The sequence below is a fragment of the Hylobates moloch genome, unplaced genomic scaffold (genome assembly GCF_009828535.3).
Source record: "Hylobates moloch isolate HMO894 unplaced genomic scaffold, HMol_V3 SCAFFOLD_14, whole genome shotgun sequence".
In the NCBI taxonomy this organism is placed as follows: Eukaryota; Metazoa; Chordata; class Mammalia; order Primates; family Hylobatidae; genus Hylobates; species Hylobates moloch.
Genome location: NW_026652289.1, coordinates 69,293,042 through 69,354,191, shown reverse-complemented (window position 1 = coordinate 69,354,191; position 61,150 = coordinate 69,293,042). Strand labels below are relative to the sequence as shown.

Sequence of the window (61,150 nt, the reverse complement as noted above, 5' to 3'; positions counted from 1 at the left end):
GTGGACAGGAAGCTGGGAGACCTGAGGGGTGGCAGGAAGGCAGGTGGGCCTGGGGCAGGGTGGTGCTGAGGGATGGACAGGTGTGTGGCAGGGCAGCAGCTGGCGGGAAGGGAGACTTCCCCAGGCGTGGCAGCGGGGGGTACAGAGGCAGCATGGGGGTACAGAGGCAGCATGGCCTGTATGCCACCCAGAGTACTGCCCAGCAAGGGCAGGGCTGTCGTAACGGAAACAAGTCAGGAGAAAGAGCTTTGGGAGAAGGGAATGGGCCAGGTTTTCAGCACAGAGCAGCGTAACAATCACTCAGGTGTTCAGGATGGACTTGGCCTGGGGCCTTAGGCAGGGACAGCCCCAGGCGGGTGCTGCAGGGACCCAGGCTTGAGGTGAAGCAGCCGAGGGAGGGGTAGTCACTGTGGAAGAGTCAGGGAGTCTGCTTCAAGAAACATGTTTGTTCCATTTGCTTTTGAGTTGAAGTGACACTTTTTATTTTTAAATTGTGAAAGTAATTGATGTGTGTAGGAAATTCAAGGTTGATGAAAGGTGGGGAGTACCAGCCTGCTTACTCAGCCTCCCCCAGCTCTCCAGAAGCTGCAAGGTACATTTTGAGGAAAGAAATGATGGGACCTGAGACAGAGGAATATAGGGAAGAAGAAGAGAATGCAGGGGGTCCGGGGCTTCTGGTCAGGGAGCCTGGTGGGTCGAGGTGCTTCTGAAGAGACAGGCCTTGGGAAGGGTTGCTGACCTGGATGCAGCAGGATGGGTGGGGCAATTTTTGTAGGCCCCCCGTGTGAGGAGAGGGTGGATCAGGCTGTCCCGAAAGCGGTTGGTGTGAGAGGTGGGAACCAAAGAATGTCATCAGGGTGGAGGGATGACGATGGGAGAAGTACAGAAGGCAGGAGAGCTCTCCAGAGTGAGGGGGTGCAGCTGGCAGTGCCAGGCCTGGAGGGGTTTCTCCTCCCACTGCTCCCTTTCTTCCTTTCCATAGCGCCCCCTGGCTGGCTCCCCCTGACCACCTTTCTCTCCCCGCTTAGACTCCCCACCTGGTGAACCTGAACGAAGACCCTCTGATGTCTGAGTGTCTGCTCTACCACATCAAAGATGGCGTCACCAGGTAGTGTGTACCCAGCGGCCTGGGGGGGGCAGCCTCTGCTTTTGGGGTGTGGCTGCCAAGGGTTGGCCACATTGGCGTCTCCCTTCCCTGGTGGTCCCTGGAGATACCTCAGATCTCTAAACAGCTGCCTCCACAGCCCTGCATGCTCTTCTAGGTTCAAGAGAAGTTGGTGAGCGTGCCTGCTCAGTGGCTGTCTTGCCTCCACCTGCCAGTTCGGTTAGGGCGAGACATCCTTGTTTACTGGGGCAGGAGAGTTGGGAAACATAGACCCCCGCATTCCCCCTGATCCCCCCCCCCTCCAAATCTGGGATTACAACACACCACCCCACCCAATTTTGTATTTTATAGAGACGGTACGGTCTCAAACTCCTGACCTCAGGTGATTCACCCGCCTCGGCCTCCCAAACGGTTAGCATCACAGGTGTGAGCCACCGTGCCCAGCCAATCATGGTATTCATTTTTGAAAGTATTTATGGAAGGCCCGCTGTGTAGAATGCATTTTGTTATGTATTTGGATGACACAAAGGCCTATAATATACATAAGTAAAATCCTACAAGGCCTGGCCCTGTTCCTCTCCTACCTCCTTTCTAGCACTCTCGGCCTCCCAACAAATTGCTTATGGTTCTCTGCAGACCCCACACTGTGTCCTACCTTTGTGCCTTTCCTCTTCCTGGAAGATCCTCCACACCTCACAGCCCCCTTCTACTGGCTGGCTCCTACTCACCGGTGAGTCTCAGCTTAGCTGCTGTAGCCTCAGGAGGCCTTGACTCTCTCAGACTGGGTTAAGAATCTCCCTTCCTCCCTCCCTCCCTCCCTTCCTTCCTTCCTCCCTCCCTTCCTCCCTTCCTTCCTTCCTTCCTCTCTTCCTTCCTTCCTTCCTCCTTTCCTCCTTTCCTCCTTTCCGTTCCCTTCCTCCTTTCCGTTCCTTTCCTTCCTTATTTTTCTTTATTATTATTATTACTTTTTTTTGAGATGGAGTCTTGCTCTTGTTGCCCAGGCTGGAGTGCAATGACACCATCTTGGCTCACTGCAACCTCTGCCTCCCGAGTTCAAGCGATTCTCCTGCCTCAGCCTCCCAAGTAGCTGGGATTACAGGTGTGCGGCACCACACCTGGCTACTTTTGAATTTTTAGTAGAGATGAGGTTTCTCCATATTGGTCAGGGTGGTCTTGAACTCCTGACCTCAGGTGATCCGCCTGCCTGCAGCCTCCCATAGTGCTGGGATTATAGGCGTGAGCCACCGTGCCTGGTCACTTTTCCTTTCTTTCTACAGGGTCTTGCTCTGTTGCCCAGGCTTTAGTGCAGTGGTGTGATCACAGCTCACTGCAGCCTTGATCCCCAGGGCTCAAGCAATCCTCCCACCTCAGCCTCTTCAGTAGCTGGGGCTACAGGTACATGCCACTACACCTCATGAATTTTTTTAATTTTTAATTTTATTTTTTGGTAGAGACAGGGTCTCACTATGTGTTGTGGACCTCAGGTGATCCACCCGTGTCGGCCTCCCAAAGTGCTGGAATTACAGGCATGAGCCACCGCGCCCAGCCTGGCATTTATTCTTGATTAAAATTTGTCAGCAAACTAGGCGCAGAAGGGAGAACTTCCTCAGCCTGGTAAAAACCTATAGCTAACGCTAACATCATACGTAATAGAGAAAGGTTGAATGATTTCCCCCGAAGATCAGCGATGAGGAAAGGATGTCCATTCTCATTATTTCTAGTCAACATTATACTGGAGGTTCCGGCCCATGAAATAAGGGAGAAAATTTTAAAATACCCATATTGGAAAGAAAAGAGTATAACTGTATTAGCAGACAATGTAATCACTTATATAGACAATTCAATGAAGCCTATAAGAAAGCTAATTGTGATTTAGCAAGGTTGCAGAATTCAAGATCCATGTACAAAAATAAAATATATTTCTCTATATTAGCAATTAACAATCAGAAATGGAAATTTTAAAAGTAACATATACAATAGCAACAAAATGAATGAGATATATAGAGATAAATATGGAAAAAAGTGTGTGAGGCTCATATACTAAAAACTATGAAATATTGCTGAGATAAATTCAAGAAGACTCAAGTAGATAGGATGATATTCATGAGTTAGAAGGCTCATTATTAAAATATCAACTATCTCCAAATTGATCTACAGATTTAATAAAATTCCAATCAAGCAGGGTGTAGTGGCTCACACCTGTAATTGAAGCACTTTGGGAGGCCAAGGTGGGAGGATCGCTTGAGCCCAGGAATTTGAGACCAGCCTGGGGAACAACATAATGAGACGCTGTCTCTACAGAAAATAAAAAAAAATTAACCAGGCACGGTAGTGGATGCTTGTGGTTCCAGCTACTTGGGAAGCTAAGGTGGGAGAGTCACTTGAGCTCAGCAGGTCGAGTCTGCAGTGAGCCATGATCATGCCACTGCACTCCAGCCTGAGTGACAGAGTAAGGTCCTTTCTAAAAAAAAAAGTTCTGATCAAAATCCCAGCAGCAGTCTTTTCGGTAGAAATTGACAAGCTGATTCTAAAATTCATATGGAAGTCATATGGAAACGCCAAAGACTTAGAATGACCAAAATAACTTAAAAAAAAAAAAAAAAAAAAACATGAGAGTTAACAATACTGATTTCAAGATTTATTATAAAGCTACAGTCGTCAGGACAGTATGATATTAACATTAAAATAGACAAATGCATCAGTAGAACAGAAAAAAGAGCACAGAAATAGAACCACACAAATATGAAAAACGGATTTTTTATACATGAGAAAAGGCAATTCGGTAGTGAAAGTAAAGTCTTTTCGGCAAATAAGACAAACAATCTGATACCTTTATATGAAAAAAATGAACTTGTATCCATACTTGCACCATATACAAAAGTTAAAATGAATCACAGACCTAAATGTAAAACATAAGACTGTAACACTTTTAGAGGAAAATCTTTGTGACCCCAGGTTAGGTAAAGATTTTTTAGATACCACACCAAAAGCATAATCCATGAGAGAATAAAAATAATAAATTAGACTTCATCAAAATTAAGAACTTCTCTTTGAAAAGCACTGTTAATAATAAGCCATCGAGGAGAAAAAAATTGCCAATCATTATCTGAAAAAGCACTTGTACCCAACATACATACAAAGAACTCTCAAACTCAACAATGGAAAACTTAACACAATTTTTTCTTGTCTTTTCTTTTTGTCTTTCTGGAAACAGGGTCTCGCTCTGTCGCCCAGGCCGGAGTGCAGTGGTGTGATCATAGCTCACTGTAACCTCAAACTCTTGGGGCTCAAGTGATATTCCTGCCTCAGCCTCCTAAGCAGCTGGAACTACAGGTACAGACCGCCATGCCTGGCTATTTGTGTGTGTGTATAGAGTCATGGTCTTGCTATGTTGCCCAGGCTGGTTTCCAACTCCTGGGCTCGAGCAATCCTCTCACCTTGGCCTCCCAAAGTGCTGGAATTACAGGTGAGAGCCACTGTGCATGGCCAACAATCCAATTTTGTAAAAGGGCAGCAAAAGATTTAAACAGAAAATTCACCAAAGATACATGGAGGGCAAATAAGCACATTAAAAGATGCTCAACATGGGCTGAATGTGGTGGCTCATGCCTATAAATCCCAGCACTCTGAGAGGCTGAGGGGGGAAAACTGCTTGAGGCCAGGAGTTCAAGACCAGCCTGGGCAACACAGAGAGACCTCATCTCTACAAAAAAAAAATTTAAAAATTAACCAGGTGTGGTGGCATGCACCTATCGTCCAGCTGAGGTGGGAGGATCACTTGAGCACAGGAGTTTGAGGCTGCAGTGAGCCATGACTGCGCCACTGCACTCTAGCCTGGGTGACAGAGCAAGACCCTGTCTCGAGAAAAAGATATATATGTGAGGTTTGCAGCTAGGCGCAGTGGCTCATGCCAGTAATCCCAGCACTTTGGGAGGCCAAGGCAAGTGGATCCCTTGAGCCCAGGAGTTCAGGACCAACCTTGGCAACACAGAGAAACCTCATCTCTCCCAAAAGTACAAAAATTAGCCAGTTTCAAAACCTGGTCTGAAAATAAATAAATAGATTAAATAGATTAAAATTTAAAAATAAAATTAAAAAAAATTTAAAGGCCAGGCGTGGTGGCTCACACCTGTAATTTCAGCACTTTGGGAAGCCAAGGAGGGCAGATCACTTGAGCCCAAGAATTCGAGACCAGCCTGGCCAACATGGCGAAATCTCATCTCTACTAAAAATATAAAAAATTAGCCGGGTGTGGTGATGCATGCCTGTAATCCCCGCTACTTGGGAGGCTGAGGCAGAAGAATCGCTTGAACCTGGGAGGTGGAGGTTGCAGTGGGCTGAGATCACACCACTGCACTAAAGCCTGGGCAACAGAGCAAGACTCTGTCTAAACACACACACACACACACACACATATATGCGCATACATAGGTGTGTGTGTATGTGTATATATACACATACAGTAAGATATTAACAAAATATTAGATATATAATTAATTTATAAATTAAATATTCTCATAGGTACAAGAAAAATGTAGTATATATACGGTTTGGTACTATCTGTGGTTTCAATCATGCCCTGGGGGTCTGCAAATAAGGGCGGACTACTATATGTGGAGGTGGAGTCTTTGACAGGTAATTAGGTTTAGATGAGCTCATGAGGGTAGAAGCATCAGGATAGGACTAGTGCCTTATAAGAAGAGACACAGGAGAGCTTGTTTTTGCTCTTTTTCCACCATGCGAGGACACAGTGTGAAAAGTGGCCATGGGGCACATGTTCTCAGGACCTCCTAGAGCTGTGTCATGGGGAAAAAAAAAAAAAAGGAAAGAAAGAAAGAAAACGGCCACCTTCAAGCCAGGAAGAGAGCCCTCACCAGAACTCCACCATGCTGGCACCCTGATCTTGAACTCTCAGCCGCCAAAACTGAGAAAATAAGTTTCCGTTATTTAAGCCACCCAGTCTATGGTATTTTGTTACGGCAGCCAGAGCTAACTAAGACACCCACCAAAACAAACAAACAAAAACAAAACCTGTACTTGTTGGTAGTCAACTCCCCTTTCCCTAGCATCTCCTCCACAGCTCTAGGCAAACATTGAACTGTTTTCTATCACTACAGATTTTCCTATTCTGTACATCTCATAAAAATGGAATCATACAGCTTATGGTCTTTTGTGACTGGCTTCATTCACCTAGCATAATGTTAAACAAAAAATAACATTGTATTTTGGGGTTTACAATGTATATATAAATAAAATATATGACAACAGTGTTACAGAAGAAAGAGAAGTAAACAGAATTATATTATTGTAATTCTACATAGGCTGTATATTTTAATAACTAGCGCAACCACTAAAAATAAAAACAAAGAGGCATAACTAAAAAGTCAATAAAGTAGAGTTCTAAAAATATAATCAGTTAACCTAAAAGAAGGAAAGGAAGGCGAATTGATGTACAAATAGATGGGATAAATAAAAAACAAATAGCAAGGTGTTAAACGTAAATACAACCATTTCAATAATTACATCAAGTATAAACAGGTTAAGCCATTCAATTAAAAGGCAAGAGATTTACAGACTGGGGGAAAAAAAGACCCAACTATTTGTTATCTACAAGAGATGTACTTTAAATGTAAAGACACAGATCAGTTGAAAGTAAAAGGATGGAAAAAGGATATAACATGCTAACTGGAAGCATAAGAAAGCTAGTGTAACTATTTTAATATCAGGTAAGGCAGACTTCAAGACAAGGAGTATTGGCCAGACACAGTGGTTCGCACCTGTAATCCCAACACTTTGGGAGGCTGAGGCAGGAGGATTCCTTGAGGCCAGGATTTGAAGACCAGCCTGGGCAGCAGTGAGATCCTGTCTCTACAATACATATATTTTAAAATAAATAAATAAATAATTGAGACAGGGTCTTGTTATGTTGCTCAGGCTGGTCTTGAACTCCTGGACCAGCCTGAGCTGGTCCCAAAGTGATGGGATTACAGGCATGAGCCACCACACCTGATTTCAGTCATTTAAAAAAAGAAAAGATAGGAGTGTTACCAGAAATAAAAAGAGAAATGACCATAATGACAAAACAGTCAATCCTTCAGAAAGCTATACCAATGTTAAACATGTTTGAACCTATAACAAAGATTCAAAATATATGAAAAGGCCAGGCACAGTGGCTCACACCTGTAATCCCAGCACTTTGGGAGGCTAAGGCAGGCCGACAACTTGAGGTCAGGAGTTCGAGACCAGCCTGGCTAACATGGTGAAACCTCGTCTCTACTAAAAATATAAAAATTAGCCAGGCGTGGTGGTGCATGCCTGTAGTCCCAGCTTACTCCAGAGGCTAAGACAGGAGAATCGCTTGAACTCAGGAAGTGGAGGTTGCGGTGAGCCAAGATTGTGGCACTGCAGACCAAGACTCTGTTTCAAAAAAAAAGACAAAAACAAAAAATATATATATGAAGAAAAACTGACAGAACTAAAGGGAGAAATAAGCAAATTCACAGCCATAGTTGGAGATGTTTACACCTCTCTCAATAATTGATGGATCAAGTAGATAATAAATCAGAAAACATGTAGATGATTTGAACAATTCTAACAACAAACTTGACCTAATTGACATTTATAAAATGCTATTTACAGCAACTGCAAAATACACATTCTTTCTTTTTTTTTTTTTTTTTCCGAGACGGAGTCTCGCTCTGTCCCGCAGGCTGGAGTGCAATGGCGGGATCTCTGCTCACTGCAAGCTCCGCCTCCTGAGTTCACGCCATTCTCCTGCCTCAGCCTCCCAAGTAGCTGGGACTACAGGCGCCCGCCACAACGCCCTGCTAATTTTTTGTATATTTAGTAGAGACGGGGTTTCACCGTGTTAGCCAGGATGGTCTCGATCTCCTGACCTCGTGATCCACCCGCCTCGGCCTCCCAAAGTGCTAGGATTACAGGCTTGAGCCACCGTGCCCGGCCCACATTCTTTTCAAATGCAACTAGAATGTCCACCCAGATAGATCATATTCTGGTCCGTGGTCTATTTATTGAAGCTCGACAAATTTTACCAGATTTTTAAAAACATGTGGGATGAAGCCAACATGGTCCTCTAGAGGAAATTTATAGCTTTAAATGCGTGTATTAGAAAAGCAAGGGGCTGATAATAAGATAGGTCTTAAATTAAGAAGTCAGAAAAAGAATACTGAAAAAAAAAAAAGAAAGCAAGCATGTTCCCATGCTTCCACCAGGGAACACAAGAATGGTTCCATTGAACTAGAAGTTGACACTGTCTCCTAGACTTTTGGGGCTTTTCTACCGTTGAATAATCAGGAAAAAGATGAGATCAAAATATTGGATCATTATTGGTTATTGATCCTGATTTTCAAAAATGTGAAATAGAAGAAATAAGGTTACTGCTGTACAATGGGAGCAAAAAAAGAGCTACTTAGAATCTAGGGGAATATCTTGCAGATGGCTCCTAATACTATCACGTTTAGGTGTTAAAAGTTAATAGAAAGCAACCTCATAAGGGCACCAAGGGCCCAGATTCTTTAGAAATAAAGGTTTGGGTCACACCACCAGATGAAGAGCCACTGGGCTGAGTTGCTGGGCTGAGCTGCCATGCCTGGCCTGCACTAGTATATTCTTTTTTTTTTTTTTTTGAGATGGAGGCTCACTCTGTCACCCAGGCTGGAGTGCAGTGGCGCAATCTGGGCTCACTGCAAGCTCCGCCTGCTGGGTTCACGCCATTCTCCTGACTCGACCTCCCGAGTAGCTGAGATCACAGGCATGTGCCACCACGCCCAGCTAATTTTGTATTTTTAGTAAAGACGGAGTTTCTCCATGTTGGTCAGGCTTGTATCAAACTCCTGACCTCAGGTGATCTGCCCACCTCGGCCTCCCAAAGTGCTGGGATTACAGGTGTGAGCCACCGCGCTCGGCCTCCAACCTCGAATTCTTTAACCAAACAAGCTATCGCTTCAGTGTGAAGGTAGAATCAGACAGTTTCAGATATGCAACATCTCAGAAGTTACCTCATACACCCTTTCTCAACAAGCTATTAGAAGTTGTCCTCTACCAAAATGAGAGTGTAAATTAGGAAACAGAAAGTAGATGCATGAAATAAGAGATACTACATAGAAGGGAAGGTATGGGAATTTCCAGAATGATGACAAAGGCAGATCCTAAGATGACGCTTGTGCTCCAGAGAGGACAGCTTGTTCACGTTGCAGCAGTGTGACTCATGAGGCATGTGGACGTAATTGAGGGTTATAATAACCATGCCCTCTGCTAGTGAATGTGATCCACAAAAAGGAAGTAAATTGGCCGGGCGCAGTGGCTCACGCCTGTAATCTCAGCACTTTGGGAGGACGAGACGGGCAGATCACGAGGTCGAGAGATGGAGACCATCCTGGCCAACATGGTGAAACCTCGTCTCTACTAAAAATACAAAAATTAGCGGGGCGTGGTAGCACACACTGTAGTCCCAGCTACTGGGGAGGCTGAGGCAGGAGAATCACTTGAGCCTGGGAGGCGGAGGTTGCAGTGAGTTGAGATCTGCCACTGCACGCCAGCCTGGGCAAAAAAAAAAAAAAAAAAGAAGTAAGTCAAGGAGGAAGGCATGAAACCTAACTCAGGAAAAAGGGAAAGAGTATTACAAGGCAATAACAAAGGAAGACCCTAGCAGTGCAGCAGCTCCAGAGATCAACTAGCCTAGATTGAAGAAGATTCGAGGTCTCCGTGATGGAGGAAAATAAAGCTCTCCAAGAAATGATATGGAAGTGATGGATCACCTGATGTGACTAAACTTTTGGAAAATTGTACCAAGAAGCTTTTAAAAAACGTTTTATTTGTTCATTTTTATTTTAGAGACAGGGTCTCACTTTGTTGCCCAGGGTAGTCTCAAACTCCTTAGCTCAAGCTATTCTCCCACCTCAGCCTCCTGAGTAGCTGGGATTACAGTTTCAAGCTGCCAGGCCTGGCTCTCAAGAGGCTCTTAGATGGTGTGAGAAGGGTTAGTGATATGTACAAAGGAAACCAAGCTAATGAAAACACTAGGCAATTATTAACTTTAGGAAAAAGCCAAAACTAAGAAAGGAATCATAACCATCATATACATTACCCAACTATGAATATTTGCATGAACATTCTAATGTAAACACTGAATCTTGATTTAATTTAAAATTATAATATAATCTTATTTGATTTAAGACAGCTAAATCTTTCCAATATAGTTATATTATATTTAAATTATACTCTAATACGAAGTTGATAGCTAAAGTCCAAAATTGATGAATAAAATATGAATGTGGCCGGGTGCGGTGGCTCATGTCTGTAATCCCAGCACTTTGGGAGGCCGAGGCAGGTGGATCTCCTGAGGTCAGGAGTTGTAGACCAGCCCGGGCAACATGGTGAAACCCCATTTCTACACAAGTACCAAAAAAAAAAAAAAAAAAAATTAGCCGGGCATGATGGTGGGTGCCTGTAATTCCAGCTACTCGGGAGGCTGAGGTAGGAGAATCCCTTGAACCTGGGAGGCAGAGGTTGCAGTGAGCCGAGATCACACCATTTCACTCCAGCCTGGACAACAAGAGCAAAACTCTGTCTCAAACAAACAAACAAACAAAACAAAAATGAATTCAAGGTTGGAAATAATTTTTCTTCAGAATTTTGAAGTTATTGCTTCATTGCCTTTCTGCTTCAAGTATCTCTTCTGGGAATTCTAAAGTCATTTTGGTTCCTGATCTTCTTGTGAAAGCTTTTTTGTTTTCATTTGGGAAAATAGAAGGTTATCTCTTTGTCTTGAAGACCCTACAATGTGACAATAATATGCACTGGAATGGGTCTATTTTAACAATTATGCTGAACATTCTGTGGGTTCTCTCAATCTACATCCTCCGATTCTGAGACATTTTCTTGAATAATTTCATTGATGTGTTCTTCCCTTTAATTTTTCTGTTCTCTCTTTTTGTATTATTTGGATTCTGGGCTTCCCGGGCTGTCTCTCTCTTTTTCCTGTCTTTTTTTTTTGCTTTAGTATTTTAAGGATTTCCTCAACTTTCTCTTGAGTTTTTCATTTCTACTACCACTTTTTTTCATTATTTTAATGCTTTTTAAATAGCATCCTGGTCTTGTTTCATAGATGTGATATTTTCTCTTATCTCTCTAATGACATTAACAATAGGTTTGTTGTTTTGTTTTGTTGAGACAGGGTCTTGCTATGTTGCCCAGGCTGGTCTCGAACTCCTGGGCTCAAGGGATCCTCCCACTTCAGCCCTCATGAGTAGCTGGAACTACAGGTGTGTACCACTGTGCCTAATAATAGGGTTGTTTGGAAATTTGGGAGTTTTTTTTCTTGTATAGTTTCTATTTCTTCTGAGTGCTTTTCCTGTTTGCTTTAGTCCCTCCCTACAATGTTAGAGGCTTATCTCAGGTCCAGGCTTATCTCATAATCCATGGTCATTTTGCTATGATTAAGAGTGGGGGGGTGGCCAGGTGCAGTGGCTCACTCCTCTAATCCCAGCACTTTGGGAGGCCAAGGCAGGCAGATCACCTGAGGTTGGGAGTTCAAGACCAGCCTGACCAACATGGAGAAACCCTGTCTCTACTAAAAATACAAAATTAGCCGGGCATGGTGGCACATGCCTGTAATCCCAGCTACTCAGGAGGCTGAGGCAGGAGAACTGCTTGAAACTGGGAGGTGGAGGTTGCGGTGAGCTGAGATCGTACCATTGCACTCCAGCCTGGGCAACAAGAGCAAAACTCCGTCTCAAAAAAAAAAAAAAGAGTTGGGGAAAAATTAGATACTCTGAGTCAATGAAGTCGCAATGAGTTTCACTGTGGTGACCTGAATTGGTCATTTGTTTGGAAACCAAAAGTTTCTGTATCTTTGGGTCTTTTCTCTGTGGCTGTTCATATTCCTCAGAAAAGACTCTTCTAATCTTCCAATTAAAGGATATAGGTTTTACTTCTAGCGTTCTGGGAGCCCAGTGGGAGAAAAGGGTTAAGGGAAGTCTTAGCTTTCAGTATGTCTACAGTCACATAATCCCAACTTCCAGTGTAGTCTTCAGCTGTGCTCATCAGCCTCCCTCCAGGCAAAGACCTTCTGTTGTTCCTTCTTTCAAGAATAATCCCCCAATCATCTGCTAGGGTTAGGAGAGGCAGGCAAGACTTGAGGTCAAGAGTTTGAGTCCAGCCTGGCCGACATGGAGAAATCCCATCTCTACTAAAAATACAAAAATTAGCCAGGTGTGGTGGTGGGCACCTGTAGTCCCACATACTGGGGAGGCTGAGGCAGGAGAATTGCTTGAACTCAGGTGGTGGAGGTTGCAGTGAGCCGAGATTGTACCACTGCACTCCAGCCTGGGCGATAGAGTGAGACTCAGTCTCAAATATATATATATAAAATATATATTTTATATATACAACTTTAAATTGGGGCTTTTGGTTGGAAGTGAGATAGATTAGTTGTGTGTGCATCTTAACTTGGAAGATTAGTTGATTTTGCATCTTAACTTGGAAATATCTTACTTTTCAAATTTAATTCTTCCTCTCCGTCTTTGGTTTGGAGGTTATTTTCCCTCTTTTAGAGGGAATATTTTCCCTCTTTTAGAATATTAATCATTTGACATGCATACTTTATCTAAAATCTAAAATTATTCAAGTTCTCTACCATTCTCCTCATCCAATCATCCCCTTCTGTCTCATATAGTCCATTATCTTATTTCTATCTAGTTATTTTTTATAGCTTCCCTCAAGTTAAACATTATTATTATATTTTTTGTGCAGTTAATGTTTGATATACCTACTTGCTTATTAGTTTATTGGCACACAACTCCTTCTTTCATCCCAAACCTTTTTTCCAGGATCACTTATTATCCTACATGGGCCTATGAATTGAATGATTTGTGTCTTTCATGAATTCTGGAAACACCTCAGCCAATGCCTCTCCAAAGAGCTGGGCATGGGCAACGTAGCAACACTCTGTCTCTAAACATTTTTTTAAAAGGTCTACTTCCATTCTCTCTAGACGCTCCTCCTAGAATTCAGAGTAGACCTATGTTAGACTTCATACTTTATTCTATCCTGTAGGTTTTATACCTCTACTTTATTTGCCTCTGTGCTGAATTCTGAGTATTTCTTCGGCTCTATCTTCAGTTCTTCATTTCACTAATTCACTCTTCATCTGTGTCCAGTCAACACAGATGATGTTTAGCCTGTCCTCTGAATTTGGTTTACTCTTATAAAAAAGCAAAACACAACAAAGCCAAATTTATCTATCGTCTATCTATTTGAGACAAGTAGGAGAGAATGGGGTGGAAGAGAGTATATGGCTAAGGGAATTTTTTAAAAGATGTGATCAATTTAGCATGCTTAAATGCTGACAGGAAGGACCTGAGAGAGGGACAGAGTCCAGGTTTTCCTATTCTTCCATGTGGAGTAGATATAATCCATTAGCAACTGTTGGATCTTCTATTGTTAGGCATCGTTCCTAATTGTGGTCCACAGCATCTATTCTACCTGATTTAAGCAGAAAGAAAGTTATTGGTAGATATCAAGTGGCTCAAAGAGGGCTGGGCATGGTGGCTCATGCCCATAATCTCAGCACTAATCCCAGCACTTTGGGAAGTCAAGGTGGGAGGATCACTTGAGCCCAGGAGTTCACGATGTGGCAAGACCCGATCGCTACAAAAAATAAAAATGTTAGCTGGGTGTGGTGGGGTGTTCCTGTAGTCTCAACTACTTTGGAGGCTGAGGCAGGAGGGTATCTTGAGTCCAGGAGGTCAAGGTTGCAGTAAGCTGTGATCATGCCATTGCACTCCAGCCTGGGTGACAGAGCAAGACTTTGTCTCAAAAACATATAAAAAATAAATAAAACGGTGAAATCACCAACAAAAAGCACAAAAATGTAAAAACCATGGCACTAAATAGACCTTGAAGGACATATTTACATTATGAGCTGAAACAAGACAGCAAAGTGTTGCTTTGTTTGACCTCAGCTGGGAATGTGTATTGGATAACTCAAATTTTCACTACATTGTATATGACCCTGAATGACCCAAAAATGCTGAGAAAGTGCCAAGAGTGTTAATTTTGAGTCACACATAAATTTTAGCAAGTAGGAGAATTTGCAAATACAAAATCTGCATGTAATGAGACTACACTAATGTTGGACACCATTTGGGAAAAGGGGCTCTATTTCTGCCTGGGGTTGGGCTGAGAAGACAGGACCTAAGCTGAGCGCTGCCTGGTTGTAGTTCCTTCATTCTTGCTGTATGGTATCCCATTGTGTGAATACCCACAATTTATTTATCTGTTCTACTGGTGATAGACATTTGGGTTGTTTCTAGATACTTGGCTGTCTTAGTCAATACTTGACATTTTCTGTTTTTTACAAAAATTTTTTTAGCCATTCAGATGTAGTAGTATTGGACTGTGGCTTCAATTTGTACTTCTGGTGATAAATGAGATTGTACAATTTTTTATGTTTTTTAGCCATTTGGGTGTTTTCTTTTGTGAAGTGTCTGTTCAAGTCCTTTGACCATTTGTAAAAATTGAGTTTTCTATCCTTTTCATACTGATTTTTAGTTCTTTAGATACCCTGAATATGAGTTCTTTGTCGGTTAAATGTACTACAAATATCTCCTATTCTATGGCTTGCATTTTCACTCTTTTAAGGTTATCTTGTGAAGAATAAAAGTTCTTTTTGTGTCCTGTTGAAATAATCTTTGCTTACTCAAAGGCTATTAAGACATACTCCTGTTTTCTTCTAAAAAGCTTTATTATGCCAGGCATGGTGGCTCACACCTGTAATCCAAGTACTTTGGGAGGCCAAGAAGGGCAGATCACCTGAGGTCAGGAGTTCAAGACCAGCCTGGCCAACATGGCGAAATCCCATCTCTAATAAAAATACAAAAATTAGCCAGGTGTGGGGGTGCATGCCTGTAGTCCCAGCTACTCAGGAGGCTGAGGCAAAACAATAGCTTGAATCCAGGAGGTGGAGGTTACAGTGAGCTGAGATCACACTGCTGCACTCCGGCCTAGGCAACAGAGTGAGACTCTGTCTCAAAAAAAAAAAAAAAAAAAAAAAAAGGCCGGGCGGGGTGGCGGGCACCTGTAGTCCCAGCTACTCAGGAGGCTGAGGCAGGAGAATGGCGAGAACCTGGGAGGTGGAGCTTGCAGTGAGCTGAGATTGCACCACTGCACTCCAGCCTGAGTGACAGAGGAAGACTCTGTCTCAAAAAAAAAAAAAAAAAAAAAAAGCTTTATTATTGTACCATTTACAATTTATCTAGAATTGATTTCTCTGTAGGTATAATGTAGAAGTCAATATTTTTTTTCCGAATGGACTATGGACTTTCAATTGACCCAGCAGTACTTATTAAAAACACCTTTGTGATGGTTAATTTTTTTTTTTTTTTTTTTGAGAAGGAGTCTCACTCTGTTGCCAGGCTGAACTGTAGTGGCACAATCTTGGCTCGCTGCAAACTCCACCTCCCGGGTTCAGACAATTCTGCCTCAGCCTCCTGAGTAGCTGGTACTACAGGTGCATGCCACCACACGCAGCTAATTTTTGTATTTTTAGTAGAGATGGGGTTTTCACCATGTTGGCCAGAATGGTCTTGATCTCTTGACCTCATGATCCACCCGCCTCGGCCTCCCAAAGTGCTGGGATTATCGGTGTGAGCCACTGTGCCCAGTGAATATTTATATCAACTTAACTGGGCTAAGGGATGTCCAGATAGCTGGGTGTGTTTGTGAAGGTGTTTCCAGAATAGATTAGCATTTGAATTGAAATACCGCGTAAAGATCACCCTCACAAATGTGGGCAGTCGTCATCCAAGCCACTGAGGGCCTGAAAAGAACAAAATGCTGAGGAAGGGTGAATTCAGTTTCTCTATTTGAGCTGGGACATTCATCTTCTCCTGTTCTTGGACATCAGTGCTCCTGGTTCTCATACCTTCATACTCAACCCGAATTATACCCTCAGATTTCCTGATTCTCCAGCTTGCAGGTGGCAGATCATGGGACCTCATGGTTTCCATAATCATTTGGGCCAATTCCTATAATAAATCTCTCTTTCTCTCCACACACACACACACACACACACACACACACACACACACACAACTTATATTTATATTTATATTTGTATTTATATTTATATTTATCTCCTATTGGTTCAGTTTCTTTGGAAAACCCTGTCTAATACAACCATCTTGAGGGTGGGAAGTATAAGAGACGTTCCTATGGCTTATGAAGGGGATCTCTGAAAAATTAGAATTACTTTTGACACTTTTGGTTGTTAGACTGTTGTTTGTCCACAACATGGTCCCAAAACGAGGTCAGGTGAAGCACCAAAGTTTATTTTGCAATATTCCTTATCTCTAGGTAGAGTTCTAAATACATGGGGCTTTTTTTTTTTTTTTGAGACAGGGTCTTGCTCTGTCACCCCGGCTGGAGTGCAGTGGTGCCACCTTGGCTCACTGCAACCTCTGCCTCCCGGGTTCAAGTGATTCTCCTGCCTCAGCCTCCCGAGTAGCTGAGATTACAGGCACTTGCCGCCATGCCCGGCTAATTTTTGTATTTTTAGTAGAGATGGGGTTTCACCATGTTGTCTAGGCTGGTCTCGAACTCCTGACCTCAGGTGATCTGCCCGCCTCGGCCTCCCAAAGTGCTGGGATTACAGGTGTCAGCCACCACGCCTGGTCTTAAATACATGTTTTCAAGATTTGGGTCAGGTGCAGTGGCTCATACCTGTAACCCCAGCACCTTGGGAGGCTGAGGCAGGAGAATCACACCAGGCCAAGAGTTCAAGACCAGCCTGGGCAACATGGCAAGATACTGTCTCTACAAAAAAAAAAAAAAAAAAAAAATTAAAAAATTAGCTAAGAATGGTGGCACACACCTGTGGTCCCAGCTACTCAGAATGCTGAGGCAGGAGGATTGCTTGAGCCCAGGAGTTTGAGACTGCACTAAACTATCAGAGCACCACTGCACTCCAACCTGGGTGGACAGATCAAGACCCCATCTCTAACAAAAACAAATGTATTTAAAAAAATTTTTTTAAGAGATTGGGTATTGCCATGTTTCCCAGGCTGGCCTTGAACTCTTGGGCTCAGGAAATCCTCCCGCCTCAGCCTCCCAAAGTGCTGGGATTACAGGCATGAGCTACCATGCCCAGCCTATTTTTAAAATGTTAAATAGCAATAGAATTCAGCAATATACAAAATAATTATACACAGTGACTAAGAGAGGTTAACTCTAAGCATGAAAAGTTATTTCAATATTTGAAAACCAAACAATGTAATTTCTTTGGCAACACTGAGGATATAAGATAAACACACACAAATCAATTGTGTGCCTATATAAATTGACCTTTGACCAGCACAATTTTTTTTTTTTTTTGAGATGAAGTTTTGCTCTTGTTGCCCAGGCTGGAGCGCAATGGCGTGATCTTGGCTCACCATAACCTCTGCCTCCCTGGTTCAAGCAGTTCTCCTACCTCAGCCTCCCAAGTAGCTGGGATTACCGGCATGTGCCACCACGCCTGGCTAATTTTGTACTTTTAGAAGAGGCAGGGTTTCTCCATATTGGTCAGGCTGGTCTCAAATTCCAGGCCTCAGGTGATCTGCCCGCCTCGGCCTCCCAAAGTGCTGGGATTACAGGGGTGAGCCACCGCACTCGGTTGTGAACAGCACAATTTTAACTGCATGGGTTCTCTTGTATGCAGATTGTTCTCTATAAATATTTTGATGAAATATACACAAATCTATTTCAAAAGTTAACATTTATCGAAACATGTACACACTCACAGATAATACACAGTGCCATTGCCATTTGCGGTCGAGAGAAATGTAAACAAATGTAAGGACGCAGTATTATATCATAACTGCATACAATTAACTGTAGTACAGACTATACTACTGTAATTATTTCCACCTCCTGTTGCTATTGTGATGAGCTCAAGTGTTGTGAGTATCTGCTTACAATACCATGTGGTGCTAACCATCTCCATGTGAGCAGTTCCTGTCTTCAGTAAATTGCATATTACAGTAAAAAGTAATCTCCTACAGTTCTCATGTATTTTTTTTCCTTCCTTCCTTCCCTCCCTCTCTTCCTTCTCTTTCTTCTTTCTTTCTTTTCTTTCTTTCTTTCTCTTTCTTTCTTTCTTTCTTCTTTCTTTCTTTCTTTCCTTCTTTCTTTTTCTTTTTTTCTCTTTCTTTTTTTCTTCCTTCCTTCCTTCCTTCCTTCCTTCCTTCCTTTCTTTTTTCTTTCTTTCTTTCTTTTTTTGTGACAGTCTCGCTCGGCTCCCCACGATGGAGTGCAGTGGCACGATCTTGGCTCCGTGCAAACTCTGTGTCCCGGGTTCAAGCGATTCTCCTGTCTCAGCCTCCTGAGTAGCTGGAATTACAGATGCATGCCACCAAACCTGGCTAATTTTTGTAGTTTTAGTAGAGACGGGGCTTCACCATGTTGGCCAGGCTGGTCTCAAACTCCTGACCTCAGGTAAGCCACCTGCCTCGGCCTCCCAACATGCTAGGATTACAGGTATGAGCCACCATGCCCGGCCCAGCTAATTTTTTAAAAAGTGCTGGGGTGAGCCACTGCAACCAGCCTTCTTCTTCTTCTTTTTTTTTTTTCTCCTGGAGAATAAGGTACAGCCTGACTTCTGGGGATACCCAATACATGGGGGTTAAGCATGGCAGGTGGTGGCTGGCTGGCTGATGGGGGTCTAGGGAAGAAGTGCTGGCAGTCAAGTCTGGAGGGAGTGAGAGGTCTTGAGTGATCAGAGAAACCCCAGCAAAGGGGTGTGTGCTGAGAAGGAAGTTCCTGGTGGGAGGGCATGTGAAATGTTGACAGGCTAACACTTTATTTTTATTTTATTTTTATACTTTAGGTTTTAGGGTACATGTGCACAATGTGCAGGTTTGTTACATATGTATCCATGTGCCACGTTGATTTCCTGCACCCATTAACTCGTCATTTAGCATTAGGTATATCTCCTAATGCTGTCCCTCCCCCCTCCCCCAACCCCACAACAGTCCCCGGAGTGTGATGTTCCCCTTCCTGTGTCCATGAGTTCTCATTGTTCAATTCTCACCTATGAGTGAGAACATGCGGTGTTTGGTTTTTTGTCCTTGCGATAGTCTACTGAGAATGATGTTTTCCAGTTTCATCCATGTCCCTACAAAGGATATGAACTCATCCTTTTTTATGGCTGCATAGTATTCCATGGTGTATATGTGCCACATTTTCTTAATCCAGTCTATCGTTGTTGGACATTTGGGTTGGTTCCAACTCTTTGCTATTGTGAATAGTGCCGCAATAAACATACGTGTGCATGTGTCTTTATAGCAGCATGATTGGTATATAATATATATAACATATAAAAATTATATACAGTATATTATATATATAAAAATATATATACAGTATATAATATATATAAATATATATACAGTATATTTTATATATATATATATTTTTTTGGTAGAGGCAGGGTCTTATTATGTTGCTCAGGCTGATCTTGAACTCCTGACCTCAAGTGATCTTTCTGCCTTGGCCTCCCAAAGTGCTAGGATTACAGATGTGAGTCACCATGCCACACCCTGGAAAAGGGTGTGGTAAATAGGTAGTTCCTCAAAATGTTAAGTATAGAGTTCCCATATGACCCAGCAGTTTTACTGCTAAGTGTGTACACCAAAGAACTGAAAACCTAGGTCCACACAAAGACCTGTACAAGAATATTCATAACATGACAAAAAGGAATTTGAGGAAATCTAAAAAGATATATATATATATTCATAGTAGCATTTTCATAGTAGACAAAAGGTGGGAACAACACAAATATTCATCAACTGATGAATAGATAAATAAAATGTGGCACATAATACAATGTAATATTATTCAGCCATAAAAAGGAATGGAATTGTGATCCATGCTACATCATGGATGACCCTTGGAAACATTATTCTTTTTTAATTAAATTTTTTGAGACAGTATCTCACTCTGTTGCCCAGGCTGGAGTGCAATGGCCTGATCACGGCTTACTGCAGCCTCAATCTCCCAAGGTTCAGGTGATCCTCCTGCCTCAGCCCCCAAAATAGCTGGGAATACAGGTGCTCACCACCATGCCTGACTGATTTTTGTATTTTTAGTAGAGATGGGGTTTCGCCATGTTGCCCAGGCTGGTCTCAAACTCCTGGGCTCAAACGATCTACCCACCTCGGTCTCACAAAGTGCTGTGATTATAGGTGTGAGACACCACGACCAGCCTGGAAATATATTTGAAGTGAAAGAAGCCAGTCACAAAAGACCACATAGGGTATAATTTCATGCATTATCAAATGTTCAGAACAGGCCAATCTATAAACACAGAAAGTGGCTTCGTGGTTTCCAGAAAGTGGGGTGAGGTGGAATGATAAGTGACTGCTAATGGGGCAAGGTTTCTTTTTGGGGTGATAAAAATATTAAAACACTCTCTACCAATAACTTGGAGGAAAATAAACGCTCAACGTCCATTTAAAAATGTAATAAAAAGATGTGGTCGTGCCTTTGGGTTCAAAATATAACTGGGTTGAAGTGGATGTCTCCTGCTGCCTGGCCAGGCTGTGCCTTCTTTTACTTGGGTGACAGCCTCTGGCTTCTCTTGAAGAACAAGCCCCTGCTCTGTGTGGTTCTGGTGGAAATGATATTGAAAGGACTCCTTACCTTCCACTAAGGGGCAAATACTTTGGCTTGGAAATTTGAACTGAATTAAATGGCCTAAGGAAACTGTTGAGACGGAATCATTCTCAGGACAGCATTTGAAATCTTTTCCTTCCTTCCTTCCTTCCTTCCTTCCTTCCTTCCTTCCTTCCTTCTTCCTTCCTTCCTTCCTTCCTTCCTTCCTTCCTTCCTTCCTTCCTTCCTTCTCTCCCTCCTTCCTTCCTTCTCTCCCTCCCTCCCTCCCTCCTTCCTTCCTTCCTTCCCTCCTTCCCTCCCTTCCTTTTTTTTGAAAGAGTTTTGCTTTTGTCATCTAGGCTGGAGTGCAATAGCATGATCTCGGCACACTGCAACCTCCACCTCCTGGGCGCAAGTGATTCTCCTGCCTCAGCCTCCCAAGTAGCTGGGATTACAGGTGCCCACCACCATGCCCAGCTAATTTTTGTATTGTTAGTAGAGATGGAGTTTTGCCATGTTGGCCGGGCTGGTGTCGAACTCCTGACCTGCCACTCCTGCTGCCTGGACTCTCCTGGAGATTGTTAGAAGCCCTAGCCCAGGCCTCCTGCATCAGATTCTGCAGTTCAACAAGATCCACAGATGCACCGTATACTCTTTAATGTTTGAAAAACTAGAGCAGAGGTTGGCAACCACGGCCGCACATTAGAATCACCTGAGACACTGGAAAACCCTCCCAATGCCCAGCAGCACCCCAGATCAATTACATCAGCAAGTATGGTCTAGGCATCAGCATCATCGTAAAGCTCACCAGGTGATTGCAGTGCACAACCAGGGCTGACAGCGCCTGGGGATCCAGCCGCCTTGGCCTCCAAAACTTCTGGGATTACAGGCCCAGCCACACTTGCAATTTTCTAGCTGAGATACTTGGAGCTGGCCTCATCCCTGTCCTTAGGTTTGGGCACAGTCATATGATACACTTCTTTTCTGCCTAGGTTAGCCAGAATTGGTTAAACATGAGCCTTGCAAAGGGAAACCTCAACTGATACAATGAGCCAATGTGGCTTAGCAGCAGCACAAATAGAGCACACACAGGCACAGGAGTTTTAACATCAATATAAATAAACAGCAACTTGGCCGGGCGCAGTGGCTCACGCCTGTAATCCCAGCACTTTGGGAGGCTGAGGTGTGGATCACCTGAGGTCAGGGGTTCGAGACCAGCCTGGCTAACATGGCAAAACCCCATCTCTATTAAAAATACAAAAATTAGCCAGGCGTGGAGGTGCATGCCTGTAGTCCCAGCTACTCGGGAGGCTGAAGCAGCAGAATCATCTGAACCCAGGAGGCGGAGGTTTTAGTGAGCCAAGATCGTGTTATTACAGTCTGGCCTGAGCGACAGAGAGAGATTCTGTCTGAAAATAATAACGACAGTGAAAAAACAAAAAACAGCAACTAACCATCACTGAGCACTATGCAGACAGGGCTGTAACACTGTTGTACACACTGTATATGCCTTTCCTCAGGTAATTCAACCCTTTCAGTAACTTTAAGAGATACTACTACATCTTTGCTCCATTTTACACATGACGGAACTGAGACACAGAGAAATTCAGTAAATTTTCTTAGGTCACACAGTTAATGAATGCTGGAATTAAGATTCAGATCCAGGTCTACCTGACTCCAGAATAGAGCTCCTAACTGCTATTCTGTAATGCCTCAAAAGAGCCAGCAATGTGGATGGCTGCCCAGAGCGGTTGGGACTTAAGGCTATGACTGGAGAAGCTTGAGGGAATAGACCACGTCCTGTCTTTCTAAGACCATGGTCTCAAAGGTAGAGCCTGCATGTTAGGGCTCTGCAGCAGAGCTCTCACTCCTAGTTGCACACTGGAATCACCTGAGGAGCTTTACGATGATGCCGATGCCTAGGCCATACTTGCTGATGTAATTGGTCTGCGGTGCTGCTGGGCATTGGGACGGTGTTCCAATCTCCCAGGTGATTCTAATGTGCAGCCGTGGTTGCCAACCTCTGCTCTAGCTGTTCAAACATCAAAGACTATACGGTGCATCTGTGGATCTTGTTGAACTGCAGAATCTGATGCAGGTGGTCTGGGCTGGGGCTTCTAACAAGCTCCAGGAGATTCCAAGTAAAAGGGCGATCCCAAGTGGAAGCTTTGCTGCTCACAGTGGCGGACCTGTAGCATCCGCCTCACCTGGGAGCTGTCAGAAACTCAGACTGTTAGGCTCCCCCCAAGACCTGCGGAATCCAAAAGTGAGTATTGATGAGAGCCCAGGTGATTTGGAGGCACGTTAAAGCCTGAGAGGCACTGTGAGCCCAGCACATGATTAGAGAGGAGTGAGTAGGTTAGTGAGGGGATTGAACACGGACGTGTCTGAGCAGAGATGAGAGGAACTGGACATGGTTAGCTCGGAGAAGACAGGAAGGAACAGAGGAGCTATGCCCAAGTGCCTTAACCCTGGAAGGGCTGCGCCGAGGAAGAGGGAGGGGACTGACTGTGCGATTCCAAGGGCAGGACAGGAAGGTAAGGAGGACTCATTTCGGTGCCCGGGAGCTGTGGTGGGGTCTCCCTGGGGCTGCAGGAGCTGCACTTCCTGCCTAGTCAGAAAGGACAGACTCCACTAATGATGGCAGAGGGGATTCGAGCGTTGTGAGGATTCAATGACACGTATGCTCCCTCATGACTGAAATTCTGAGGGTATAAGGCTGCAGGGGGAGGATGCTGGGGCCACTGGAGATGCCGTCAGTGGCTGTGGAGCTGGGGTGAGATGAGATGCAGCTGAACTTGGGTTTGAGGTCAGGAAAAGTGTCTAGAATTGAAACCCATAAAAACTGAATGTTGAGACACCCACAGAGGAGAGTCAAATACCTTACACAAACGCGCACAGGAGGAGTCTCTGGACACCCTGAAGTTCGGTAAAGGTGACCCCAAAGACCCCCTCAGCCATTGTGCTGCTGATACCTAAGGTAATGACTGAGCAGAACACCTTTGGGGCATAATGCGTGAGAAAGGAGAAGTCAGGAGGCCAAGGACTGGGTGGGGTATTCATCCCACACGGGCAGAGGAAGTCAGGTGGCCTGGTGTTGGTCCTTCAGACAGAAACTGGAACTGAAATGGTGAACTGTGGCACCAGGGCTTCCTTGGGTGGAAGGACTAGAGTCAAGTTATTTCAAGCAATGCAGGATCGTTATGAGGGAACGTTGAGGAGAGGTCTGGGCCCCAGGTGGCTCCACAGATGTCAGTGGCCTGGCTTAATTTTTCTTTTTTTTAAAAAAATACAGGCGGGGCGCGGTGGCTCACGCTTGTAATCCCAGCACTTTGGGAGGCTGAGGTGGGCGGATCACGAGGTCAGGAGATCGAGACCACGGTGAAACCCCGTCTCTACTAAAAATACAAAAAATTAGCCGGGCGTGGTGGCGGGTGCCTGTAGTCCCAGCTACTCGGAGAGGCTGAGGCAGGAGAATGGCATGAACCCGGGAGGCGGAGCTTGCAGTGAGCCGAGATTGCGCCACTGCACTCCAGCCTGGGCGACAGAGTGAGACTCCGTCTCAAAAAAAAAAAAAAAAAAAAACAAAAAAAACAAGGTCTTGCTTTGTTGCCCAGACTGATCTCAAATTCCTGGCCTCAAGTATCCTCCCTCCTCGGGCCTCCCAAAGTGCTGGGATAACAGGCATGAGCTGCTGTGCCTGGGCAACAGCCTGGCTTTCTAAATCCTTCTTCCCTTTGTCTTTGGTGTGACTCAGTTTCTCTATGTGGCTCTCTGGTCTCTCCCAATTGGTTCCCCACCCTCTTTCCAGCATACACAGCCCTGGGAGGTGGCTGGGAGAGAGTAGAGAGTAGGGGAGTCGGCAAAGGCCCCCCACAGCAGTGTGTTGAAATCCTCTTTGTACAGGGAAAGATGACCTAATTCCTAGCTCTCCTAAACTAGACAGAGACCTTGGGCAAGTCACATTCTTTAAACCCAGAGGAATCGCCTGCATATTAAACACCCAGGACAATTGTTCTCTTCCACAAAGGAATTTCCTCTTTATTTTTCTTGAAACGTGGTGCGCTCTTGGGAAACCATGCACTTTATTGGGTGGAGAGAGAAATTCAGAGAACTTTTACCAAGTTTCCAGGCACCTGTGTCCTCATGAGAGCTCAGCCAAGCCTGGGCCTCTTCCTGGAGCTTTCTCTCCCCTCTTGCTATGGAGGCTCATCAGGGCTTTCTCCTTGGCTGGGGGTATATTTGGGTGAGGGCAGGGCACTGAGGGGTGTGTGGGGGGGGGCAGGGATGCAGTTCACCTTCCTTAAAAACAAATGAATGGAGTCATGGAGTAGGTTTCACTAACCTTGTTCATGGACTCAGAAGTTTTGGACTTCCTCAGGCAGTACCTTTGGACTGACAGGCAAGTCAGAAAGCACAGCAGTCAAGTGTGCTGGAGAGACAGTGGGGTGCCCGCATGGGCCCTTGGTCGACTCGTATGGAGCAGGGCAAAGGGAACCAACATGAATTGAGTGAGTCCCCATTATAAACTGGACTGTGTTCCTCACTTCATAATTTCATTGACTCCTCATAAAACCCTCAACTGAAGGCCGGGCACGGTGGCTCACGCCTGTAATCCCAGCACTTTGGGTGGCCAACATGGGCGGATCACCTGAGGTGAGGAGTTCGAGACCAGGCTGGCCAACATAGTGAAACCCCTGTCTCTACTAAAAATACAAAAAATCAGCCGAGTGTGGTGGCACATGCCTGTAATCCCAGCTACTCAGGAGGCTGAGGCAAGAGAATTGCTTGAACCTGGGAGGCGGAGGTTGCAATGAGGTTGTCTCTCATGCGATTGCACTCCAGCCTGGGCATCACAGTGAGACTCTATCTCAAAAACAAAACCCTCAATTGAGAGATGAGTAACTGTGGCTCACAGAGGAGTGACTTGCCCAGGGTTACCCACCCAGTGGGTGGCAGTGCTGGGGTGCCTGTGGCCCTCTTCCATTCTATACCAGTTCTTCTTAGAGACTTGGGCCACCTGTTGGGCGCTGCCTGTACAGGTGCCCTAACTGCCGGGACATGTGGAAACACTCACTTTCAGGCCAGAAAAAAGGGCTATTGTTCTCCAGGGTCCCCTGGCTCTAGACCATTTTTTAAGCGGATTATGATAATCCCAGGAAGGCAGTCATTGGTTTAGCTAATTTCCGGTCACCTCTGGAACTAGCCTTGCAGCTAATTTATCTTGGAGGGCTCACGAGGAAGTGACTGTGCCCAGAGCTGTGTGTTCGGTGCACAGCTGAAAAGTAATGGGGTGATAGTTCTACACCTGCTGCTTGAATGTTTTCCGGCCAACAGTTGCTGTTGCCCTGCTCAAGGGATGCCCTTTTTTATGCCCTGCTCAGGGGATGCCCTTTTATTTTTCTTATGTTCATTGCAACACTCTTCATGCCTTTGCTTATATTTTAGAGAGGGCTAGGGGAGGGGTGGCTGTGTCCTCAGGCACCAGTCATAGCGCCTTCCTGAGCAGAAGTAAGTTGTAAAAGATTCCAAACAGGCATGCTTTCGACATGCCCTCCTTCTGGATGAAAGTTCTAGGGCAACCCCTAGAGAGTGGAAGTTCTGAGGCCATCCCCAGAAGGTGGAAGTTCTGAGGCCATGTCCTAGAGGCGAAAGTTCCGTGGCAGGTATGGCTTGGTGGTCTGCCCATTGACTGTCAGCTCTCAAAGAGAGATCTGTTTTAGAGCACCAGGTTAGAGAACTTGCTCTGTAGGAAATGTTTGGTGAGGCGGGAGGTGAAAGGTTATATTTGCATTTCTGAAGGGCTAGGTATGGAGCCAGGGACGCAAAAGAAGAGAGAAAAAAAAAACACCTCTTAGATAAATTGGGGTATTGGTTACAGTTCCCCCACCCCAAGTTCCCTCCCATTTCTATGGGATCTAGGTGCCATATTCATTCTGGCTGCTTTCTGCTGAAAGGAGGGTGTAGTCATTGGACCTCAGAATGGAAATGATCTACTTGGAGTTGGGAATATTCACAAATACGTGGACTTACAGATGATACTGGTTGGAGCATTATGGTGTGAGGTTTAGAACAGGGGTCCCCAGCCCTCGGGTCGCAGACCAGTGCCAATCTGTGGGCTATTAGAAACCAGGCCGCACAGCAGGAAGTGAGCAGCAGGCTAGCAAGCATTACCTCCTGGGCTCTGCCTCCTGTCAGATCAGCTGCAACATTAGATTCTCATAGGAGCACAAAACCTATCGTGAACTGCACAACCAAGGGATTGAGGCTGTCCATTCCTTGTGAGAATCTAATGCCTGATCTGAGGTGGAACAGTTTCAACTCAAAACCATCCTCCCCTCCCTTTCACCCCATCCTGTGGAAAAATTATCTTCCATGAAACCGGTCCCTGGTTCCAAAATTGTTGCGGACTGCTGGTCTAGGTCTCTGAAAGAGCTTGCCTTGTTTTCCCATATAGAGGATACGACAGCAGTAAGCTCCACAATGGAGGGATATGCCCATCCTTGCAATTGGGGCCACTGTTACAAGTAGCTTTGCCACCAGAATGGTCCTGTCTTGAATCAGGTTGCTAACCATTGGTCTAGCGAAATTGTGGGGTCAGACATAGCTTGAATTTGTTTGTACATGTCTTGCAGGGCTATCGGAGGCATTTCCCAAATTCTTAGTTATCATGAAAGTTCCCCACTGACAATCATAACCAGATATCATGACAGGTTGGCCAAGTATATATGTTTAACAGGCTACAGAAGAAGCTATGAGTGCTCATGAAGGTGGTCATAGCCCTGTCCAGTTTTTGAAAATGGATCAGCTTAGTTAAATAGTAATAGCTGTGTCTCATTCAGGAGGTGGCATTGCATATGGGCTAGACTTTTGTCTGTGATGAGCCTCAGCACTCCAGGTCTATATGGTGTGGGATGGGTTTCTCTCACCTCTGCAAGCCACCAGTCAAGGTGAATTTGTTCCAGCCAGAGGGAGCTAGGGGTGCCTGCTGCCTAGAGGAGTAAAGCTGTAAGTGGCTGATAGTGTAAGTAAAGCTGATAGTGTGAAAGGAAAATATCTTGGGCCCTTTCAAGCTGGGAACTGCTCCAGGCAAGTCTGTCTTCCATTTTATTCGAAGTCATCCCTCTGCTCACTGAGAGCGATGCATATTCTGATTGCCTCCTTTGGAAAGGCTAATCAGAAACTCAAAAAATGCAGCCATTTGTCACAGGTACCTCAGACCTGGAAGCCCCCTCCCTGCCTTTCTGGATGGAACCAGTGTACTTCTTACATATATTGATTGATGTCTCACGTCTCCCTAAAATGCATAAGACCAAGCTGTGCCCAGACCATCTTGGGCACATATTGTCAGGACTTCCTGAGGCTGTGTCACAGGCCCGTGTCCTAAACTTTGGCAAATCTCCTGAAATAATTGAGACTTGTCTCATTTTTCTCGAATGACAGTAATTACAAGGGTGAAGTTGGAGATAGAAAGGAAAAGAAATCGGGGCCCATACACAAAGCCATACATTCATACAAACAAATGGTGCACTTCCAAACAAAATCCCTGGTGGAGGGGCTGGGTGAGAGCCTGTATCCTCCACCCCAGTTCCGAAATGGCTCCATGGACATCTGAGTCCCATCTGAGCAGTGCTGCTGTGGTGTTACAGGACAGAGCAGGAGCTTCACCATCTTGAACAAACACCACCCTTTTAAGTTCCCCTTGATTAAAAACCACCTAAATCCAGCCCCCAAAAGTCAACCTAATGGCTAATGCTAGCATGACCATAAACCACAAATGGCACCTCCGACCAGAAACATTCCAACCCCTAGATAAACCCCCCTCCAACCAGAAACATGCCAACTCTGCAATAAAACTTTCCTCCGCCCAGAACCATTCTGAACCTAAGACAAGCTCTTCCTCCCTTAGTCTGTAAGAGAGAACACTCCTGATCTAAATTGGCCAGAAGCCCCTCTCCAGTTTATTCTCCAAAATAAACCCGTCTTTGACTGTTGAGCCACTTTTTGTGTTTGTCTATTTTCTTTAACCCTGACTCTGTACATACAAACAAAAATGCTCAAATGATATTATTAGCAGCCAGGTCCTAAGCACGGAAGGGCTTCAGTGACACCCCAAAAGAGGCAGAGGGTGGTCGAGGGGCACTCCTGAGCAACTTAGTTCTGAAGTTTAATGGCTTTCTGTTTTTCTTTTTTTGAGTTCACTTGCTTTGTATCAGCAAAATGTTGAAGGCAGCAAACATCATGCAGGCAGGCAACAGGGAGTTGCCCCCAAAACAAAAACATTTTTGGCAGCTGCTGGGAAATTACCTAATGTTCCCATCTTGGGGTTCACTAGCCACCAGCAGCTGCTACTCCCAGGCAACCTCATACCTTGCCCAGTAGCTCAGGCACAGGCCTACCTGTAGTGCACAGTGCTTCCCTCTACAGGCCACCAACATCATAACTGAGAGGTGGGTTAGTTGTTCACATGCCAATTAACAAGAATGAGGCCTGATACAAAGCAAGTGAATTTATTGTGAAGCTATTATAGCTTGGGGAAGACATACAGATGTCCTGCTGTGTGGCTTCACCTGCGGAGCAGAAAACAGGCATTTTTATAAGGTAAGGGAAGAAATGAGCAAGGGCGGGCGTTCCCTGCTAGCTTGGTGTTTTAGCCATGGGGCAGTTGGCACTTTCCTAGGCAGAAGTAAGTTGTAAAAGTGGCCACTGCAGATACGCTTTCAAATGCCTGCCTGGAGGGTGGAAGTTCCCTGGCGAGCATGCTTTGGTTTGCAAATCTACCATTAGCTCTCCAGGAGAGATCTGTCTTGGAGCATAAAGTTAGAAGAACTTGCCCTGTAGGGAATGTCTAGTGAGACAGGAGGTGAAAGGTTATATTTGTACTTTTGAAGGGCTAATTAGGAAATAGGGAGCCAGAGAAACAAGATGGTGGGGGGGGGAAGGGGGGAGGTAATTAAATCATTGTGAACCATTGTGAAGTATCTGAGACAGATAGCAATTTAGAAAGTTTACTTTGCCAAGGTTAAGGATGCACTGTGACAGCCTCGGGAGATTCTAATGACAGGTGCCCAAGGTGGCCAGAATACAGCTTGCTTTTATACATTTTAGGGAGACATAATATGTCAGTAAATATGTGTAAGATCTACATTGGCTGGATCTGAAAGGGTCATAGGTAGATTTAAATTTTTTTCTGATTGGCAATTGGTTGAAACAGTTATCAGTAGAAAGGAATGTCTGGGTTCTGATGAGGGGTTGTGAAGACCTAAGTTTTATGCAGATGAGCCTCCAAGTAGCAGGCTTAGAGAGAATGGACCATAAATATTTCTCATCAGAATTAAGCTCCATGTTGGTGTTAATGCAGGAGGGGTATAATGAGGCATATCCTGCCCCCTCTTCCATCATGGCCTGAACTAGATTTCCAGGTTAACTCTAGAATGCCCTTGGCTGAGAGGAAGGGTCCATTCAAATGTTCGGAAGGGGGCAGCCTTAGAATTTGGTTTATACCACTCTAGAAAAATGGGGGTACTTGGCGACGGGGCATGGTGGCTAACGCCTATAATCCCAGCACTTTGGGAGGCTGAGGCAGGCGGATCACCTGAGGTCAGGAGTTCAAAACCAGCCTGGCCAACGTGGTAAAACCCTGTCTCTACTAACAATACAAAAATTAGCCAGGCATGGTGGTGGGTGCCTGTAATCCCAGCTACTTGGGAGGCTGAGGCGGGAGAATCGCTTGAACCCGGAAGGCAGAGGTTGCAGTGAGCCGAGATCGTGCCATTGCACTCCAGCCTGGGCAACAGGAGCAAAACTCCATCTCAAAAAAAAAAAAAAAAAAAGTGGGGGGTGCTTGGTTACACTCTGAAGTTCCTACAGTGACCCTACCAGGGTCCCTGTGATCTGTCTTGCCCCTCTACCATTTCCTCTTTCTCTTGGCACTTCTCCACTCCTCCTTGCTTTTTGCTCTGGGCAAGTTAACTTCTGTGCCGTTCTTCCAGCAAGCCAAACCATTCTCTACCCCAGTGCCTCTGCTCTTGCTGTTTCTTCAGATATCTACACTTCCCTGACCTTTCAGGTCATTACTCAAAAGTGACCTTCTCAGTGAGGACTTTCCTGACTCCATAAAAATTTCCTTCCTCTAGCACTCTCTTGCCTTTTCTTGCTTTATTTCCTGTAACACTTACCCATCTGATATACCATATAATTTTACTTATATATTGCCGTTTCATTCCCCTAGAATTTAAGCTCCTGAAGTAGGACATGTTGTTTGTTTATGTAGAAGAGTGCAATAAAAGGTGCTCAAAAATATCCATTGAATAAATAGATGAATGACTGGGGTCTCCAGGGCAATGACTTTAGGGCCCAGTTATGCAACATTAATGTATGAAGCCACAGTAGTAAAAACAATAGAGGAGGAAGAACGGAAGCATGCATACCCCTCCTAAGCGCGTTGACTTTAAAATAACAGCAGTGGCAATCACACAGTCCCAGCTGAGTTGCCTATGAGTTGCAAGTTTGCCTATGAGTTGCAAACTTGCCTATGAGTTGCAAGTTTGCATAGGATGTACCAGAGCAGCAGATGTCTGGGGCCTGGACCTCCTAGAATTGCTGACAGTAAATGGCTCTGGCAAAATGTGGTGGCTCATGCCCGTAATCCTAGCACTTTGGGAGGCCAAGGTGGGAAGATCGCTTGAGCCCAGGAGTTCAAGCCCAGCCTGGGCAATAAAATGAGACCCTATCTCTATAGAAAATAAAAAATTAGGCCAGGCGCAGTGGCTCACGCCTGTAATCCCAGCACTTTGGGAGGCCGAGGCAGGTGGATCATGAGGTCAGGAGATCGAGACCATCCTGGCTAACATGGTGAAACCCCGTCTTTACTAAAAATATAAAAAATTAGCCGGGCATGGTGGCAGGCGCCTGTAGTCCCAGCTACCTGGGAGGCTGAGGCAGGAGAATGGCATGAACCCGGGAGGTGGAGCTTGCAGTGAGCCGAGATCACGCCATTGTGCTCCAGCCTGGGGGACAGAGCGAGACTGTCTCAAAAAACAAATAATAAAAATAAAAATAAAAAATTAGCCAGGCCTGGTGGCATGTGCCTGAAGACCCAACTCTCCAGAGGCAGAGGCAGGAGCATAGTTTGAGCCCAGAAAGTTGAAGCTGCAGTGAGTTATGATCATCATGCCACTGTACTCCTCCCTGGGCAACAGAGCAAGACTGTCTTGAAATAAAAGGCTCTATGGAGATATGCCTATGGTTTCCCTTGAGGAATATTCTAAGAAGTTCTGTGACACCTGTCACTTTACCCATTCTAAAGACGTTGATTGTTGAGATAATCGTTCATTTTATCTAAAAAAAAAAAAATCTTTCTTGGGTTGGCATCAGGTCATGTATGTGTTTCAGTTTTGTTTTTTTTTTTTTTTTTTTTGAATCAGACCCTGAGATTTCTGTTACTCACAGTTTTAAGCTAGAAAATTTATAGTTGAATTTGTGGTCCACTTTCTTAACCCATTTATGCTGGAGGTTGCAACTTTTTGAATTGCAGACGTGTGAAAAATCAGACCTTGGTGATGACCTTGAGCAGTAGGATATAAACAACTCCCACATGCTTAGTGTTCCAATAATGGAACACGAGGCATACATGGGTTAAGGGAATAAGACTTCTTGGTATGTGTTTTTGTATTAGCCACATTTTTTATTCCGTTTTGTATTCTGTCCGTATTGATAAAAACTTCAGCCGAATTAAATTTAAAGAAGTTGAATTGATCAATGAACAATTTGCGAATCTAGCAGCCCCCAGAATCACAGCAGATTCACAGAGACCCCAGCGCCGCCACGTGGTGGAAGATTTATTGACAAAGAGAAATGGCGTACAGAAATGGGAAGTGAGGTACAGAATGGCTGGATTGGTTACAGTTCGGCGTATGCTTTATTCGAACACATTTTGAACCCTCAGCAGTGTATGAATGGTTGAAGTATGGCCGCTTCTTGTCATACTTGGATTGCGCAAGACGTAGCTGTTGTTACAGGCTCAGACTCCTAAGTTAGGTTTTCAATTTTGTCTGTTAAGCTAGGTTGCAGTTCATTCACAAGGACTCAAATACAGAAGTACGGTGCCCTTGGGCCATATTTAGTTTGCTTTAACACTTTTGTTCCTATGTTTCATCTTTCCTCTGGCTTTTGTTGCCTTAGTATATTTTATTTTATTATTTATGTATTTTTTTTACAGCCCAGAGGTCCTTTATTATTATTATTATTATTATTTAACACCTATTATGCCATGAATTCATAGGGAATAGGTTCCAGGAGCTCAGGCTCCTTCCCATTGGTTCTCACAAAGTGTGCTTTTCTGGGTGGAGCAGGCTGGCGCTTTAGTTGAACCCAGGTACCTTTCTCTTTGGCTTCTTTCTTTTTCTGATCATTTTCCTTCACGCATTTCAGGAAGCTATCTCGGCTCTTAGAGTGCTTAATGTGCTCAATACACACATTCTCTTGGCAAGAATCTTGCTCTTAACTTGTTTGTTTACCACAATGCCAACAGCATGCTGGGTAACATTGTAGACACTTCCAGTTTTGCCATGGTAGCACTTGTGGGGCATTCCTTTTTGAACAGTACCCATTCCCTTGATGTCTACAATATCACCTTTCTTATAGATTCGCCTATACTTGGCCAGAGGAACGACTCCATGTTTTCTAAAAGGACTAGAGAACATATATCGGGTGCCTCTCCTCTTTCCCTTTGTGTTGATCATTTTGGCAAATTACTGGAAGATGGCGGTTCCGGCCAAAAGGTGCCTTAGTATATTTTATGTATATTTTAGTTAAATCTTCTTTTTAGGTAAGCTTGGATGTAAGTAAATTAATTAACTGAATGAATACTAACTTGCTCAGACTCCAGAAATGGAAGATATCCAGAGGAAATAGTTTCCTTCCTTCTTCCCCCTTCCCTCTCTTATCACTTGAACCTGGGAGGTGGAGGTTGCAGTGAGCTAAGATCATGCCATTGCACTCTGCACTCCAGCCTGGACGACAGAGTGAGACTCCGTCTCAGAAAAAAAGAAAAAAGAAAAAACTGACATGCACTCCCCGTTTCTCACCATTATGTCCACCTTCCTCTTTGGCCTCTTCCATCTCCTCTCCTCCCTCTCAGATCCCTGTCATATTCCTCTCTCACTTCTAATTCTCTCTCAATTTCCAGTGATGATCAAAGCATATGACACCTTTGAGTTGGAAAACATTAATTAAAAGGGAGAGACGAGAGGGAGGGGGGAAGGGAGGGGGGAAGGGAGGGAGGGAAGGCTCCGGCCCCAGTCTCCCAAGTGGCTGGGATTACAGGCACCCACCACCACACCTGGCTAATTTTTGTATTTTTAGTGGAGGCGGGGTTTCACCATGTTAGCCAGGCTGGTCTTGAACTGCTGACCTCAAGTGATCCACCCTCCTCGGCCTCCCAAAGTGCTGGGGTTACAGGCGTGAGCCACCACACCTGGCCAGACACAGCTTTTTCCAAAGCAGACCCCGAGCAATACAAAAACTATTCCCACAGTGACCTGGCTGTGACCATAGGCGCCATGTGCACATGGGTTGAAGGAAGGGTAGCTTCCTATTGGGTTGTTTAGGAGTGTCTGATGTGCTTTTCCTCATGATGCACATGGGTGGGGGGCCTGTGCAGCAGTGACAAACTACACCATCCCAGGAAGACACCTACTCATTAAAGACTCCCATAGGCCCTCCCATTGTTCATTTCTCAGGAACTTCAATGTGAGTTCTTTGGACTCCCATTGTTCCTTTCTCGGGAACTTCGTATTTGTGGTCAGAGCAAATTCAACTGCATGTCCTACTACGAGCTAGGCAAACACAGTTGTGAAACTGACAGCAACCCTGACACCAGGGATAAAGAGTCCAGTGGAGTTAACAGAGGAGAGACAATAATTGCTTGTAATCTGTAATCCATGTGTACACAGCAAAATCCCTAGTGTCTCCCCAACTTCTGTGCTCTGCTAATGCATTTATTGTGAGCATAAGGTAAATATTTAATCTTGCCTACTTTATCCTCCTCAATATCTGTGTTTATTCTAATACCTATATTGATTCTGGGTTCACTGAAATCAACAAATGTTCCTCCGTTCAGGGATATAGCCCCTGAACTTTCCTGACAGCTGGAAGCCCCCCCCTTTTTTTTTTTTTTGAGATGGAGTCTCGCTTTGTCACCCAGGCTGGAGTGCAAGGACGCGATCTTGGCTCACTGCAACCTTTGCCTTCTGGGTTCTAGCAATTCTCTTGCCTCAGCCTCCCGAGTAGCTGGTGCCACCATGCCTGACTAATTTTTTTTTTTTTTTTTTTTTTTTTTTTTTTGAGACGGAGTCTTGCTCTGTCACCAGGGCTGGAGTGCAGTGGCATAATCTCGGCTCACTGCAAGCTCTGCCTCCTGGGTTCACACCATTCTCCTGCAGTGAGCTGAGATCACGCCTTTGCACTCCAGCCTGGGAGATAGAGTGAGACTCTATCTCAATCAATCAATCAATCAATTAATCCTTATGTGCATTTAAAACATTTTGGAAGGATACATAGCAAACCAATAAAAGTGGTTTTATGTCAGGGAGGATGTAGGAAATGGATGGTAGAAGAAAAGGGTAAGTGGCAGCAGGATTTTTCACTGTATACCTTAGTACAACACCTTTTGGTGAAATAGACCTATGGGAAAGAATAGAACATACAGTGCTTTGCGAAATAAATTATTAAGTGAACACTATAAAGCCATTATCCAGATCAAGAAATAGAATGCTGCGTGGTTGGGCATGGTGGCTTATGCCTGTAATTCCCAGCAGTTTGGAGGGCTGAGGCAGGAGGATCACTTGAGGCCAGGAGTTTGATAATAGCCTGGGCAACACAGTGAGACCATATTTCTACATATTAGCTTGGTGTGGTGGTGCCCAGCTGTGCCTGTAGTCTCAGCTACTTGGGAGGCTGAGGTGGGAGGATCGCTTAAGCCTGGAGTTGGAGGTTGCAGTGAGCTATGATCACACCACTGAAGTCTAGCCTGTACTACAGAGTGAGACCCTGTCTTGAAAAATAAAAAGGAACACCGTATCACCCCATAAACCCTGTCTTCTCTATCACAACCTCTCCCCAAAGGTAAGCACTATCCTGATTTATGGTCATCACCTCCTTGCTTTATAGTTCCGTCACCTAGATGTGCAAATCCAAAGGCCATTTGTTGCGTTCACGTTACTAGTTTCATATTCCATGTCCTTTTGTAATGGTTTCTTTTTGCTTAACATTTTTTGGGTTAGATTCATCCATGTTGTGTATAGCTGTAGTTCGTTCATTTTTATTGCTGGGTGCACTCTTGTGTGAATATTCTATAATGTATATATCTGTTCTACTCATTTTTTTTTTTTTTTTGAGACGGAGTTTTGCTCATTGCCCAGGCTGGAATGCAATGGTGTGATCTCAGCTCACTGCAACCTCCGCCTCCTGGGTTCAAGTGATTCTCCTGCCTCAGCCTCCCGAGTAGCTGGGATTACAGGCATGCGGCACCATGCCTAGCTATTTTTGTGTTTTTAGTAGAGATGGGGTTTCTCCATGTTGGTCAGGCTGGTCTCGAACTCCCAACCTCAGGTGATCCGCCCGCCTCAGCCTCCCAAAGTGCTGGGATTACAGGCATGAGCCCCCGTGCCCTGTCCTTGTTCTACTATTGATGAATGTTTGGGTTGTTTCTAGTTTTGGGCTATTAATGATAAGGGTGCTTGAAACATATTTTTTTACATGTGTCTTGGAGAATAAGCACACACATTTCTGGTGGTTATATACCTAGGAATGGAATTGCTGGGTCTCAGAGCGTGAATCTCTTTGATTTCAGTAGATGCTGCCAACCTGTTTCAAAGTGGCTGTACTAATTTATACTCACAGCAGCAGTGTGCTAGAGTTTCTATTACTACACATCCTCTCTAACTTGTTTTTGTTGGTCTTTTATACTTTTACCCTGGCTGGTCTGTAATGGTTGCTCATGATGGGAGGTTTTAATTTACATTTTCCTGATTACTAACGATGTTGAGCACATTTTTATGTTTATTGGGCATTTGAATTTTCTCTTGTAAATGCCTGTCTCTTTCCATATTTTTTTTAGTTTACCTTTTTTGCATTGCAAAAGGGAGTGTTTCTTTTCCTTTCATGGAACTCTGCTTGATAAAGTGTTTTGTGATATGTGTTGCAAATATCATCTCCGCCTCTGGCTAGTCTTTTTATTTTCATTATTTTACTCTCACTTTCTTTACCTAGTGACATATACATACTGTTCTTTTAAAATATATCCTGACAATCTCTTCATTATCTGTACATAAAGATCTTCCCCTGCCTTTTAAAAAATAGTTGCATTGCATGAATTTCCTATAATTTTAGTTAACTTTCCCTATTGATGGATGTTGAAGTTTCTGCTACTTTGCTATTGCAAACCATGCTTCAATAAATAATCCTTATACTAACATAGTTTTAAATACATTCAAGTACTTCTATAGGAAAAATTCCTAGAAATGGTATTGTAGGTCAGAGAGTAGGTACGTTTGTTATTTTGATAGCAAGGGTCAAATTATTCTCCATAGATGATCTCTCCTTGCCTGAGTACCTGTTTCTGCATAGTCGCATCTGTGTGGCTCTGTCAGACTTTTCTTTTTTTCCTTTTTTCTGGAGACAGAATCTCGCTCTATTGCCCAGGGTGGAGTGCAGTGGTACGATCTTGGCTCACTGCAACCTCTGCCTCCCAGGTTCAAGTGATTCTGGTGCCTCAGCCTTTGGAGTAGCTGGGATTACAGGCACCCGCCATCATGCCCAGCTAATTTTTGTATTTTTAGCGGAGGCAAGGTTTCACCCTGTTGACCAGACTGATCTCTAACTCCTTACCTCAGGTGATCCACTCTCCTCAAGTGATCCACCTTCCTCGGCCTCCCAAAGTGCTGGGATTACAGGCGTGACCCACGAAGCCCGGCGTAGTAGACTTAATTTTGATAAAGTCCAATTTATCTATTTTTTAATGTGTTGTGTTTCTGATGCCATACTTAAATTTTTGCCCAACCCAAGGTCACAAGTATTCTTCTGTGATTTCTTCTAGATATGATAGTTTAGATTTTCAGTTTAGTTCTATAATTCATTTTGAGTTAATTTGAGGTATGTGTCCAAGTTTTATTTTCCTTTTTCTTTGCTTATGGAATTCCAGTTGTTCCAGGATTGTTTGTTGAAAAGACTTTCCTTTTTCCAGTGCATTGACTTGTGTTAACTGACATGTATAGAAAACATCAGCTTCTCTTAAGTATATGGGTTTATTTCTGAATGCCATTCTATTTCATTGATTTGCCTATATTTATACTGATACTATGTGGTTTGGATTACTGTAACTTCATAACCTTGTAATCAGGTAGTTACCCCTTCAACTTTGTTCTTTTTCAAAGTTGTTTTGGCTAATATAGGTCCTTTAAATGCATTTTATGCATTTTAGAGTAAATTTTAAAATCAGCTTGAAAATTTATACAGAAAAGGCAGCTGAGATTTGGATTCAGATTGATTGCATTGAATCTATGTGTTAATTTGGAAAGCAAATTTTAATTGATGCTTTTATTCTTTTGCTGATGATCTTAGGATCTTAAAACACTTTGAGTTCATTTTATATCCTACTCAACTTATATGCTATTGTTGTCAAGTATTTTACTTCTATGTGCATTTTAAACACCAAAAGACATTGCTATTCTTGTTTGATATTCATTTAGATTACTGCTTTTGTTTCTGTTTGTTCCTTCCTTTATTTCTGTGCTTCTACCTGGGATCTACCTGGGATCAATTTTGCCTACCTGAAGATTACTCTATTTTATTTTATTTTATTTTATTTTATTTTATTTATTTATTTATGTATGTATTTATTTATTTATTTATTTATTTATTATTTTTAAGATAGAGTCTTGCTCTGTTGCCCAGGCTGGAGTGAAGTGCTGTGATCTCGGCTCACTGCAAGCTCTGCCTCCTGGGTTCATGCCATTCTCCTGCCTCAGCCTCCCCAGCAGCTGGGACTACAGGTGCATGCCACCACACCCGGCTAATTTTTGTATTTGTAGTAGAGATGGGGTTTCACAGTGTTAGCCAAGATGGTCTTGATCTCCTGACCTTGTGATCTGCCTGCCTCGGCCTCCCAAAGTGCTGGGATTACAGGCGTGAGCCACAGTGCCCGGCCAAGATTACTCTTTAGAGTTTCCTTTAGTACAGTTTGCCAATAGCATTCCTTTAATTTTTGCCTAGAAATTATTTTACTTCCATTCTTGAAGGAAAATTTTATTAGTTATAGAATTCTAGTTTGGCAGTTATTTTCTTTCAGAAGTGTGATATTTTTCCATTATCTTCTAGTTTCTATCATTTAGGTTGAAATGTTAGCTCTTGGTCTAATTGTTTTGAAAGCAATGCTTTTTTTTCCCTCTGGTTGCTTCTAGATCTTAAGATTTTTCTCTTTGCCTTTGGTTTTCTGCAGTTTTCTTTTTTCCTTTATTTTTTATTTATTTTTATTTTTTTGAGACAGAGCCTCACTTTGTTGTCCAGGCTGGAGTGTAGTGGCATGATCTTGGCTCACTGCAACCTCTGCCTCCTGGATTCAAGTTGATTCTATTGCCTCAGCCTCCCAAGTAGTTGGGATTACAGGTGCCTGTCAGCACTCCTGGCTAATATTTGTATTTTTAGTAGAGATGGGGTTTTACCATGTTGCCCAGGCTGGTCTCGAACTCCTGACCTTAGGTGATCCACCTACCTTGGTCTCCCAAAGTGCTGGGATTACAGGCATAAGCCATTGCACCCCAACTGCATTTCTGTGGTTTTCTTATGTATCTTGATAAAAGTGTATTCTGCTTGGAGTTTATAAGAGTTCTTAAATCTGTAGATTAATGTCTTTCATTAGTATTGGAGGATTTTAGGTAATATCGTTCTGAAGTTTGTTTCTATTCCATTCTCTCTCTCCACTCCTACTGGGACTACAATTAAATATGTGAGACCTTTTCACTGCAGCCTTTATTTCTCTTACCTCTCATCTGCATTTTCTATCCTTTGAATCTCTGTGCTTCAATACAGATGTTTTCAGAACAAGTGGTGTTCTATAGCTTGATTACACAAGTTTGTGAGAGCCTATTACTAAATGTTTTATAAAGAAAATTTATGAGATCATTGTTAAACCCTTGGTAACTTGAAATGGGGGCATGATAGGAGTATTCATACCATGGAAGCTGGCAAATAGTATAAATTAGGGGTTCTACCCCTTAGAGCTGCTTTACCAGCAGCATACCATTACTTCAGACTAACTTCTGATTTACAAATTTTCTCTTCAGCTATGCCTAATCTAATGGTGAATCTATTCATAAGTTTTTTGTTTTGTTTTTGTTGTTGTTGTTGTTGTTTTGTTTTTTGAGGTGGAGTCTCACTATGTTGCCCAGGCTGGCATTCAGTGGCACAGTCTCGGCTCACTGCAACCTCCGCCTCCCGGGTTCAAGTGATTCTCCTGCCTCAGCCTCCCAAGTAGCTGGGATTACAGGCGTGTGCAACCAAAAAGTAGCCCAGCTAATTTTTTGTATTTTTAGTAGAGATGGGGTTTCACTGTATTAGCCAGGATGGTCTCAATCTCCTGACTTCATGATCTGCCTGCCTTGGCCTCCGAAAGTCTTGGGATTACAGGTGTGAGCCACTGTGCCTGGCCCCATAAGTTATTAATTTTAACTGTTACATTTTTCAGTCTTAGAATTTCTAATTCTAATTTTTTAAATAACAGGTGTTTTTGTTTCAGTTTCCAGGTCTCTGCCAATGTGTTTAATTTGTCTTTTATCTCCATGGCCAAGATAAGCAAAGCAACTTTACAGTCAGTATTTGATAGTTCCAATATTTGGAGTCCTTTGTACATTGTTTTTAATTATTTGTAACTTCTGCTAATTTTTAAAAAATGTTTATTTTTGAGATGGGATCTGGCTATGTTGCCCAGGCTGGAGTGCTGTGGCTATTCATAGGAGCAATTATAGTGCACTACAGTCTTGAACTCCTGACCTCAAATGATTCTCCCACCTCAGCCTCCTGAGTAGCTTGGAATATAGGTGCATGCCACCATGCCTGGCTTCACCTTCTGCTACTTTTTGTGTATGTGTTCTTGGCTCCTTGTATGCCTGGTCATCTTTGATTGTGCCACTGGGCTTTATTTGTTAAAACAACTTGAAGCCCAGCAAAATGTTATTTTTCCCAGGCAGAATTTTAATTTGCCTCAGTCATCTGCCTGGGGCTTTACCTTTATCTAATTCCAGAGAGTTTCATTATCTGGGTCACTTAAATGACTCAAAGATAGCCTGCAATGTGTGAACTCTTACAATTAAGATGCAGCTCTGAAGGGCCACAACCAAAATCACGTAAGAAACATTGATCAGAGTCTCTACTTTTGTCATATTCTGTTCCCCTGGTCCTGAAAGCTTATCTCTGGTGTCTCTTCCAGATTCTGCAAATGCCACCTGGGTGGAAGCTGTCCCAAATGATAGGCTCACCTTGTAGGCTAATTCATCCATTCCTGAATCCTGGTCCAGTAATTCTTCACTATCTCTTTAGCTATTAGATGTTTTAAGCGGATTAAAAAAAATATATTTTGTTCATCTTTCCTAGTTGTTCTCAACAGGAGGGTTAGTTCAAATGATTGAATTTGCCATTACTGAAAATGAGTCTTTGTAGGTTTTTTGTATTATTAAAATTTTGAACTGTGTGAATTATTTTTTAAATTAAATTTAAAAATTATTTTAAAAAACTTTCTCAATGAATTTAGTTGTATTTCTCTGATTTATGGGCCTTCAGAAAAAGCTCTTGATTGCATTAAATGGCTGTTTCAAGTCCAGACATTCTAAAGAGAATTAGTCATGTATTGCTTTATGATGGAGATACATTCTGAGAAATGTATTTTTAGGTGATTTAATCATTGTGCAAACATCACAGCATGCACTTACACAAACTTAGATGGCATAGCCTACTACACACCTAGACTTTATGGTATGGCCTATTGCTCCTAGGCCTATTGCTTCCGGTGGTGCATACCTGTAGTTCCAGCTACTTGGGAGGCTGAGGCAGGAAGATTGCTTGAGCCTAGGACTTCAAGGCTGCAGTGACCTAGGATTCAGCCACTGTACTCCAGCCTAGGAGACAATGAGACCCTGTCTCATTTGAAAAAAATATTGAAAATGGTACACCTGTATTACAGGGTACTTAGCATAAATAGAGCTTGTAGGACTGGAAGTTCTTTTTTTTCTTTGAGATGGAGTCTTGCTCTGTCACCCAGGCTAGAGTGCAGTGGCGTGATCTCAGCCCACTGGGTTCAAGTGATTCTCGTGCCTAAGTCTCCCCAGTAGCTGGGATTAGAGATGCCCACCACCACGCCTGGCTAATTTTTGTATTTTTAGTAGAGACGGGGTTTCACCATCTTGGCCAGGCTGGTGTTGCACTCCTGACCTCGTGATCCACCCACCTCGGCCTCCCAAAGTGCTGGGATTACAGGCGTGAGCCACCACGCCCGGCCAGAACTGGAAGTTCTTTGGGTGAGTCAGTGTGTGAGTGAGTGGTGAGTGAATGTGAAGGTCTAGGACATTGCTGTACACTACTGTAGGCTTTGTAAACACTGTACGCTTAGGCGACACTAAATTTATAAAATTTCTTTCATTAATTAACCTTAGCATACTATAACTTTATAAACTTTTAAATAAAAAACTTTTTAGGCCAGGCGCGGTGGCTCACGCCTGTAATCCCAGCACTTTGGGAGGCTGAGGTGGGTGGATCACGAGATCAGGAGATCGAGACCATCCTGGCTAACATGGTGAAACCCCATCTGTGCTAAAAATACAAAAAATTAGCTGGGTGTGGTGGCATGTGCCTGTGGTCACAGCTACTCGGGTGGCTGAGGCAAGAGAATGGCTTGAACCCGGGAGGTTGAGGTTACAGTGAGCCAAGATTGCGCCACTGCACTCTGGCCTGGGTGACAGGGCAAGACTCAATCTAAAAAAAAATTAGATAGTCTTATCTGCAGTAAATTCTTATCTACAGTAAAAATTAGACATTCTTATCTACAGTAAAATATTCTTATCTGTCAATGATCTTTGCATTTTATTTCCCCAACCCAAGTTGTTAGAGCTTGATTTTTTCTTTTGTCCTTCCTTCTTGCTGCCTTCAATTAACTGAAAGTCAATATAGATGATAATAGCTGTACTTCCCTGGTGACAAATGGAACTATAGTGTGTGCACACATATACAAAAGTACAATCTGAGAGATAAGATGGCAAAATATTAATCTGGACTAAAGGTTACACACTAAGAAATGAGTGGGGCAGGAGCTCCATTCGAGGACGTGCATTTTACTCAGTGCCCGGTGTCATCCCTTACAGCAAGCTTTTAATTTTCACTCTGAGAAAGGTTTCAGGAGATCATGCACTTACATTATGATTCCAGATCCTTCCTCTTGGGGGTGTGTTATTCAGAGAGGTACTGTGGTGTCTGCAGTAAAACGCCTCCAATTATTACTTAGGGGGAAGCCCATTCTTTATCAGACAGTTGCAAGTACTTCAAAGCTCTTCTGTAGAGTTCAATATCTGTTACTTTGACTCAGAAAATGGGCCCTGAAGGCCCTTTGGGTAGGGAGCATAATGCCACCACTGAAATCCTGTAAGTTGAGGAAAACCTGAGGAAGAAATCCTGTGATATAAAGAAGGTTCAGTGATTAGCTGAGGGCTGATGGGAGAGGGGATGCCACAAGGCCTGCTGGTTTTCAAGGGAAAGGCCTTCTCTGGAGTGGCCTGGCTCCCTCAGCTAATCTGACCTCCTATCTCTTGCATGGAGAAAACCTTGCTATTATTATTATCCTCATCCTCCTGTGTGGGCTCGCTCCTCCTCCCCCCATTTTTTAAAAGCATCTCACCCTACAACCTCATAGTCCCTGCACCCTGGAGTCAGGAGGATGGCATCATCTCTGTGCTCTCCACGTCTGCTTTCAGACAGTGGTTTGATCGCTTCCTCTTAAGCCACCGCCAGCCAGCCCTGTTGCCTGCTGTGTATAGTTACTGCCACCGCCTCCAGGTCTCTTCCAGATGCCCTGAGCATATTGGTCCCTGGATCTCAGGCTTGCCCAGCACTCAGTCCCTGGCAGTCATCTGGAGCATCTCCAGTGTCCAGATGAGTGACTTATCCAGCCTCTGGCCTTATGGTGTCTTGACACCCCCCTTCATGTTAGGAACTCTTGGACAGGTCCTCTTGTAGAACCTGAAATTATAAACCCTGGAGTCTTCCTTTCTCCAACATTGACCTGAAATTACAATCCCTGAAGCTCCTTTCTCTGATACTGATCTTTTATCTTTTCTGTATCCTTATTTCTACGAAACCTGCCTTACGATAGCATCTCAACCTCTGGTTCTAACCTTTCCTTATTCTCTCAGTGCCTTAGTCACCTCTGGCTTCATTTGTTTCCCTATGTCACCTGGACCTTGGAGTCAACCATTTGTCTGCTGTCATAAACTTCCTCCTTTCTTCTCACCCTTGATTTGCTTTTCAAGAGCCAGCCAATTTTCAACCTGATGCAAATTTTCTGTACATGTGTACCCAAGCTGTCTAAATAGTGCTAGCAAAAACAGTAACCAAAAAACAGAACCATGTTGTTTGACTTCATTACAAAATTGTGTGATCAACCTTTAGCTGGATCCTAAAGGCCGCTTGATTATTTATTCATCCCTGGTCTCTCTCTTATTCTCTCCTGCTGTTTGGAATTATATTGACTTGCATCCTGATTCTTCTAACATGATTCTTTAGATCGCATTCTTGTGCCATCGCTCTCACTCAGTGACCTAGCCTTTCACCTCTGTGAGAAGATTGTGACATAAACTTTCCTGTGGCTCATTGAAATGTCACCACACCCTCTTGCATTCTTTTCAACCACCTCCGTGTCTCAAAAGAGGAAATAATGATCCTCTTGCCCAAGACTGTCCTATTTACCAAGCACTTGTTATCCTACCTGTCCGCAGTAATCACCCCTTCTTTATTGTACTTTAAATTCATCCCCATTCCTCGAAGTCTACCATATGAACCCAAGCACCCTCATCATTTTTTTTCTTTTTTTTTTTTTCTTTTGAGACAGAGTCTCACTCTGTCTCCCAGGCTGGAGTGCAGTGGTGCCATCTCAGCTCACTGCAACCTCTGTCTCCTGGATTTAAGCTATTCTCCTGCCTCAGCCTCCCAAGTAGCTGGGACTACAGGCACCCACCACCATGCCTGGCTAATTTTTGTATTTTTTGTAGAGATGGGTTTTGCCATGTTGGCCAGGCTGGTCTTGAACTCTTCAGCTCAAGCAATCTGCCTGCCTCAGCCTCCCAATGTGCTGGGATTATAGGTGTGAGCCACTGTGCCTGGCCCATCTTCATTCTTAAACACAAAGAAACCTCTCTGTCTTTCTCCATTCAAGTTGCTTTTCCAGAGCACATTGCTTGGACTTTTATTTAGCATATATTTTCATTCTGACTTACTATAATAAGCTGGTTTCATTACCTGGATCCCCTATTATATTTTAACTTTTTTTTTTTTTTTAAATTCTTATTTTTTTCCAGACAGAGTCTTGCTCTGTCACCCAGGCTGGAGCGCAGTGGTGCGATGTTGGCTCACTGCAACCTCTGCCTCTTGTATTCAAGCAATTCTCCTGCCTCAGCCTCTGGAGTAGCTGGGGTTACAGGCCCGTGCCACCATGCCCGGCTAATTTTTATATTTTTAATAGAGATGGGGTTTCACCATGTTGGCCAGGCTGGTCTCGAACTTCTGACCTCAGGTGATCTACCCGCCTCGACTTCCCAAAGTGCTGGGATTACAGGCATGAGCCACCATGCCCAGTCATGTTTTAACTTCTTGAATACAAAGATTTTATCAATTTTGTATATTTACCCTCTCCCTACCTCAGACTAGATCATGGGAACAGCATTTATATTTTCTATGAAGTGCTGGTGCTCTGAGTGTGGCCATGATATAAAACAATCCAAGGTCACCATGCTGCACTGGAAGCTGCTGAGGTTTGTCTTGAGACCTGCCTGTTGTGTGACAGCAAGTCTCACAGGGAGAGAGGCAGTACAGCTTATCGTTCGGTGGACATTATTGCAAGAAACAGTAATGAAATATCATTTTTATCCTGGAATCATCATGGAACAGGAATGCTAACAAGGAACTTGATAGCAGTTTTCAAATGTTTAAAATTACTGAGTTTCTATACTGGCTACTTTTCTTTTCTTTTCTTTTTTTTTTTTTTTGAGACAAATTTTTGCTCTTATTGCCCAGGCTGGAATGCAATGGCGCAATTTCGGCTCACTGCAACCTCCACCTCCAGGGTTCAAGCGATTCTCCTGCCTCAGCCTCCCGAGTAGCTGGGGTTACAGGCATGTGCCACCATGCGCGGCTAATTTTGAATTTTTAGTGGAGACGGTTTCTCCATGTGGGTCAGCCTGGTCTCGAACTCCTGACCTCAGGTGATCTGCCCACCTCAGCCTCCCAGAGTGTTAGGATTACGGGTGTGAGCCACCATGCCTGGCCTACTTTTTATCTTCAAGCAGAGGAAGGAATGGGTCATATTGCAGTGGTATTCACTGCAGACATTTGTTTCACAGGGACGATTGATTGATTGATTGATTGACTGATTGATGAGACAGAGTCTCGCTCTGTTGCCCACACTGGAGTATAGTGGTACTATCATAGCTCACTGCAGCCCCAAACTCCTGGGCTCAAGTGATCCTCCCATGTTGACTTCTCAAAATTCTGGGGCCAGACAACAAGGATTGTTTATTTAGACAGAGGAATCTCAATAGTGAGAATAATTCATGTTAGCACATTTGGAAAGGATGGGCTTTTAAATGCTTCAGGGAGGCAGCTGTGTTGAGCTGGAGGGATGTAAGAAAATGCAATAGGTCATGCGTTCTATTCAACGAAGAAATGTAAATATCTGGCCAGGTGTGGTGGCTCATGCCTGTAATCCCAGCACTTTGGGAGGCCAAGGCAGGTGGATTACGTGAGGTCAGCAGTTCGAGACCAGCCTAGCCAACATGGTGAAATCCCATCTCTACTAAAAAAAAAAAAAAAAAAATCACAAAAAATTAGCCGGGCGTGGTGGCAGGCACATGTAACCCCAGCTACTCGGGAGACTGAGGCAGGAGAATCGCTTGAACATGGAGGTGGAGGTTGCAGTGAGCCGAGATAACACCATCGCACTCCAGCCTGGGGGACAAGAGCGAGGACAAGAGACTCTGTCTCCAAACAAAACAAAACAAAAGAAATGTAAATATCCTGGATAAACAGGTCTTTTTATTGTGAGGATCAAATTACATGAAGTAGGCTGGGCATGGTGGCTGACACCTGTAATTTCAGCACTTTGGCAGACTGAGGCAGGGAGGATTCATTGAGGCAAGGAGTTCAAGACCCTTCTGGGCAACATAACGAGACTCTCTCTCTACAAAAAAATATAAAAATTAGGTGCAGTGGCACACTAATAGCTAGGAAGCTACTCAGAATGCTGAGGCAGGAGTATCACTTGAGCCCCAGCGATCAAGGCTGTAGTGAGCTATGATTGTGCCACTGTCCTCCAGCCTGGGTGACAGGGAAGACCTTGACTCAGAAGAAAAACAAATTACATGAAGTAATTGATTAATAAATGAATCCTACGATTCAACAGGTTTTGAGTTCCTATTATAGAGAGGGCTCTGCTCTAGGCACTAGGGACACAGAAGAATCAAAACAGAGTCCCTGACCATAAGGCCTTGGTGCAGAGGGGGCGTTTGATGAGAGACCTCAGTGAAATGAGGAATCAAGCACAAGGGTATGTGGGGCAAGAGCATCCAAAGGAAGGAAACTGCATGTGCAAAGGTCCTGAGGCAGGAGATGTTAGTTTTTGAGTAGCAAGGAGGCTAATGAGTGAGGAACAGGAAGAGGGTCACTGGAGATGTAGATGGAGATGGGCGGGGGCAGCCAGGCCTGCAGTCCCAGTTGCTGCTAAAGGGATTTAAATAGAATTAACTTGTTAAGTTGTTCAATCATTAATTAAAATTGAACTGATTTATTCTGTTTATCTTGTATAGCCACTAAATGACTGTCTCACAACCCTGGTACCCATACAACCCCTGTACCCACCTGAAGACAACAGCATAAGCAGGTCATGAGACACATCCCTGTAGGTTTCAGCAGGGCATGACAAGCTCTAATTGTCATACAGAAGTTCTGTTTATTATGAATAGTAAGTGAACATTTTCTCCGTGGGTTACTGTTTATCATTTGAATCTACTTGGGTTTTTTGCCATATTGAAACTTCTAATTTTTATGCTGTCAAATCTCAGGGTTTATTATGCGTTTACAGCATCTGTGTGTCTTGTCTTGCTTTATTTTTATTCTTATTTTCTTTAAACTTATAGCACCCAGTATTCCCAGGCAGTATCCCACTGAAGTACTAACCAGGCTCAATCCTGCTTAGTTTCTGAGATTAGACAGAGATTGTGTTCAGGGTGGTATGGCTGTAGGCTCTTGTCTTGCTTTGAAAGATCACCTCTACCCTTAAGCAATACAAACATTCTCCATTTTCCCTAACATTTTTATAACAAACTATAATACATTCTAAATTTATTTTGACCATGGCATGAGGTGGGGACCTAACTTTATTTCTTCAAGAAAAACTATTTATTTGTTAAATAAGTAGCTATTTATTAGACAAGTCTCTTGCTGGATATATCAATATGTATTATTTAAAAAGAAAAAATAATAAAGTTTCAGTTTACTTAAAGGCCAGGCTAACCACACACTAATAAATTAATCACTCCAAAAATACTTTTGAGAGCCTTCTATTATTTTTAAGTTTTATTGATTTTGAGACGGAGTCTCACTCTGTTGCCCAGGCTGGAATGCTCGGCTCAACTGCAGCTTCTGCCTCCCGGGTACAAGTGATTCTCCTGCCTCAGCCTCCTGAGCACTTGGGACTATAGGCATGCGCCACTGCACCCAGCTAATTTTTTTGTATTTTTAGTAGAGACGGGGTTTCACCATGTTGGCCAGGCTGGTGATGAACTCCTGACATCAAGTGATCCGCCCCCACCCCTCCTCGGCCTCCCAGAGTGTTGGGATTACAGGCATGAGTCACTGCGCCTGGCTGAGAGCCTTCTAGATGTGAGCCTCTGTGAATGATACAGTAGTCTCCTTTTATCCACCAGGGGCTACGTTTCAGAACCCCCCCACCCACCGCCCAGCGGATGCCTGAAACTGCAGTTAATTCTGAGCCCTATATAAAAAAAATTTGCTATGTTTTTCCTTGACCTGCGGTCAAGTTTAATTTACAAATTAGGTACAGCAAGGTATCAACAACCATAACTAACAATAGAAGAACTGTAACAATATGCTGTAATAAAAGCTGTGTGAGTGTGGGGTCTCTCATGCACTCTCTCTTACAAAATCTTATTGTACTGATTCACCTATTTTCGGACCTCAGTTGACCAAGTGTAACTGAAATCATAGAAAGCCAGACCGTGAATGAGCTGTGCCGCCCTATGCTAAGGAACTTACCGTCATTGGAAATGGGGCACGCATTTAAATGGCTCTTCCTTGCCTCTTTTGCTGGACCCTCAACTGGGTCCAGGGATTCCTTTCTCGGCCTTTGTGCTTTAGAAACTCTGTGGACCATTAATCATGGCCTCTATTCCCCATCTCTGCAGATAAAACCCCAAACCATTCCTTTCCCAGGCCCACCTGCATGTTCCACAAGCACTTCATACTCAAGAGGGAGCATATCACCTACCCTCCTCTCCTCAATGCCTCCCCCATGCCTGTTACTCCTCTTGTGTTTCCTTATGTCTTAGCCCATTTGGAATGTCAAAATACCATAGACTGAGTAGCTTATACAAGAAATTTTTCTTTTTTATTCTAAAAAGCCAGTCAAATTTAGCAGTGGGGGGGTTGTATAGCAACTTCAATGACACTAAATATGTTCTGATAACCCATTACCAGTGGCCCAGGCAGGAAATGTATTTCTCATAGCTCTGGAGGCTGGGAAGTCCAAGATCAAGGTGCCAGCAGATTCAGTATCTAGTGAGAGCCCACTCTCTGGCTCCTAGATGGAAACTTCTTAATGTGTCCTCACATGGGGGAATGGATGAGCTAATGCTCTGAGACCTTTGATAAGGGCACTGACCCTAATCATGATGGTTCCACCTCACAAAGGCCCAACCTCCTAATACTATCACCTTGAGGTTGGGATTCCAACATGTGAACTTTGGATTTATATAGATTATATGTGCCTTATTTCTCTACCAATCATCCAAGTAGTTAATACTGGACTTGGTCTATCCAACATGATTAAATTCAATCTCTACCAGAACTGTGAGTTATAGATAGTCCCACATTGAAATAACAAGGGGGAGGTAAACACTTCTTGCATTTTTTTTCTCACCTATCCACATGGGCCCCATGTGTCAATCTCTCAAGCAAGTGCTTAACACACAGTACTTAGACATCTGAACACTGAAGTTAGAAAACCAGAATTCAAATACCAGGTCTGTACAATTTAATACTTCTAAGCCTCCATTTTTCTCATCTGTAAAATGGGCATAAAAATACTAACTTCATAAGATTGCTATGGAGATAAATGAGAAAAGCATTTAGCAACAATGTTTAGTCCATAATAAGTACACAGGAAGATTTAATTAACACACAGATTTATGTATTTATTAGTGGGATAGTAGTCTATAGCCTGCTAATAGCTCCTCAGATTCTGAGAACACTTGGTCAACAATCAGAAATGATTTGTGAATGATCAAATGAATGGTGGTTTCTCCGGGATCACTAATTCTTCCCCAGCATCAGAGGTTTCTTTGAAGAGAAAGAAGAGTTGGCCAGGTACAGTGGCTCATGCCTGTAATCCCAGCACTTTGGGAGGCTGAAGCAGGAGGATCACTTGAGCCCAGGAGTTTGAGACCAGCCTGGGCAATACTGCAAGACCTCATCTCTACAAATTAAGAAAAGAAAAAAATGAAAAGTTCAGTTAGACTTCAAAATAGTATCTGATTAATAAGGATCAACATTTATAGAGCTGTTACTTTTGTCCGGGGACTGATTATATTACATATATATATTATTTAATTTTATTTTTGAGACAGAGACTTGCTCCATTGCATTGGCTGGAGTACAGTGGCATGATCTCAGCTCACTGAAACCTCCGCCTCCTGGGTTCAAGCTATTCTCCTGCCTCAGCCTCCTGAGCAGTGGGGATTACAGGTGCATGCTGCTGCAAGCACCTGCCTAATTGTTGTATTTTTAGTAGAGACAGGGTTTCGCCACAGTTGCCGGGCTGGTCTTGAACTCCTGACTTCAACTGATCCACCTGCCTTGGCCTCTCAGACTACTGGGCTTACAGGCGTGAGCCAGTGTGCCTGGCCATATCTTTATTTTTTTATTATAACTCAGAAGTAAGAACTCATTCTTTTTTGTTTTTAGGCTTTATTTGTTTTCAATTTATTAAAATTTTTTTGTAGAGACACTGCACTCCAGCCTGGGCGACAGACAGAGACTCCATCTCAAAAAAAAAAAAAAAAAAAAAATCAGATGTCATTTTGGACTGGGGAAACTCCATTGGAAAGGCTTAAACTGGACTTGAAGGAAGTACACAGTGTGGGAAGCCAGTGAGGGAAGGAGGGACAGCCAAGTTCGTCCCAGGCCTGGTGCTGGGATCATCTGCCAGACTGACTTAGAATGGAATAGGCCGGGCGCGGTGGCTCACGCTTGTAATCCCAGCACTTTGGGAGGCCGAGGCGGGCGGATCATGAGGTCAGGAGATCAAGACCACGGTGAAACCCCGTCTCTACTAAAAGTACAAAAAATTAGCCGGGCGTGGTGGCGGGCGCCTGTAGTCCCAGCTACTCTGGAGGCTGAGGCAGGAGAATGGCGTGAACCCGGGAGGCGGAGCTTGCAGTGAGCCGAGATCGCGCCACTGCACTCCAGCCTGGGCGACAGACGAGACTCCGTCTCAAAAAAAAAAAAAAAGGCGGGCCCCGGTGGCTAACGATTGGAATAAGCAGCATTTTTTTGGGGGGTGGGGGCAGGGTAGGCAGGGGCAGGGCGATGAGGAAGAATTCCTGTGTCGTATTTATAATTTCTCGTCTGACTGGGAGATGCCCTGATTAGCCATCAACCACAGAACATTAAGCCCTATCAACATATTTGCTCAAGGTTGTGAAGTGCAACACCTTAGTTTGTACAAAACTCTCAGCCAGTCCAAACCCATGGTCTATAAGGGAATATAAACAATTATTGGCTCTACTGAGAAACCTGGAAGTAGAATAAATAGATAAATTATAATCCTTGAGTCATCAAACTTGTCTTTTTCTGCTGGTTGATTTTTCTGCATTAGTGCAGTAAAATTTAAGACAGACCAACTATCCAAAGGAATAAAGGAATTGTATTGTCCAGAGGATGAGGTCCTCATTCCTCTTAGCCCCAACTCCTAGTCCCTGCCTGACTATGCAAAGAAGCATGTAGTAAGGAAATACTGCCCAAGAGTGGGTCTGTGAATGAGTCCTGTGGGCCATGGGATATGTTTGGGCTGGAATCCTGATGTTCCCATTCAACTGATGTTTACAAGGAACTCTTCATGGCACGAGTAATTGCATAGTATGTATTACAAAGTGAAAAGAACAGGCTACATAATAATATATATAATACGACTTCTTTTTTTATTATACTTTGTTCTAGGGTACACGTACAGAACGTGCAGTTTTGTTACATAGGTATACACGTGCCATGGTGGTTTGCTGTACCCATCGACCCATCACCTACATTAGGTATTTCTCCTAATGTTATCCCTCCCCCAGCCCCCGCCCCACCACAGGCCCTGGTGTGTGATGTTCCCCTCCCTGTGTCCATGTGTTCTCATTATTCAACTCCCACTTATGAGTGAGAACATGCAGTGTTTGGTTTTCTGTTCTTTTGATAGCTTGCTGAGAATGTTGGTTTCTAGCTTCATCCATGTCCCTGCAAAGGACATGAACTCATCCTTTTTTATGGCTGCATAGTATTCCATGGTATATATGTACCACATTTTCTTTATCCAGTCTATCACTGATGGACATTTGGGTTGGTTCCAAGTCTTTGCTACTGTGAATAGTGCCGCAATAAACATAGTGTGCATGTGTCTTTATAGTAGAATGATTTATAATCCTTTGGGTATGACTTCTTATGCATTAAAGATTGAAGACTGCCTGTAATGCCAGCACTTCGGGAGGCCAGTGGTGGGACTACAAGCATTATCCAGTGGGAGAATTGCTTGAGCCTAGGAGTTTGAGACCAGCCTGGGCAACATAGATCCCCATCTCTATGATTTTAAAAACAAGACTGGAAGGAGACCAAGTATGATTTTGAGTTATGAAAAAATGGGTGAAAATTTTCTATTCCTTTGTCCTTAATTCCAAGTTTTTACAATAAGATCATCCACAAACCTTTCAAGCTCTTTCTTTTGTGAACTTCTAGCAGCATTGGCCACTCCTTTTTCTTGAAATGCCTTCTCTAGGCTTCCGTGACATAACATTCCCTTGACTTTTTATTTTTATTTTTATTTATTTTTTTGAGACAAGGTCTTGCTCTCCCACCCAGGCTGGAGTGCAGTGGCACAATCTCAGCTCACTGCAATCTCTGCTTCCCAGGCTCAAGTGATCCTCCAACCTCAGCCTCCAGAGTAGCTGGGACTACAGACATGAGCCACTGTGACTGGCTAAGTTTTTGTATTTTGTTGTTGTTGTTGTTGTGGTGATGGGGTTTTGCCACGTTACCCAGGCAGGTCTTGAACTCTTGAGCTCAAAGTGACCTACCCGCCTTGGCCTCCCAAAGGCTAGAATGACAGGCATGAGCCACCACGCCTGGCTTACATTTTCTTGACTTCTAAGAAAATCTTCTCAAAAGCATCTTTCAAAGTTCTCCCTAGAGTCCTCTTTGTCTGCTCTCCTTCAAATGTCGGTTTGCCTCGGGGTTCTAGCTAATGCTATTCTCTCTCTCTTATCCATGCTCTCCATGGGCATTCTTACCCAGTGGCTCTTATTTCTGTAACTCCTGTTAATGTCTGTCTCCTGGGCTCCAAAACTGTATGTTCAACCCCTTATTGAACATCTCTACTTGGATTTTCTGCAGTCCTCTCAAACTCAGCAAGTCCAAAACTCTGCTCGTCATTTTGCCCACAGAGACACTAACCATCTTCTTGTACCTTTGCTCAGTGAAAGGCATTGTCATCCATCCGGTTCCCCAAGCTAGATATTTAGGAGTCATTCTTTGTTCTTTTTGCTGTCATACCCAATCAAGCACAAAGTCCTATAGGTTCTGCCTCCTAACTATCTTCAGAATCTGTTTTCCATTTTTTCTACCTTCAGGAGAGGACATATACTGGTTAAGAGTGCAGTGGGTGAATGTGACTCTGTCTTCACTGCTGTGTGGCCTCAGGCAAATTGTTTAACTTTTCTCTACCTCACACATAGAATGTCATAGTGCCTTTCTCATGGGTTTCTTTTTTTTTTTTGAGATGGAGGTTTGCGCTGTTGCCCAGGCTCGAGTGCAGTGGCGTAATCTCAGCCCACTGCAACTTCTGCCCCATAGGTTCAAGCAAGTCTCCTGCCTCAGCCTCCCGGGTAGCTGGCATTATAGGTGAATGCCACCATGCCCGGCTAATTTTTGTAGTTTTAGTAGAGATGGGGTTTTGTCATGTTGGCCAGGCTGGTCTTGAACTCCTGACCTCAGGTGATCCACCTGCTCCGGTCTCCCAAAGTGCTAGATAACAGGCATGGACTATCAGGCCCGGCTCCTCATAGGCTTCCGTGAGGGTGAACGATCAATACATGTAGAGTGCTTAGAACTGTGCCTGCCTATGCAAGTGTTAAGTGTTAGGCAAATGCTGATAGTGTTACTCTCGCAGGTGGTTTTATTTCAGTGTGAGCTAGTTCATGACATGACCACTTGGTCTCCTTGCTTCTAGTCTTACCCTAGTCTATACCCAACCCAGCAAATGGGCGGATAGTTCTAAAGCTTGTATTCTGTCCTCTCCTGCTAACTGCACTCTGGGAAAAAATGTCCAACTCCCTAGCTTATAAAGGTTTTTCGTACACTGACCACTCATTCACCTTTTCAGCCTTATCCCTTGCTGTTGTCCCAACTTGAAGTCTGTACTCTAGAATGTACTGGAGTGCAGTGGCACAATCTTGGCTCATTGCAACCTCTGCCCCGTAGGTTCAAGCGAGTCTCCTGCCTCAGTCTCCCGAGTAGCTGGGATTATAGGTGCCTGATTGCGCCACTGCACTCTACTATAATCTACAATCTGTCCTATTTTAAGCTTCCATCTCTCCTTTCACCTTCAAAGCTTTCTACATGCTCTCCCTTTGTCTAGAAAATTCTTTTTTTTCCCCTTTGAGACAGGGTCTTGCTCTGTCACCCAAGCTGGAGTGCGGTGGTGCAATCTTGGCACACTGCAGCTTCGACCTCCCTGGGCTCAAGTGATCCTCCTGCCGCAGTATCCTGAGTAGCTGGGACTACAGGCATATGCCACCACACCTAGTTAATTCATTTTTATTTTTAGTAGAGATGAGGTCTCACTATATTGCTCAGGCTGGCCTTGAACACCTGGCTTCAAGCAGTCTTCCCACCTTGGCCTCCCAAAGTGCTGGGATTACAGGTGTGAGCCACTACACCCAGCACTCTTTCCTCCTTTACCCAGTCAATACCCCTTTTCCCTGGAATGCTTCAGTTCTCAGTTTATGTCATTTTCCTGGGAAGACTTCCCAGATTCCCACCTCCTTACCCCCTCCTACCTCCATTCTTCCAAATAAAACTTAGCATGCTTACAAAGTTTCTGTGAGGAACACAGGTTCCTTGTCTGTCCCGGAAAGTGCCACCTTCTTACCCCCAGCCCATGTTGCACCTGAAGGGGTGATAATAGGATAGGTATACCTTGTGGGGAGAGCTACTTTAGGGATTTTGACCTCCATACTCTTTGTTTTGTTTTGTTTTTTCTTACAGAACTTCTCAGTGGGGCCATGCTATTTTTCTGTGACTAACTGGACATTCCTTGGACACCCACTCTGTTATGTTAGGCATTTTGGGGTTCCCTTCCAGCCAGACACACAGCAATGCAGCGCAAATCTTGATCTTGTGCTGCTGCAGGGGATCCATTCTGTAACTGGCCTGGTGATCCGATCTGGGGCAGGAGTTCAGACAATTTGGGGTTGTCTCTTCCTTCTGCCAGTTTCTTGAGCCCAAATTCAGCTTGGTCTAGGGGTTGACCTAGTCCAGCTCTTCCCAAATATAGGGGCAGATCGGCTCACATGTGGCAGATTCCGTTCTCCATTCCTGAGTTATAGATTGTGTACGTCGACCCATTGATAGAGGCCAGGCAGGGGAAAACTAAGGGCACCAACTGTGCATATCAAACCCATGAGCTAAAATGGGGCCCATGCCATCCTCTGTCTAGGTACCCCAGAACCATGGCTTGAAGTTGGTGCTCAGTCCCTGACTTAGGCATTGGGAAGGGCCAAGGTTGAGCGCTGGAAGCAGCACGGGCAATGTCCCTGAGTCTCTGCTTGTTCTGAGGGAAGCACTCCCAGGTGCCCAGTGGGCATTTTTATCATAGTCATTGCAGAAAATAGCACCAGAGCACAGAACTACTGACACCCAAGAGCACGAAATACATATCCTGGCCTGGCCCATTCTACCTGTGGGTTGGCCAGCACCCACTGAGTTTCCAGCTGGCACCTGTGAGCACTGCAGACATGTCTTAGAGACATTTCCCAGGTAAGAGAAGGGGCCAGAGCCAGGACCCAGTCTTACTCCCTGCCCATGCCACTGCCATCCTCATCCTCAATCAAGTAGCCATATTCAGTAAAAAATTAAAAATGTGATTGCTTTGCAGAATAATGTCTGCATTTATTATATTGCCATGTAGTGATTTACAGTTTAACTTATGGCTATTAAAGAGTGTAAAGTTTGGTTATACATTACTTAATTGACTTATCAAAATGGCTATTAGTTATTGATAATATTCCTGAATATACCATCCATGTCCCTGCAGAGGACGAGCTCTCATTCCTTTTTATGACTGCATTAGTATTCATGGTGTGTATGTACCACATTTTCTTTATCCAGTCTATCACTGATGGGCATTTGGGTGGATTCCATGTCTTTGCTATAGTGAATAGTGCTGCAGTGAACATTTGTCTGCATGTGTCTTTATGGTAGAATGACTTTATAGTCCTCTGGGTATATACCCAGTAATGGGATTTCTGGGTTGAATGGTAGTTCTGTTTTTAGCTCTTTGAGGAATGGCTATACTGCTTTCCACAATAGTTGAACTAATTTACACTCCCACCCACAGTGTATAAGTGTTTCTTTTTCTCTACAATCTCACCAACATCTGTTATTTTTTGGCTTTTTAATAGTCATTCTGACTAGTGTGAGATTATATCTTACCATGGTTTTGATTTGCATTTCTCTAATGATCAGTGATACTGAGCTTTTTTTCATATGCCTGTTGGTCCCATGTATGTCTTGGAACTTTTTCATAAGGAACCTCAGGTTAGACTTTTAAGAAGCCTCATGAAGGCCAGGCGTGGTGGCTCATGCCTGTAATCCCAGCACTTTGGGAGCCTGAGGCGGGTGGATCACTTGAGGTCAGGAGTTTGAGAGCAGCCTAGCCAACGTGGCAAAACCCCGTCTCTACTAAAAATACAAAAATTAGCCGGGCACAGTGGCCCGCACCTGTAATCCCAGCTATTCAGGAGGCTGAGGCGGGAAAATCATATGAATCCAGGAGGCGCGGAAGTTGCAGTGAGCTGAGATAGAGCCACTGCACTCCAGCCTGGGCAACAGAGTGAGACAACGTCTCTCAAAAAAAAAAACCCCTTGAGGAACCAAGCACCAAGCCAAGAACTCGGCAATCAGATCGTGCCTGTAATGCCTGTGTGGATTGGATGATTGTCTCTCTTCCCAAGGTCCCCCAAATATCTTGAGTTTCATGGGTGTATGAGAAAGTGATATTATTTACTTACCACAAGGCTAGGAACACTGTAAGGTAGACATGTGGACAAGACATAAGGCCAGTTTTTCCAAAGCCTTCTGTTGGCTTTATAAAATCAACCTCTGTTCCTTGTCTGGTCATGGGCTGGGCATGGTGGTTCGTGCCTGTAATCTCAGCACTTTGGGAGGCCAAGGTGGTAGAGTCACTTGAGGCCAGGAGTTTGAGACAAACCTGGGTAACATAGTGAGACTCCATCTTTACAGAAATTTTAAAAAATTAGCTGGGCATGGTGACACATGCCTGTAGTCCCAGCATCTTGGGAGGCTGAGGTGGGAGGATGGCTTGGGCCCAGGTGGTTGAGGCTTCAGTGAGCTACGATTGTACTACTGCCCTCCAGCCTGGATGACAGAGTGAGACCCTGTCTCAAAAAATTGTCTGGTTATATTCAAAGATAAGACATTTCAGGGAAAGTCTTGGTGATGTAACTAGTGTTCTCAATTCCTTTTACAGGGACAGATTCTCATGGAATGTATGCAGATAGCTATAATGCCATAAAAAAAGAATAATCATGAATAGTTTCCAAATTTTGGAGGGATCAGGTGGGGAGAAAAGCAAATATCAAAAATAGACTTCACGTTGCTGTAGGCTATAGATAGCTTGAAAGAAAAAACACATAAAACAATCAGCAGTATTTCAAATAAAAAGTCAAAAAATCATAATCTTTTCTTGGTTCAGTCCCATGTAATTCTTATCTTGCTTAATGTTATGTTAGCATTTTTGAGTCCAGATTTTACTAGAGGTCTCTAGTAAATGCAGGCCAATGGTATGAACTCAAAATTACTAGAAAGCTGTTATTCGTCAGAGTTCTTTTTGTTCTTTTTACATATCTTCTGAAGACATAACACTTTAGGATTTGTAAAGGGCTTTCAGGAACAAAAGCATCAGAATAAAGTAATTGTGGACATGCCGATTTAAAATGACCATGTTTAAAGATCTGATGAGAGATTGTTATAACATAATTGACAAAGGATATTCGGTTATTTTTGTGGCCTATAACAATTTAACATAATCAGAAGTATGACCTATAACATATACCAAGAAATAAAAGATTTCTAGGCATCTCAGTTTTAGAAGACATATGTTAATAACATTTCCATACAAATATAACTCAAAAAAGTTAAACACCATCTTTTATTTGACAGTGTTTCCTATATAATTTTAACATATCAAATATGCCTATTGGTTTAATGTCCTTCTTTTGTACTTTTAGGGGTTCTTCTGGAATGTTTAAAAAGTTAGCTTGAAGTCAAGACAATTTTGATTCTGGGAAGTTTGTCAAAAATAAAGGTTTAAAACACTGGATCAAAAATAGGATCACAGATCATTATGAAATAATATTTAACTAAAGTGATTAAAAGAATTTAATAGCAAATATAGGAAGCTATGCAGTTGTAGAAAAACCTTAACTAGTCTAATACTTAGCTGCCCTAAATAATCAAAGACCCAATAAAGAAAACATAGGCTGGGTGCAGTAACTCATGCCTGCAACCGCAGCACTTTGGGAGGCTGAGGCAGGAGCATCACTTGAGCCCAGGAGTTTCAGACCAGACTGGACAACATAGCAAGACTCTGTCCCTACAAAAAAGAAAAAAAAAGCCAGATGTGGTGGTACACAACCTTAGTTCTAGATACTTGGGAAGCCAAGGTTGGAGGACTGCTTGAACCCAGGAGTTGAAGGCTGCAGTACGCTGTGATCCCGCCACGGCACTCCGGCTCGCGAGACAGAGGAAGACCCCATCTCAGAAAGAAAGAAAAAAAAAAAATGAAGCACAGGAAGCAATCTTGATAAATTTACTCTTTCTCTGTGTAGTTTACTGAGAAGGTGAACAAAATTCTTATCCATACTGCACAAACATCTTATTTTTTTATTTTAAAACTTTGTTTTTAGATAGTAGACAGGGGAAGTAGAAAAATAGTTAGCAGGGGCTCAAGAAAAAGGGGTTCAGTCTACTGGGAGGTTCCCTGTGGGAGAAGCACATCCAAGAGAGAAATACAGAGGCCTTTTAAAAAAAAGCACAGGGTATTCAAGCTATCTATCTATCAATCAATCAAATATGCCTATTGGTTTTTTATATATAGTATATAGTGTATATATAATATATAGTGTATATTTATATATAGTATATATGGTGTATATATATTTAGTATACACACAAAATATAAATACATAGTATATATACTAAATTATATAGTATATAGTATATATATATACGTGTGTGTATATATATGTGTGTGTGTATATATATGTATATAGAGAGAGAGTGCACATACTTTGGGAGAGACAGAGGATTGAGAGATGGGTTCAGAGAGACCTTGAGGCTGCTTCTTTAGTTCAACATGTCAAAATGTCAAATTTCTGAGCCCCAGCAGTTACCATTCCCCCCATCCATCTCCAAATCTTTGTCATCATCCTGCCTGGTATAGGTAGGAGGAAAATGATGACTCACCAGAATGATCAGGACACTTGTGGTTGAGACTTCTTTGTTTGTTTTGCACAGGTATAAATCAATATTCAAACTCGCTTTGGAACATTTTTATGGCTTTCCCTGAAATGGGATTAACAAGGTTAAATACCCAGCCCTTGATACCTTTCTACTACGCAAGAGAGTTTTTAATCTCATATCAATAAATATATATTGCTTCCTGGTTCATTTCTGGGATTTATGCTCATTCTGGGATTTATGCTCAGCACTTGAGGGAAGGTGATGGGTTCAGACTGCGTCAGCTAGGGCTGTCATTGGCACCTGTCTTCTCCCTGCTGTCCTCCCTGTAACCTGTACCTCTGCCCCTCCTGCCAGCTTTCCCCAATTATATCTGAACTACTTTTAAAATTTTTGTTTGTTTTCTTTGACTATTCTTGTTTTTAAGAAATCTGTGGGCACTATCATGCTTCCTGGAAAAATTGCAGCCTTTGAATAACTACTGTAGTAAGATTGCAGTAAGATAAATTTCCCAGGATGTGGGGGTGGTTGTCTTGCTTAATTGATTTTTTTCTGATGTCCTTCGGGTTAGGTAGAAAACCTTTTAAAAAATACTCAGGTGAGGGCTGAGGGAGTGGTGGCTCACACCTGTAATCTTGGCATTTTGAGAGGCCAAGGCAGGCAGATCACTTGAAGTCAGGAATTTGAGACCTGCCTGGCGAACATGGTGAAACCCCATCTCTACCAAAAAATACAAAAAATAGCCAGGCAAAAAAAATTAGCTGGGCATGGTGGCACACACCTGTAGTCTCAGCTACTCGGGAGGCTGAGGTGGGAAGGTGGGAGACTTTTTTTTTT

The 61,150-nt window shown here is 43.6% G+C and overlaps 1 long non-coding RNA gene and 1 pseudogene across 4 annotated transcripts; one reads left to right on the top strand and one right to left on the bottom strand.

The window, feature by feature from the left end:
- The first annotated feature begins 598 nt into the window (after nt 1-598).
- Nucleotides 599-21,094, top strand: LOC131381142 (uncharacterized). Of its 4 annotated transcripts, none has more exons than XR_009209630.1 (4): nt 599-1,108; nt 1,742-1,835; nt 4,320-4,438; nt 18,390-21,094. It is a non-coding gene; the product is annotated as an uncharacterized LOC131381142 (long non-coding RNA). The 4 variants fall into 4 exon arrangements; XR_009209631.1 differs by lacking the exon at nt 18,390-21,094 and adding an exon at nt 2,383-2,500 and having other exon boundaries at nt 4,320-4,782; XR_009209632.1 differs by lacking the exons at nt 4,320-4,438; nt 18,390-21,094 and adding an exon at nt 11,301-18,383.
- Nucleotides 21,095-31,584: 10,490 nt separating this feature from the next.
- LOC131381205 (large ribosomal subunit protein eL21-like) lies at nt 31,585-33,506 on the bottom strand (annotated as a pseudogene).
- Between the last annotated feature and the right edge of the window lie 27,644 nt (nt 33,507-61,150).